Raw genomic sequence first — 62530 nt, 5'->3', positions numbered from 1 at the left:
TTTGTGGTCGTCTCATTGTCCTTTAGTGTAGCTGTTGTTAATTTAATTAACACCAGAACAGACAAGGCTGACCAGATCGATATTCCTGAAGTTTAACTGACTTGACATTATTCTCTGATTTAAGTGTTCCCTTATTTCCCCCTTCCATTTTGAACAGTGTAGCTATGGTTGTGTTTTTCCATATAATAGGGGCAAAACAGCTGTTTTTTTTATGTCAGAAATCTGCTTTAAAAATAAAATGATTGGCTTTGGAAAAGGAAATGTCTCGTATGATAAAGAATTATGGATTTTCTTACTCTAAATTATTTTTAAACATTTGCTATTTATATTGAAAAGAAAAAGGATGCACTTATAGAAACATTTTATTTGATCTTTTTTTCCTTCAAGTGTTAAATGCACCAGTCAACATGAAGGCAAAGGTTGAATGTCACTCTGCAGGTACTCGAAGTGAAGACATGTCACATTTCCACCTTCACTCCGTCAAAGATTGGCTTTTTGAGATCTTTTTCTTCAGCTGGCGTCAAACTCTGACAGCTTCTTAATAAAATGTGTGAGTTGTGCAAAACATTTTGTCTAACAATAGAGCTGTAAGGCACAAAAGATTCCGATTTCACCTCAATAGATTCAATTAAATGTTGAGTAATGTTGAGTCAGTAAAGCTCTGCAAATATAATTTAAAATCCCATTTTCGTGTTTTAGGATCCAGGAGTTATTTCCCAGCATCAGAGCCTTTGTTGTTTATTGAAAAGGCCATATGTGTATTTTGTCCAAGCTTTTTTAGTAAAATTAGAGTAAACGCCTCAAGGAAAAAAAGCTCATCCTTATTAGTTGCCTGAATGCAGCGCTCTTTGTCGACGTAAAATACTTTTACAGATATAATTTTTAAGCAGAGACTGTTAATGCCAGGAGAGTTTAGAGCCATTAAGACATAAAATGGTGAGCAGGAACATCCACATGGGCACCAGCTAACAGACCCTGCTACTGTAGCAGTGTTTTCCTAAAATTCTTAGAAAGTTTTAGATGTTTTTTACATGTCTAGGCAAGTATAGAAATGCAAAAAGACAATGGATTTTTCTCTTGCCTATTGTCTAAAAGTTATATCACTCACTCCATCCCTCAGTATGTCTATCTACGCTTCCATCAACCCCTTCTTCGCTACGTCAATTTTTCCGGTTCTATATTAAAAACCTGACAACTATATAAAAATGTGCCATAATATCAGAGTGAGTATCTGCATTTATATCAAATATACCGGAGAACCCTGGAATATTTAATTTGGAAAGGTAGACATTTTGAAAAGCATAGGAGCCTTGTGGCGCTATTCCCCCTGTTTTGTCTGATCTTGTATCTTGAACAGCTGAATGGCAGGTTATGCTTTCAGTCATTTACCTTAGAAAGTTATAAGGGATGCTTGGTTCAGACTAACTAGCTTTTTGTTGAAAGAAAAAGACTTTAACTCCCTTCTCTTGAAGTTAATCTCCTTAATCTTGTTGCCTGATTTCAAACAGCTTTGTGGAAAAAAAATTTAGTAGCTTAGATGCTTTATCCAGTCAGAATCATGAATTATTAAATATTTTGATATGAATTTAGTTAAATAACCAGAAGGTTTTCCTTTGGTTGCATATTTGTGGATAAATGTCCCTTTTATTGCATTATTCATGGATACATTTCTGTGTTACATTACCTCTGTTCATCTGTTTCCAGTGAGCTTAAAAACACCGTTGCAGCTGCTGTTTTGATTACTAATGGAGACTTTGGCATATTCAAGTTGAGTTCAGGGGAAATTTATTTCCTTCCACAGATTTTTCATACTTTATTCAACATATGCCATTACGAAGACAGACAGGAGTAAATACACATTTAGTCAACATATTTATTAAAATCCATCTTTTTGATTCAGGTAAAGAAGTAAGCAGATGTTTTGTAGGTTAACTCAAAGTTATTATGACTTTAGATATGAGGGGGGGGGGGGGGATCCTGAAAGATAAAGATTGTATGTCTGCTCAGCGGTTTGAGGAAAGCCAAGCCAGGTTTATTAGAGTGGAATGGAATATGATAGAATAATGTTTTGTCCATTAGTGGAGAAAAGTCCAATGCATTACCAGCAAAACAAGGCGCACAATACAACAATTGCCACAATTAAAAGCCATGCAGTGCACAGTTTTGAATAAATGGGAAATCCATCCATTGTCTATGCCCGCTTATCTGTGCAGGGGTCGCAGGTGGGCTGGTGCCCATCTCCAGCGGTTATTTGATGAGAGGCGGGTACACAATGGACAGATCTCCAATCTATTGCAGGACAATAATAGAGACACACAGGACAAACAATCATGCATAGACACACACCAAAGGGAAATTTAGAGAAACCAATAAAATGGTTTCCTTTAGGATTTTGTTTAAACTGTGGTGATGGGTTTGGGGAGTAGGGGTAGATGATGTCATCTTTTGACATAAGTGATTAAAAACAGTAATTAAATGTGTTTGTAACTACAAATTACCTTTTATGAAATTAATTATAAATTTGAATACATTGCCTGAATCCACTCTACATAAAACTAACTGTACCAAAAAAACAGTTATCAGAGGCACACAAAGTGATTGAGGTGAATTAGTGATTGAAGCTGCATGTGAATCAAATTCAGGGAATTAATTAAGTGCAACATTTTCAGAGACAAAACCGACTATTTTAAAAACTATAATTATGTTCTATTTGTTACTCGCTTGTGATCCATGGCGGGATCACTTGCACTTTAGTGCATACGTGATTCATTTGGAAATGGTAGGGCTTTGCTTTCTTTTCCCTCTAATGCGGGGCTTTCAGGACGAGGCAGCAGCTTTGGTGTGCCTGTGAGACAGCGCTGAGGGAAGTAGGAAATGGCTTACAGCAACTCTCACTGCTGCCTCAATACAGTGACTCCAGAACGATCGTTGCTTTCACATAAAAATCTCCATTTACACAAATACTTACTAGACTGTTGTGAGGCATTTTTCAAAAGAAAGTCCTCTAAATATAGCATCAAAGACGCTAAATTGGTAACGCTGAACTGCCGTCTGTGGTTTTCTTCCCTTCTGAGAGCAGCACACTGCACAGTGGCCACTAGCAGCTTTGGAGCTAGACAAGAAGAAACAGGTTAGGTTGGTTTACAAAAGGTACATTTTTACATTTGATAATATTTAAATTTATTTCATATGTTTTTTTTTTTTTAACTATGGTCAGAAGTGTGCTAATATAGGCTATAATATAGGATATATATTGTATGCCTTACATCAATATTATTTTTTTATTAAACTTAATTTTGGCAGCTTTTATTTGCTGTGGCCGTGCGCCATGATAAATAGGAAATGTGCCTCCTAAGTTATTTTATTATGTCTTACCTGTGTTTAGAGATGATGTACCTATAAAACTGTTTTTGCAGAAACTGGCCATGTCCAAAAATACACTATTGTTGTTTTTTTTGCTAGTTAAATCTAATTATGGACAGTCACATTGCTGTATATAGATGATGGTATACCCTTGAAACATCTTCCTCCTCAAGACTATAATTCATGTTTGTGCTGGAAATGTACCAAAAATGTTGCTAGGGTAATTTTAAAAATTTGTGTGAAGCAGTCCTGTTGCTCTGAGGTTGGATTACTCGGGCCTTCATCCTTTTATATCTTTGAGATGAAGGTCACCATTCATCTGCAGGTAACATACGGCATGTCAGTCACAAAGATGGCTGTATGCAGAAGGGTGAAGCAAAAAAAAAAAACAAGCTCTGACTGATGGAGTCTAGCAGTGCCATGGCTCTTCAATCAACCTTAGGACCCTTCACTTCACAGAACCTCAGGAAAAAGATCCGTATTCATCTCCCGGACCTGTGACACCCACTTCATTTTTGTTTTCCTGAAGGCGACCTCACTCACTCAAGGATAGATCTAAACAATCTTTAGATCTTTTTTAGATTATACTATAATGGGGGAGAAAAAATAAGAAGAAAACATCCATGTTCATGTTTCAAAACAAGATTGCCTTTTCCAACTGGAGGCTACAGAGTTCCCGTTGAACTATGAAATGAAACAAAGCCCATCTATATCAGCTCAGCAGCTGCTTCTTTTGAACTTTCATACAAAACCTTAAGGCTCTTTATAAATGCTCCTCCTGATGAATTTCTCTTATATTCTGTGGCTGTTTTCGTTTTTCTTCTCCTGGTGAGCCGACACAACCTAAGGCAGATGAAACAAACGCAGGGATGTTTTTTTTTTTTTTTCCTGTTAATGCATTGTGTATGCAAATTGGAAATAATGTTTTCCATTTGTTTTACAGGAAACTCCGAGAGCTGGGCCTGGGCGTTATACAAGGTGAGATTTGTATAGTGATTTAGGTTAAAAATAAAGTCTTAATTTTGACTTATCTGTTAGGAGAATTAAAAAAAATCCCACAAAAAATTGCAAGAGTTCCTCTGAAAGTGTTTGTTTAGATTTCTCCAAGTTGTTTTCTTCCTTGGATACAGCCCGTTTCTTGCTGTTATGGTTCAAGAAGGATGATGGCTGATGGCTGTGTTTTGAACAGTAGCTGACAGGACACCATCTGGACCTATGACACTTTGTTCAGGCCATCACTTCCCTGCTGTGGCAGGCATGGAGTGCTGAAAGTAAATGGCTTGCTTTGAAAGGTTTTGAGGAAAATGACCGGGTCGGTTCGGTTTAGCTTTGCTCTGGCATTTGATGAAAGGCTTTCGAACTTCTCCCTGCAATAAACCTTTGTCCCTTTTCCTTGCAGACATTTTTTTCCCCCAGTATACTGTTTAGTATCATGGTTAAAAGACAACTATGCATTTATTTTACTTTATTACCAAGTTTGCAGTACAGCAAAATATTCAGTTTTGCTTTCTGTGCAATCAAAGTGAGCAGTTGTAGTCCAGCCCCGAGTCTGTTTCTCAGGCCGGCATTCAATCTGTCTGTGTAATTATGGCTTCTGCCCCATCAGCTGGACTGGCTACACTTGGATGCTCTGCAATTCTGCAGCAGATAACCTGCCAGGTGGGCAAGATGGCCAAAAGAACGACAATACAAAGCACCGTCTAATTTACTGTCTTCAATGTCTTCGATAAAACTGTCTTTGTGCAGGTTTATCGTTTTAAGGCACATCTGTACGATAAAACTCTTTAAGACGAATTTTGTTTTTCTGAAAATTTCACCTTTTGTGATGATCGGTCTGCTAATAAAGACATTTCTGTCGGCTCTTGATAAAGACAAAAACTCTCAAACATCAAATTACTGCTCTTATCTTGAAAAGCAAAATAACTTACTAAGCAAAGAATGAGATTTAATGCTATATAGTTAACTCATAAATATTTATGACTGGCAAGCAAAATTCAGCATCACACCAACGTAACCTGAGTAAATTAACAAAGTAGTTTTAAACTGATTTCATGTAGGGGAAAAAAAGTTAAAAACAAACTGTAAAAGAACCCCCCCCCCCAAAAAAAAAACAACAACTGAATAACTTTAGGTATTTAATTGTTTAGTGTCATCATGTTTGAGTTTACTTAATCTTTTTTTGTGCTTCCTGACCCACGACCCTGTGCAAGATTGATTACATTCGGTTCTTTTCTCACCGTTTATAAACTGATAGCGAAAAACATATTTTTGAAATTTGGTTCTGGTGAGCTAGACTAATGCTGTAAGATTTTAAAGAGCTCCATGACTCATTTGTTGACCTTTGAGCTCTGAGCTAAAAGATGGTTTCTTCTTTTTTTTGAGTAATGGTATCAGAGCTCAGCAGGCTGCAAATCCAATGCTTTAATACTTTGTGATGTGGCTTCCAGTGAAGTTTTGGCTTGTTCTGCATCAATACTTGAGATGGTGGAAAGACGCTGGTGTACCTGTGGCTGCTGCTGCTTCCCCTCCTGTTTGTGCTTCCCCCCTCTCTCCTGCTGAGGCTCCCAGGAGCGTGTGATCGGCTCAGCCTCTCACTCCCTCAGACCTAACTCTGCAGGGTGCTAATGGGCCACAGTGTGATATTTAGTCTTGAGGCCATGGATGTTTAGGCTCGGCTTCGGCCCCTGCTGTGCATCCTGGAGAACCCTTGTTGAGTTTGTTGAGTGTTTCTGAGGGCCAAACGGAGACAACAGGAAGAGATGCATGAAAGGAGACAGAGGGCTCTTTAGAGGCGTCCAGTTAAGATAATTTTTTTTTTGTTATTCCGAAATGTATACCTTTCAGCATGCTCTTACACCCTTGCATGTTTGCTCTTGGACTTGCTCAAGCTGAAAAAGAAAATGTTGCCTTGAAGAGCTGCAAGAGACCAGTGAAATGTACCTTTTCTGGATGAATAGAGGCGCCAAGAAGAGAGCTTCAAGGACTTCCTTTGGATCAAAAGCAATGGCTTCTGCAATCTTTGGCTCTTTGTAGGAAGGAACAAAAATGAGCCGCTGGTTCTGTAAATGTCACCGTACAAAATTGTCCCTGCTGTGTATTATAAATGGCAATGTAGTCTAGGAAGCTAAAGGACTGTTTTGCCCTAATGAGATTTTGATTTTTGAATTTTCTACAAAATAATGAGATGACAAAAGGCTTCTTGCAGATTATTTCATGCTGCTTTGAGATCGATAAAATGCTGATTTTTGACATTTCCTTTTAAGTTTTTGTAAGGTTTTTTTTGCATTTGAATTTGAATATAGGTATGTAACAACTTACAAGGTGAAAAATACCTTTGTTGTATCTTTATCTGAGTCATAATGGATAGATGTAATTAACTACTAATCATAAACCTGAATCCTAACTGAGTCCATTTGTGTTTACCCATATATTTATCCAATGATTGCTTAAAGGTGTTAAAATTAAGATTCACGTTTATATGCCATACCATATCAATTTTATTTATAAAGCACTTTAAACACCCACAGGACCAAAGTGCTATACCCAATCTTAAGATACAAAATGATCAACCATAAAGCAATAAGCAAAACATTGTATATAAAAGTAATAATAAAATTAAAGAAAGTAAAACACAGTATAACAAAGTCAAAATCTCAGATTGTGTTAAAACCCAAGGAAAGAAATGGGTCTTAAGAAGGGATTTAAAATGCCCAAGTGGAGGTCATTCCACAGAAAAAACACCTCTCTTTTCTTACGCTTGGTCTTTGACACCCTCAGTAACAACTGGTCAGCTGATCTAAGGGAACGGGAGGGTGTGTAGGGATGTAGCAGCCCAGACAGGTAGGGCGGATCAAGGCCATTAAGAGCTTTCAAAGCAAATAAAAGGCTTTTAAAACTTATCCTAAAATATACTGGCAGCAAATGTAGAGAGGCTAAAATGGGGGAAATGTGCTCACATTTTCTTGTACCCGTTAAGAGACGTGAGCAGCATTGCGTACCCTAATAAGATAAGATAGTCTATAAATACATGAATCACTGACTGCCTTACAGAGTGCATTGCAGTAATCTAGCCGAGTGGTTACAAAGGCATGGATTACTGTTACAAAATGCTGATTAGAAAGGATTCGCTTTAATTGCACAAGCTGCCTCAAGTGGAAAATGCTGGTTTTTACAACAGGTCTAATGTGGGTTTTCAAATTAAGTTCAACATCTATTTTTACCCCTAAATTTGTAATGATAGGCGTGAGGTACTGGGCCAAGGAGCTAACATCAGCCAGGGAGTCTTCTCTAGAACTACCAAAAATCACCACCTCTGACTTTTCTTCATTTAGTTATAAGAAATTTAGAGCCACTTAGGCTTTCAAGTCTTCCAAACATAAAAACAGAGACTGAAGGGAGGTGGAGTCAATTTTCTTTAGCGGGACATAAATCTGTATGTCATCCGCATAACAATGAAAATTAAACCCCATATTTCTTAAAACTAGAGCCAAGAGGGAGAAGGTACAACATGAAAAGGAGAGGGCCCAGAACTGAACCCTGCAGGACGCCACGTGACGATAGAGCAGAGGACATGTGTCCATTAAGACACACAGAAAGTACGCTAGGCCAAAAGAAGTTTTAAGCCAATCTACAGCTGAATGGTCAATGCCCACCCACTGCTTCAAATGAGAAAATTGGATTCTGTGGTCAACTGTATCAAAAGCAGCTGAAGGCCTCCAGTTGCAATTAACAAGTGCACAAGGGGCCAAAGCCCCATAAAACACATCCTGTGCAGAATCTTACTCAAATCTTACAGCGCTTTGGGTGGTCAGCATGACTGGAAAAGCGCTAGATAAGTTCAGTCCATTTACCATTTACCAAACCTCTGGACAACATTAAAGCTGGGATTCTTTGTAGAGGTGTCTTTACCGGTTCGTCCTGAATTTCAGAGTTAAAAGTACTTAGGAAAGTTGTCTGCAAGCCATATATGTCAGTAAGGCTTCAGATTTATCATCATCACTAGCTAAGTTTACATTGACAAAAATAATTGGAATAAATGGCCGATCAGAATAAAACGCATCATGTAAACACGCCAATCGGAATATTGTGATCGGATCAAGCTCAATCGGAATGAAACTATAATCCGAATGGGGGGGGGGGGGGGGGGGGGGGGGTTATGCCGATTGATAATCCGAATGTGGCAAACTGTCCTGATCATGCATGTGCGCTGTGATGTATTTCGGCCTTGAGTGGTGGAAATACGTCAGGAACCAAAACTGTTGTTTATTCAGTAATTACTTATCTGGCAGTTCCTGCAAAAAGTGCAGATAGCTCAAAATATTATGTTTGTTCTTTTGTAGTTCCCTCAGCATTGGTCAGTTTTTGCAGTGACATTTTTCCAGCAGCCCCCTACAGACGATGAAATCTAGAGTCTCCACAGTAATTTGATTGTCAGGCAAGAAAATATTAAAAGCCTGGCATATTGTGCTTCTGTCACTTATTGAGAGATTTTACTGTGTTGGTTGCAGGGAAAGCATTTCAAGAGTTTTCCCCGACAATAATTATTTGAAAAAGACCTATAAGAGAATAAAGTGGACCCGAAAATGTTATCGCTGGTGTGTGCTCTGAGCTGAAAGGGAAAATTACGATCACGATTCTGTCCTGCTGACGTTTCGTTCAAAAACATTCAAATCTATTTTTTTCTCTACAGCGTAACTACGACACACACCACTGCAATGCCAGGTGGCTATTTGAAGCCGGAATATCTCAAATGTTTCTTAATCAGAAGCCTTTTTGTACCAAAGTTGTAAATCCTTGTCTTTTTCTTTACCATTAAAGGAACAAAAGGTAGAGGGGGTGTTAATAATTCAGTCCTAATTGAAGGGGCAAATGCGCGGAAGATATTCCCACCTGTTCTTTTGATGATAGATGTGTCATCCTATTGAAGTTTAATAATGTGCCTCTGATTCATACCTTCAAACAGCCTCTGTGTTAATATAGGACACTTTGAATGAAGACGATAACGCCTGAATGTCTTTCTTTTACAACTTCATGAAGGACACGAAGTTAAATGACCAATATTAAAGGTTTACATATGGTTGGTTTTGTTTTGCTACAGCAATCCAAGACAGGCGATGGAGGAGGACGCTGGTGGGAGCAGCAGACAGCGAGAAAGCCGTCAAAGCAGAGAGGCTGGAGGTGGAAGTCTGGAGAGGCGAGTGGAGGAGCTGGAGAGGGTACGTGCCCTGAGCTCTTGTTCTTCGCCTCCACAGAAACACGAGCAGTGTTGTACCTGTCAACACGCGACTAACCTCATAAAGGGAAATATCAGCCTGAAAACATCCAAAGATTTGTATTTCCCATGCAGAAAAAGGGCGAGTAAACGGAGCATCTGCTCTCAGTTGATGCTCCAGGTGAGCCAGACTGTTGGCAGGTTGTGCTCCCTGCCTGCAGTAAGAAGGTCAGACCATGTTGTTCTTAAGAGATCCTCTTTTCCTGTCAAGAAGGTGTGATTTTACTTACCTTCAGGCAGGTGATCATTGCCTTTCTACATTTGCTGTATTTCAATGGGATAACTGAAGTGAAGGGAAAATAAATGTCAAAGTTCTTGTTCATAGGTAGCCATTTTACTTTGAGGCCTCTAAATGAAACCCAGTAAAAACAATTGCATTTAGAACAGAAGGTACCTAACTAGTAAAAAGTGAAAACTCATTTAATAGCAGTATAATTACAGATATTCAGTGAAGGCCTCATAGGCTGCACACTTTTCTATGAAGGTGAATGTAAGAAATAAAAGAAAACAATCTCCTGCCTTAATGATGGGGGTAAATTGAAGGGCTTGCTGCATGGTGGCACCATTCCTAATGGTGGCTTTGCAGCAAAAAATAATAAAAAAATAAAATAAATCCTATATTGGAATCTCACCCTGGGACTTTCCTACATGCCCCTAATTGATGTATAGCTTTCATGGCTGAGATACTAAAGCTCTTGGAGAGCGGTAAGGACATTCTTTAATCGCTAAAGAAGAAAAAGTGGTTAAAAAAATGAAGGTTTATTATAATGAATACTGTTATCATGGTTTTCAGCAGTGGTGTTGCAACTGTTTTGATAGCAATGGCGACTCGTCGAAGAAGCAAGCGTTAACATTGATGCTGCTATTTCTTCCGTGTTGTCCAATCTACCTAATATTGTTTTATTAAAAGTACATCAGAGAACGCCTCTGAAGGCTTTTGTTGGTGAAAACGATGTTTTCGCCCTTCTCCCGACTGGATTTGGCAAGTTTTGTTTTCCGGGGGGGATGCGCCCCGGAGCGGTTAGCTGTTAGCACGAACCATATTAGGAGGCCTTTAGTCCTCCTAATGCAGGTCGGATCGACTCCGACCCGCGGCGCTTTGCCGCCTGTCTTCCCCCCTCTTCCTGTCAGCTCACTGTCAATAAAATGCGTGCCACTAGAGCCGCAAACACATTATTTTTTTTTTTCCTGCGTCGCTATCATCAGCGTCACAGGTTAGCTTCGGTGTGAGTGGTTGAAAATAGCACGTTGATAAAGATGACAGACAAGTGGCTTATCCAATCATATGCAAGAATTTTTGATAAGGCCTAAGCATTCTTCTGAAATCATGCAGCCCAAAACAAAAAAAAATTTAGTGTTATTGCTCATTTTACATTCTTCCATTTTACTGTACTAGTTACATCACAAACTACCTAAAACTGTCATTGGCTGAGAAAATCCTTACCAGACACCCAAATTCCTTGAGTTAATTATTTACAAAACAAGGAAAATTCAAAGGTATATCCTGTCTGATCATTTTCACTCTGTTATTTTCCAAAAGAAAAAAATAATTTTATAATAGAAAGAAACAGTTTAAAATAAGTACTTTATCTGAAGTGTTATGTATTGAAAGACACCCAACTACACAGTGAAGTCTTTAAAAATGTTCAGGCTCGGTATGGAGGACCTTATCTCAGTGTATCAGCTGCAGTCACTGGCCTTTTCTCTACAAACCTCTACTTTAACAGAATCTTAGTTACACCCGGGTAAAAACACAAAGAGTAACAATCGAGAGCAAATCCCAACAAGAGATTTTACAAAGACTCTGTATCTCACCCCTAATCTCGCCCTAGCTTGTAGTTGATATTTCAAATCAAAATGAGATTTCAGTGTTTCCCTGCTTTTTAAGTAACACTGGATTGTTAAACCTAATGCCTCAATAAAAAGAGCTCCATTCGGATAATTTTCCATATTGAGTTCTTTGTACAGCTTTTGGATTTTTGACTTTCTGTCTGCAAACTGCGGCAGGAATCCTCCACGTTGTTGGAAGAGATGACCTTTAACAGCGCAGATACGTCTTTTCCTTCTACACGGCCACTATCAGACACTCAACCTCTCCCTGCTTCCAATGTGAAAAACTCCACTCTGAATCAAATGTCACACGAGTGGCTTTGGAAAAAAAAAAAAAAGGTTTTAAAGTACGTACTGCGGTGACCTCCCTGACCTCAGCGCGAGATGTTTCTCAGGGTCAAATGACTAAAAGTGCTGTGCAAACAGTGTTTTACTCTCCTTTTATTTTTGGTGCAAGTCATTTGGTTCACTTTTATGCACCACACTGAGCTTTGATGATGGTGCTCTTTGTGTGGGAGTTTTCAGACAAGACAGAAACCTCCCACACAAAGAAGGCAGAGGTTTATGGTCGGATGTCGCAGACAAAAACAAATACCCACGAGGCATGTCACATCAAACAAATTGAACCTTGAATAGAATATTGCTCGCATTTGTGCATTGGCATAAAAGGAACACAGGAATATTGTCCTCAGGTGTCTATGTGGGAGTTCAAAGACGTAGTTATGTTCTTTTAAAAGAAAGGATGAAAAGATTTTCGTTTGAAAATGCACATATATACAGCCTCTTCATTATGTTTTACTGTTTTCTGCGGCTCAACAACTAATTACTATGGAGACGATTTCATATCTGCAGCTGCAACAGAGAAAGTAGTGTGGAAAAAAAGGGTTTGAGCGCCATTGACGTACTACAAGAACAGTTTGGAAATGTTAATCTAATGTGTTCAGAGCCTCTATCCCGCAGTCTTATTGTATAAAAAGATTGTTTTTTTTTTGTAAGCTGTAGCGGTAGGTGGGTTTTAGGACAGACTTTTAGGAACAATTTGCTCTACAAAAGGAAATATAAGCGTTTTGTTCAGATATTCTGAGGAACTGAGGGAAGCTGTGAAATTGGAAAATGCATTCATAGGATGTTATTCTTTTCAAATGATCTAAGGTTTTAAATAAAATGTTCCAAAACCATTCAGCTAAATAAATACAGCATATAAACTTTCTATTAAAGGTTGGGTTTGTTGCTTTTGTTATCGTAATAAAAGACAGAACTGGTGAAGGGAGACCTACTGTATCCTTTTAATGTTTCTCAGCTGAACCTTCCTTATTAAAAAAGTTTGCAGTTTTACTTCTAGACTCCTTTGTAAAAACTTAGAGGATTTTGGACCTCTGTCAGATGGCCAGGAATACTGCATATTCTGGTAACATTTGGAATTTAATTAGGACATTATCTGAAAAAATACCATGGAGGAAAAAATATTTCCAGACTTCACATCCTTTCTAATTCTTTAAAATGTTTATCTATCCATTCAATAATATAGCAGCCATTATAGCCATCTTTGTGTCCATCTATCCATCTGTCCATTATCTGTCAGTTCATCCAACCAGTCCTTCTACATCCATCCATTTTTATGTCTCTCTGCAAGTCCATTCATTCATGCATCATTTTTCGACCTGCATCCGTTTTCTGTCCATTCATCTGCTTGATTGTTCGTCCATCCATTGGTCCATATTTGTCCATACATCAGTCTGTGTATGCATCTTTAGTCAATTTCCTTCCATCCATCCATCCATCCATCCATCCATCCATCCATCCATCCATCCATCTTTCTAAACATTTGCTTGAGAATCCATCCAGCCTTTCATCTCTCCATCCAGCCATGAGCTGTTAATTGTCCATCCGAATGTCCATGCATCTGTTTTTTTTTTTTCATCATTTGGCCATCATCATAATCATCCATCCATTTGTCCCTCCCCACATCTTTCCATCCGTTCACCTTTTGTTCGTGTGACTTTCCAGTCTTAGCATGTTACTTATTAAAAGCCAGCCCGCTCTAGAAACAAGTACCATAAAATCAAAGTTAACTTATGCATTTTGCTTCAGAAACTGGCTGAAAGGAGCTCGGAATCCTGGGAATTTGAGCATGGAAAATTAGGGATTTTAAACTTTGGAAAATGTGTAGAAACCTTGAATGGCTCAAATAATGATCTGGTAATGAAAAATAGCTAGACCCAAAATCTAAGATAATTTTCTGTATAACTGTTATGCTGTTCCTTTTAAGCATTAATGCTCTTTTTATGTATTTTTGAATCACATCTTTTATGTGTAAGTAGGCTGACTAATTGCAGAGCTTCCTGGGTTTAGTGATTCTTCCTGAACCTAAATACAATCATGCGTTTCTTTAGGAGCTGGCCATTGTGCTCCAGGAGCAATCCAGGTTGCTGAAGGCCCTGCAGGACAAAGACGAACTCATTGAGAAGCAGAAAGAGGAAATCGAATTGCTGAACCTGGTAAGTGCAGCGTCTGCCATCCTCATTATTATTCTAATTTGCTCTGTCGTCTGATATTTTGAGTATTTCTTTGTCCTTGCAAAGTGTGGGCAGCCTAAAATCATTTAGCATTTTACTGAAGTTGGGAATAAGCGCTCTGAGGGTTTCATGGGCAGAACAAAATTTTTGTCTTTATTCACATGCCTAGGCTGTTCAAACAGAAATACTTGATTTTTAAGAAGATCTCTGTTTCAAACATTGCATAAGTCAAAAACAGCTCAGGGTTCATGTTCTGCAGCAGCTCATTTCATACGTTTCTGAACATTACCTGTGAGATTGAGTAACCCTAAAGCGTTACTTTAAAAGTGTGATTAAAAACTTTCCAAGGGAAGTTCAGTTTTATCCGTGCCGTGCTATTTAAAATTCAATAAAAGTTCAGCCAAAAGCCAAACAAAAAGATCATGAAATTACAACCGTACCTACTTCCCAATCAGCGAGGTATTGTCAGACTGGTGGGAAGACAAAGATTACAATCAGCCAACGTTTTAGAGGAAAGATGTTATTTCACAGCTGGACCCCTCCTCTAAAAAAGGGCTTATGAAGTTCACCGCAGCCAGCGGGATGCAGTTCCTTTATTGTTAAATTAATTCATAATCTGCCAGATATTTTTCTTAGATATGTTTCTCACAGGTGCTCCAAAAGGTCACACTCAAGTGTGTCACGTTGAATAAATAGCTATGATGAGGATGTTTTTAGTCATATCTTTTAAATTTGTTGGGGCTCTTTCAAACCTGATCCAAATAATATATAAATAATCCTTGCTGGACCCAACGGTCCGCCTTTTCAGTGGCTTTTTTTACACAGTTTATCAGAAAAGAAGTCTTCGATGGCCTTTTGATATCAGTTAAATATTTATATATTTATACCACTTATAAACAGCATTTTGCAACAAGGACACTCTTTCTAAAGATCAACAAAATCAACGACCCTATCATTTACTTGATACAAAGGACGGGCTGAAAGGAAACCTGTATTTTGGCTTCCCTAGGAGCAAATATGGCCGACATCAGAAAAGATCGTGATATCTAAACTCTTCAGAGGAAATAAATCTTTGTTTTCTGTGGAGCCAATGGAAATCTAAACAGATCAAACATGGCGGTCAGGGATGTGCACATTTTTGGCAGCGAGTTGAATGAATGGCTCCTGGTTATTATCTGTCCACTTTTGTTGCTATGACGAATGCCACGCGACCCATCTGTAAACACAAAGGGTGCAATATTGCAGGAGACATTACTCTGATAGCATCACAGGGACACACATCCTGTTATAACAGTAGAGCTTTAGAAAAGGATGCAGAAGGGAAGCATGAGAAATATCAGCGAGCGAGGCGGCTGCAGGGGCCGCATGTCAGGCTGGAGATAACGGCTGATCCAGTTGGCATCTCTGCAGAGGAAGATTGAACCCTCAGACAGCGTAGAAGTTTATTTGGGTGGGTAAAAGCCTGATAATGCTCAGATTGTGGCTTCGTATCTCATTCCCGATAAGCTTTCGAGAGAGAACTCCTCTATCTCTTGAGTTCACATAGCTTCAAAAAGGTGTGTCATTGATCCCGATTAAATCAAATGTCTAATGAGAAACATCTTGAGCTTCAAAGGAAAAACTTTCCTAAAAAACAATATTCCCACTACCATTAGTATTCTGACATTTAACAACTACTGAGGTCCATATATGGCTCCTTCAATTATTAATAACTTGCTGTTGTTTCAGTAGGTTGTGCACAGTGGGCCACATTTCTCTTAGATCAGAAGCAAAATCAAAATTATATAGTTCCTACTAAAACATCTGAAAAGAATTGGATTAAATTATTTGATTTAAAATAATATGATGCATTCTTGAATTTATTTTCTTTTTCTGGTGGGGGATGAGTCTCTAGAAGAGACCGATTCCAATTAGGAGACTGTTAATGTAAAGGGAGACTAAAATAATAGCAATAAAATTAAACCAGACAATAAAAAAATTGCTATGTTATTATAAAGCAAACAAAGTAAGGTTTTGTGGTGAGTTTCAATAATGATTATATTCAGGCCTGCCCAATAGTCTTTGCCCATCTCTTGTTTTCAGGACTCTGGCTGCATTATTTTAGATAAACTGCTGCTGCCTGAATGACACCGGCGGGCCTGAAAATTAATTAAAAAAGCAGCCAAAGCTGAAAGAAAAACTTAGAAAGACCTTCTGTCAATCTGAAGAAATGGTGATGATTAGTATAACTCACAAAGTCACAAAGGGGACACGACATTTGCTTAAAGTTGTGCATTAAGCTTTCACCTACAAAATAAAATAACAAATCAGGGTTGGGAAGTTTGTCCTTGTAAGAAAAAAGCCTCCCAGAATAAAGATGAAACGTTTTTCATCAGACTCCAACACGTGCCTCCTTAGGATGACTCTTTAATTTCCTCCCAATGTTGTTCAGCTCATTTTCAACAACAACACAATCATAAGCGGTGATGGAGGCGAGAATTAATGACAAGTGTGAGCTTGATGAGAGAAATCTGTAGCAACTTGGAGCCGCCGTCGTTTGCAACTAATTGACGCTGTTAATGGCTAATTTGCTGCCATCAAGACAGACTCACTTTTCAGCGAGGAAAACTCTTAACTTTCAGACTGATGGCGCACAACCTAAACCGGCCCACTCAGAGGCACAAACAGGCGGGGGTGTTGAATGTTCCTGTTGCACGAGCTACAAACACAGGTGCACTATTCCCTCTCCGCAGGACCTGGATGAGATTGAGGATGAGAACGAGCAGCTCAAACAGGAGAACAAGACTCTGCTGAAGGTGGTGGGACAGCTGACGAGGTAGAGCTGCTCCGAGCGGCCCGGACACCGAACACCGACGTCCTGCTGGAGGTCAAATCCTGCAGCGTAGCCTTCTATCTGTTTCATTTGGAGTAGATTACTTTAGCTTGCCGTCATTCTAGTCGGATGCTGGTCATTTGCCCCATTTTCCATTCTTTTTCTTTCATTTTAGGGATGTTTTGTACCCAACTTTTGAAGTATTAAATGGAGCCAATTGGATGTTTCATAGGGACTTCGTCTATCAGTAACTACCAGGGAGAAGTTTTCTACACAGTTTGACAACATAATTAAGTTTAAAGTAATTTTCCACAATCTACTCTTTGTCCTTTGTTAGGAATCATGGTTCTGTGACTAATCCACAAAAAGTGCCAGCAAGAGGATGCTTAGGTGTTTTGGTTTGATCATAGGAGTCACGATCTGTAATATTTAATAACAGATCTTTGTGGCTTAACCAAAATAAAAGGAGTTAGGGTTAAGTAGGACTTTTCAGAATAATGTTCAGCTTCGTTTGAAAAATGGATGAGATGGTTCAATGATTATTTATCTCCAATTCCTGAAAAATGATTTCAAGGAAGTATAAAGTGATGCACAATGATTTGTGTTTAAAATGGACAGAGGAAGAAGTGAAACGGCACACCTGGGTACGAAACGAGAAAAAGGGGCAAATTTACCCAGATTCCTTAGAGACTCTCAGACTTAAAAATATTTTTTTTTTCTCCCAATTGTCATGAATTGAGTGGTGGCGGTGGTCTGACATCTTATACATATTTAATGTAAATGTGTTGTAAATAACCTGTTTAGATTGTTCATTTTCTAGATTTCTGTTAATGCCTGAAAAAAAAATTGAATGTATGTGCTGCAACAACTAAGCACAAGAAATATCTGTTTAGTGACTAAAAATCTTTCACCATGTGCAAACAACCTTGAGTCGTGCAAGCCAACTTTAATAAAGATCTCCAGCATTTGGACCAAATTAAACTTTATCACTGCAACCGTATCAGCAGCCAAAGTGGGCTTAGTGCCTTGAAGTGCATGAGACTTTTTTTTTTTTTTTTTACTTGTCAAAGCCTGGTGCTTTATTGAATAAATTGCCTTCTAGTTATTCCAATCTCTCATAAGCTCTTGGTACATTTACATCCAGCGGGAGCATCTATAAATCTTTCAAGTTGTAAATATGTCCAATTGTGACAAAGACGATTAAAGGTGTATGAGTTCTGTACTTTATGCATCTTATTAGCATATATTCTTCTTGTCAGTGTCAAAAGGCTTTAGGGATGATAACATGTTGCTACAGAGAGTTTTTCAGGTGCGTCTGAGGTGAACCACTCCTTATGATGGCCGAGTGAAATTTAATCTGCTTTTTTTCACTGAGGTAACAGATTGGGCCTTCAGTGTCTTGCAAAAACATTCATAACCATTTTGTTACATCACAGCCCCAAACATCAATCTTTTTTTGTTCGGATTTCACGAGACTGAGTGAAGTGGGATGAAAGTAACGCAAGGTGGGTCACATCTACAGATATTTATTTTTTGTCTCCTAAATTGCTGAAGGTGAGATTGAGGAGGAGCATCTGTCAAACACCAATTCTAAAGCCTTCCCACAGATCGTTAATTTGTCTGGACTTTGACTAGGCCATTCTTGTGCATTAACATGCTTTGATCTAGACCCGTCACATCTCCTCCTGGTTGTGTGTTTGGGGGTTGTTGTCCCACTCAGAGGTGTGTAATATCCAGCCTGATCATGCTGTGAGCCAACTGGGCTGGAAATTACAGGACGGAATGCATCTGCATGCCGCACTTTTCAGCTTTTTGTTAGAAATCCACTTAACCATGTTCTTCTTCTCAATCAAGTGCTACTCTGTGATGGTCAATAACATGAAAAACCGATGAAATAATATGAAAAGGGGTATGAATGCTTTTGCAAGGCACCTTTTGTTGTTTAGATCATTTTAATTCAGGGAGCTCCTCGCTGCAGCAGGTGATCTTAAATCGGTGATATATTCAGACATTTTGGGGTTAAAGATCAGCCCCACACAGACCAACATCACAGATTCATTTCTCTTCCCATTACTTAACGCATGTACAGAAGATTAAGTCATTTAATAAAAGTTTGATTATCTCTCTCCTCAGATGACTCGCTTGTGTTCATTAACGCTAATTCGATGTGATGATACTGTGCTGCTGAGTCGGTAATGCAATGTGACGGTAGTGCTGGTGAATGCGGAGGGGGTTAGTTCCTCCTCTTGGTTCTCTGCTGATGAGGATTGGGCACGTCAATCCCTAACCTGACTGCATCCGAGACATAAAAAGGCCTATCGCACTTATTATGCAACTAAAGCGCATTAATTCCCCCACCTAGTGACAGAGCGAGGAGGGAAGAATCTGCATCAGACTAATGTTCTCTAAATTTCCAGATAATGGTCTCTTTCGGTGGCTGGAAAGTGCTGGAGGCTCTCTGCGTAATCCCTATTAGCATTTTTATGGAAAGTTGCGAGGTTTGTCATTTTGAATGGGCACAGAGGGCACAGACAATCCATAGCTGCCTTTGGTTTGTCACGATAAGCTGCCGTTCAGCTCTCAGCAGCTCCACGGCAGTTCACACACCGACACAATGCTTTCAGTCTCGTCATCTCTCAGTAAATTACAGGTTTCTCTGCGTGTGATGAAATGGTCTGTCAGCACTTCTCTGAAGAGATGTTTTATTTTTTAAGCTTTGCAAGAAAATGTTTGCATTAAGTCGCTGTATGGCGGTGGAAAAGAGTTGTACCAATATTATTATAATACTCAGAAATATCGGCAACATTCGCAGACATTCGCTGGCTTAACCCAAAGTAAATGACTACCATTTGCAACATTTAAAAAAAATAATTAATTTAATATTAGACAAGAAAATATTCTTTTTAAAAAAAAAAAAAAAAAACCTGGTTGAGTCAAGTTGATCTGAATTGCAACATTTATGCAATTTTAATTGAACTTCATTGATCTCACATGGAGAAATTCACTTCTACTCTTAACCCATCATCCTTGGGGTGCCAGATGAGCAGTCTGGGGTTAAGGGTCTTGCTCAGGGACTCAGAGTGGCAGTCTGGGAGTTGAACTCCAAACCTCTGGGACCCATGCGCAATGCTCTAACCACTAGGCCACCACTTCCTAATTAATTAGTCGTATTTCATGCAGTTTAATGTCTCAATGTTCTCTTAAATTAAAGTATAAAAAACATAAACAATTGAAGTAAAACAAAAAATTAAGGAATTTCTTTTAAAGCTAAATGTGTTCTAATCTGAATTGAATTGTTTGACTTAAATAGCAGCTTTTGGCATATAGGATGTCTGAACACGCGTGTCTTTCTATAATATTTGATTCTTTCTGAAGAATCAAATATTCCTCAGAAAGTTCACTCGTAGTTTGCTTTGCTGTAACTCTCCTGTCCAGCTCAATGAATTTGTTACCGAGAAACTTATGCCATAGTTTGGCGTGGGGTCTTATGTTGTTGTAGGATGAACCCCTGACCAACTGGGCGCATACCAGAGTCACCCACCAACCTTGACTCTAGCATAAAAGCCAAAGCCCATCATGTTTCCACGTCCTTGTGTGGACGGCTGATGTTACTTATGAAACCACCCTTTTCCGTACTGTTCGATGTCCAAAATGTACGTTTTTACATTATGGTTCAGTTCATAGCACCATGTTCCAGTTCTCAGTAGCTAAATTGAGATTTTTCATGGCCCATGCAACTTGAGGGCTATTTGGCTGCAAACCGTTCTCTCAAACCTGCAGCTCGTCTTGTCTTTAGAGTTATAGCTGAGATTTCCACACTATGGTCACTATGAAGATGTGCTTGAAGCTATTGTCCTGTGAGCCACCTGTAACTAAAGGTTCTGGCTCTCAGAAACCTGCCTTTTGTTTCTGGTTCGGGTCTTCCACACCTCTTCCTGTAAGAGTTTCCCCCAGTCTTTGGCTGCCTTTTAATGGTGAAGGTGTACAGCACCCCAGTGCATTTTAACACAGCTTTGACCCATACAAAAGGGGACGGGCGTGATCAAAACAAGTTTGCAGCACCAGCTGTTAACAGGCATTTTAACAGGAACTTTTTAGGGCTTTTGGTAAACCTGACCATTTTCTTCAGTTATGGGAATTCACCACTTATATTTCGGCTTTAACTGCTTGAGTTTCAATAAAAACCTGAAAAGGTCAGAGTTTCCTAACACTTTTGACCAGTAATGGACAGTAAATTGTAAAATGTGACCATTACCTAAACTGGCGGAGTCAAATTTAAAACAAACGGTGGAAAAAAATACACTGAAACTATAAACGCTGGCTTTTACAGGAAGGCAGACGTAATCAGTGTTTTCAGCCAACACTTTAAGCCCTGAAGACTTATCGGGAGTTTGTTTCAGAGTCGAAGCAAAAAAGGAAATCAAAGTGAAGAAAGTTGATGCGAGGCTTTATTAGAAAGCCTGAATCCTGATTTAAATTTCTGATCTCTCCTCCTTCCTGTTGAACATGTAGCTCCAACAATAGAAGAGACCTCTGACCCTGAATACAATTCTGGACATTAATGGCTCCTGGCCTCGCCAACTTGATGCATTTTAAGATGACAAATGACGAGCGTCGTGTGGTAATGAAGCACTTTTCTAATCTCTTTGACCTTTTGAAGGCACTGTACAAAGCAAGCCATGTTCACTTAGTCTGTGTAATTGTGGCACCCACTTTCTCCTGCCTAATATTAGATGATATTTGTCTGCTGATGCTTTAAGTGACGCTCTGGATGTAACCAGCGACCTCCTGATTGTTAGGGCAACGTTTTGTCTTATTGAACCAACTTATTCTTCATAGAGCCGATACCCCGGTTCATGTTTACCCAAATCTGCTCCACCTTTGCAAAAATAACAAATGCTGTTAACAAATTCATAATTTTTACTGTGATTCTGTTATCTACCTATTTTTTTGGAAAAAGCTGAAATATTTTTTGGTATTTTTTGGTCCTGTCAAGCTCACTGAGAAAGGGTATTCATGGGAAGCAGCCAAGGGCAGCTTTCTAAATGCTGTGTGAAAATGTTCAAGGTGATTAAACACCTTTTGTATATCGCTGCATTGATTTTTTTTTTCTCCCATGTTGGTCTTTCCATCTAATTGAACATTAACTCATTTAAGTTCAGTTATCGTATTCTGGGATATGGGCATGTCCATCCATGGAGTATCTTTCTTCTCCCTTCCACACACTACGCTGATACTTGAGAGGCTGATAGTCAGGAATGAGATGAGCAGCAAGCCTTATCTTGTTCCTGAAGGTATCTGGAAACATTTTATTATCGGTTGGTTTCATGTTCTTGGTTCTCCGGCCAATCTTCTCCATCTCCAGGGTCCTTCAGAGCAAGAAGCCGCTCATCCGCGCAAGACGCGGCAGGGGTCAGGATGCCTGAAAGAAGGAAAACGGATGGAGAAACGATAATTGATGCGCTTTTTGCAATTTCTTCTCACTGTTGCTTCTGCCCTGCTTTATCACAGTAGATAATTTTTGCCAACAGCAGCCTGAGAAGGACCACCCATGCCTCTTTTAAACCAAACCAGGCAGATGGTTTAAAGCTGGTGATTAAACTAGGCTATTCTTGGTGAAAAACGCATATTTTTTAATTCAATGTCTGAATGTTTGAGGTTAATCAATCCATCATGAAAGGGATCTTTTTCTAAAGTTGTCCTATTTGACCATTTGTTCTGTCAGGATAACCAGCGTCACACTGGAGGTGGAAAACGGCAATAATTAGACTTCAAACACTCCGTGCGTGCTTTTTTTTTCCTGAATAACCCCGGCCACATGTGGAGCTGCCCTTTTGTTGAAATGTTCTGTAAAAAGTCAACAGGGTACTAAAAGTTCACAAACGGAAAAGAAAATCAACTAATGACAGTCCAATTGGCTGACATTTTCCAAATGGCATAATTTGGCTCATCAGGCTAGAACGCAGGATGTTGCTTTTGATGGTTTATTTTAGTCTCTAAATGTTCAAGGAGCGGGACGTGGAAATGTTTACCGGCAAATAAAATAAGGATGTGTATATTTACTTTTAGCAAATAAATTTGGATCAAAATCAATATTCTTGGGTTGCTTGAAAATACAAATTACTTTTAGCAGCAATTTCTTCTTAACCTGTCAAATGAGGAAAAATACCTAGAGTAGGCAAACTTTGCAGATCTAAGTAAAATGTTTGTGTTGCATTTTGATGTTTGTTTTTTTCCAGCTTGGTAATGAGCAGCATCATGTAATGCAAACAGAATCTGGTTTATTGTTCTTTTACTAGACAGATCATTGATAAGATCCCTTAACACCTTTTAAAAACCCAGCAACGGTTGTGCCATTTTATGCAGTGCTCCTCGTCACATAGCAGTCATTAGATTTTTATTATAATTGTGGAAGCTATTTGGTGTATCTTAGAAGTTTTATTAAGTCTTGAATTCCTGTTTCCTTGGGTTATTAATATGTGTTGACACAAACATATTTTCCATAGCCGTTCTTCAAAATGGGAAAGCAAAGAAAACATACCGTCTTAGTCCTTATCTGATCTTTATAAGTCAGCAAATGGCTACAAGCACATAGCTACTTGCATAAATTTGCTTGTATCTCCAGTCAGAGCAATGACCGAAAAGCACAACATATTTCATGTAAAACCAATCTTAATGTGGGATTTTTACCTACATTAATTAAAAAACCCAAACGTAAACGTTGGACAACCTCTGCAATACTGCAATAAAGTTACATTTAGTTTTGTTTACACTCATTCCTAGAGTTGCTAGCAGGCATGACGTGAATGCCTACATCAAATTAATACATTTCTGGTAGAATACCTATGACTTACACTTCAAGTTTAACTTTATGCAAATTTTACTGCATTTTCTTAACAAATTAAAAATAGTATTCATCAAAAGTGTTGTTACCAATAAGTCGTGGGGTTTAAATTCAAATCTGTTCTTATTTAACCTCATTCTTGCAACCTAATTGTTTTAATTAAGCTTGAAAATGTGCTGTGAATGTTCAGCACAATATCCCAAAATCCCAGGTCTTCCATAGCAAAAAAACAAACAAAACATCTGCATGATTGTCAACATTCAATAGAAATAGATTAGATGCATTTTTCTCATGGATAAACCTTACATACACAAGTGCACTCTCACTAACACCTACAGGTGCTTGGATCCAGGTACTTACAGACTCACTTCCATACAGAAAACCCCTATTATTATCTTCTGCTGTCGCATTATACATGTCGTATTGATTAATACTGTATATTCTTCAGCAACGGTACCAAGGCATTAATTGATTATATCTGTAACACTATCGGCTGGTGGTGCTGTTCTTTTTACATCTGTCTTTGCAGGTGAAGAAGCAGACTGAGGATCATTCTTTCCCTTTTATCTCCTCTATTTTTCACCTTTTCTCCTTTCTTTTTCTCTTCTACATTCTTGTTTTAGTGTGCATATAACATGAACTATTCCCTGCATAAATTTCAATAAAGCTACTTGTATGCATAAATCAAGCGGAGCGCTACGGCAAAAGCGGTAAGGCTCCGCTTGTGAAAGTAAAATCTGTTGTGCTCTTTTTGCCATTAAGACAACAATTCCTATTGCCACACACGGCCCTATTAAAAAACAAAATAAAAAAATAGATTGGATGCAGAGATCCCTAACCTCAGTTAAGGTCGGCATTAGATGTAAAATAACTAACTTTATCACAATGTTTAGCTTTATAGTTAGAGGCGTGTAAGTGATGACAAATCTTTAACTGAGCACATCCACTACAATCTTATCAGTCTTAACAGAGCAATTTTACAAATATTGTAACTTAAATTAAGTGTTCCTGGTGCAAAACAACAAAACAAAACGTATGCTTCATGCTTGCTCAGTATGAGGGATTGCTGCTAAGCCATGGACAACGCAGACGACTGTCCACTGTGGCTCTACGTTTCTTTAGGAGGAGTAAAAGCTGCAGGTCAAGACTTGATGCAACCTACTGAGTTTCCTTAGAGAGGAAGGTTTTTTGACCAATCTGTATAATCTGATTGAATGTTGACTTCGGAAAGTGCCTTGAGATGACATGTCTCATGAATTGGCGCTATATAAAATTAATTGAATTGAAGTTTTGCACACTGCTTGAATACGGTGAGTTTAAAAGTTGCAAAAATTCATGCAAAAAAAAAAAAAAAAGAAAAAAAAAGATGTTTAGTCGTCTCACAGCTCTACTACTCATCGCCGTGTCGGAGGTGTTTAAGAGTTTGTCTCTTGGGAGGGGGGAAAGTGATTTGATCCAGAGATGCCTTCCTGACCAAGAGTGGTTTCCAAGGCAACTGGAAGTGCATATCCCGATCAATGTAAAAGTGTCTTGTTCAGTCACAGCCACACACCCACCAAACTGCTGAAAACAAAGTCCCCGTGTGGACTTTCACAGAGATCTGCGCTGATTCCAAGCCTTAAACGCACAGCTGGACCAGCATCTCCTGCATCCAGCGCCGCGCCATCGGTTTAATGTCGGAGCTCCGCGCGTTGGATCCCCGCTCTTCACCAGGGGGCGGCAGCGTCCCCAGCCTGCAGCCGGAGAGCGTCACAGCGGAGACTCAGCCCATCATGGGAGGCTTATGCGCTCAGTGATCCTCCCCTGGTGGAACACCCTCATAATATTATCCACTCTGGGATTCCTTGTCCTGAAAGATGTCATTTCACGTCCCACCTGCGGTTAGCTGGAGCGCCTTTTTTCCCCCCTCACGCAGCTTGTTGGAATCCACGCGCGTTACACGGAACACTGTGCAAAAACACTCATCATCTCCATCCTGGATGTTTGCGACACGCTTACGTCACAAGACGGAGAATTTGGCTAAAGTTGCTGCTCATTTCCCCCTCATCCCTTTTAATAACCCCCCCAGAGGGAGGGGAGCATGTGTGAATTTCAATGCCGCTTGATGACTCACAAAGTCCGAGCGTGGCAGCATGGGAGGCGGCTCCGGGGAGCATCAGCAGCCTCTGAAGGTCAGTCCACGCTGTTACCATGACGGCGTGGGCCTCCCCCCTGAGAACCTGTTGGTGTTTGCGTGATTTAAGAGTGGGGGGGCTCGCCTCGGGTCGCATGCAGAAGCCACACATATGCACACGCGGGCACCTCCCTCCTCTTCCCCCCTCATCAGCAACACCAAAAGCAGCAGGAGGGAGGCAGAGGTGCACGTCTGCGCCCCGGGGCAGAGCAGCGTCTCCTGGGAGAGTCCTCCCCGCTGACCCGGAGTGTTTAGCGGCAGCAGTGGCCGGAGCTTCGCCCTCCGTGGCTTCCTGCGTTGCGAATCGACTCGCTGCAGATGGATTAGACAGACACTGGCGCTAATTACCCATCTGTCATCTACACTTTTGCTCTAGACTTTAAAACTGCAGCCAAACTCTTTGCGCTGCCATTCATCCGTCGGCCGCAGATCTTTCTGTGGAGTGCGTGCAGGTGCACCGCGCGCAGAGCTGGAGGGAGTGCAGGGGTTCCTCCATATGTGGAGGATCATTCTCATGGCATCATAGGAGGCCCTAAAATGTCAATTATACCTGATGGGTTCAGGAAATATACTGGAGCACCTGAGACATGAATACCTGGGAACCACTGGTGGGGAAAGGGAACATCTTAAACTCACAAACACATTCACTAAGTAATGAATATATCTAAATGTATGTAGCTTTTAGAATACAATATACATTCATTAAAAAGGACAAACGGCAGTTTATAGTCTGGAGTTTTTTAATAAGTAAAAAAAATAAAAACAAACATCAGTTCTTTGGCAGCTTCTAAAATTATTTACAGTAACTCTAATCTCGAGTGTATAAAAAACAAACAAACAAAAAAAAGAACACAATTTCACCCAATCAATTTAAATTAAACCAAAATGACATCGAAATTGGAAAGAAACCTTCGTCTGAGGTGGGCCAAGAATCTGAACACGACCTGTAAGTAAAGTATGTCACAAAAGTTAGCACCACAACCACCCCCCCCCCCCACATGTTTAAAATATTTTATTATACTTTTTCATGGGACTACACTGAATATATCACACTTTAATATAATGTAAAGTAGTGGCAGTAGAGCTTGCATAGCTGTAAATTTGCTGCCACCTGGAAATAATTCACGATGGTCACATTAATGTCTAAAGCGGTGGCAATAAAAGTGGGAACACCCTTAAATTGTGCCCAATTAGCCTTTTTCCCCTCCCTGGTGTCATGTGACTCGTTAGTGTAAATGGGGAGCAGGTGTGTTGAACATGGTGTCTTTGCTCTCACACTCTGGTCACTGGAAGTTCAACATGGCGCCTCGTGTGCGAAGAACATTCTTAGGATCTGACGAAACGAATTCCATAAAGGCTGTAAGAAGATCGCCTACGCCCTGAAAGTGAGCTGCAGCACGGCGGCCGAGACGATGCAGCGGTTTAACAGGACGGGGTTGACCAAAGCAGCAGAGGCCGTGAGCTCAGCGTAAGACCCAGAATTTGTCTTTTGCAAACAGACGTATGGGTGCTGCCAGCATTGCTGCAGAGGTTGAAGTGGTGGGGGTGGGGTGGGCCTGTTGGAGCTCGGACCATACACCACACACGGTAACAAAGAAGGAAGCCTCTTCTAAGGATGATGCACAAATAAACCCGCAAAGTTTGCTGAAGACAAGCACTTAGGAAATGGATTACTGGAACCATGTCCTGCGATCTGATGAGACAAAGATAAACCTATTTGGTTTAGATGGTGTCAATTTAGACCAGATGCCATGCAAGCATGTCGGGTGTGTCTTGCCTTCAGTGAAGCATGGTGGTGGGAGCGTCATGGTTCGGGGCTTCATGAGTGCTGCTGGCTGTGGGGAGCTGCAGAATACCAACATGTACTGTTACGTACTAAAATAGATCCCCTCTCTTTGGGAACGGGACAGTAGACCAACATGATGACGCCAAACACCTCCAAGACGACCACTGACTAAGTGTAAAGGAGCAAGACTGCCCAGGCATGTCTCCATGCCTAAACCCTGCGGCGCATCTGTGGGGCATCCTCAAACCTCCAGCAGCTCTGGTGGAGTGGAATAAGACCCCAGAGGCAACATGTGAAGCTCTTGTGAACTTTAAATCCAAGACACTTAAGGCAGTGCTGGAAAATCATGACCAAATAAACCCCAATCTTGACACTTTGGACAAAGTTTGGACATCTTCACTGAGGCCTGTACTCACTTTATTGCCAGCGGTTTGGACATTAATGGCTGGGCGTCGAGTTGTTTGGAAGTTACACAGTTATAAACGCTGCACGGCTGCTTTGCGTCGGAGAGATGCTGCATCTGTTGGAATGATTGAATCTAAACAGAGAGACACAGCTGTGACTCCGGGACAGTCTTTTAGTACGAGCTCACACACCAGCAGTACGAGCCGGTAAACCGAGGCTTGTTCAGCAACTCAGTGGACTGCTTAATCGTCGTAGTTTGTGGTTTAGATTTCAATTTATATGTAGGGGAATGCTGAATCCACGCGGGCTGCCACTGCATGAAAAGTGAGATTTTCGTCCCCGTAAACTACCGCAGATCTCCCTAATTTTCGGCAGTTAACGACAATTTGCAACCCGCGCTTGTCGCCGTTTTCAGTGCCACAAATTGTCGGAACCGGACTCTGACGTATGTGGAGAGCGATCAGCTGCACTAATGGCCCTAATTAGCACATGAATGCAGCGAACCCGCGCGGCTGGCCAGGTCTGGCTTGAATAACCTACTCAGCATTGGCTGAAACCACTATTTTTAAATAAGTAAAATCGCTCCTGATTGGCAGCAAAACCACACGTGGCCAGGGCAGGCCAGAATGTTCTTACTCAGTATTGGCTGAAACCATTATTTTCAAACTAGTAAAATCACTCGTGATTGGTTGGTTGGTTTTTTTATATATATATATATATATATATATATATATATATATATATATATATATATATATATATATATATATATATATATATATATATATATATATATAATGCTGTATATTCATGTTATCTTATGTAGGCTACTACACTATCATTAGGCTACCTTCAAGGACATGAATGAATTCATACAGGAAATGAACATTTGCCAGAAGATGTTTATGCAAAGAAAGAGCTTTATTAAAACACACACACACACACACACACACACACACACAACTATATACAACGCGAGGATCTTCCCACACATGCGTATCCAAAAAACTATAACTCCGTGAACTGTCCGTGCGCCTCCTCTGGGTTGTAGGCAACTGCTGGCGGCGTTCTTTCCGAGGCAGGTCCGATGTGCAGACGCCTGCTGTGCATGGCTCTGTACTTCGGCGTCGCCTCTAACCGGGACTGCAGCTTCACACAGAGTTCAGAGAGATCCGGCCTACGAAATGACGGCGGTACAATCCATCCAGAGACCCCGCCAACGACGCCATCTTCCTCGTCAGACATGAGGTCGACGGTGGCGGACATCCAGAGTTCCACTTCCTCATCAGCTAGCACGCTCTGCCTCGATTCCTGCAGCTGTAAAAAACAAAACAATGAATCAGTATTATGCGATGGGATGCACTGCGTATGGACACAACACATCTATCAATGCACCTGAAAAATAGTCACCAAATAAAGTCTTACCCTCTTTCTTCTCGCTCGACTCCGAGCTGAATTCTTGGCAGCTTCCGCCCGCATTGAGTTCTCTGGCTGCGTATATCTGAAGCTCCTGCGCAGTGCGTACCGTCTCGTAATACGTCTTACAGGCGGCTGAAAAACAAATAAATGAGAGTGGTATGAATAAAAACCAAACGCAAGTCACAGTAACATTAAAAACAAGGGAGAAACAGTAAAACAAGTCCCTTACACACAATGTCGTCTTTATCAATATAGTGTAAATCGAGGCTTGCAGTTATTGCTCCGAGCAGATAGGAGGTAACTGCCTCATTATGAGGCGTGCTTAGTCTGTGAAAACAAAATGTACAGTTATGATCGGTATCTATCCGTATCTATTTACTTTTATCGCAGAATGAAAGCATATTCTTTAAATCTTACCCTTGCGCCGGTTCATAGCGCCTGCAATTTGTCTCCGAGTTGTGAAGACGGCGTACTGTAAATCACAAAAAATACACCCTTAGCTTTGGGTTATGGCTAGGCTACTTTTAGCTTAGCTAGCAGTCAAATATATTCTTACCGCAAGCTTTTGTGCATCCGTCTTCTCTTGATGGAGTTAGTCTCTCCAGCACAGTTCTTCGACTGCAGAGCCGCCATCTTGTCCTCTATGGACAGCAACCTGGAGTTTACCGAATTCTGCAGTTGAGTGAACCTCTCATTCATGTCGGCAGTATGTTGAGTAAGCTGACGAGACAGTCCACTGATAGCAATCAGCAGTTTCTTCTCGTCAGTCTGCGGACTGGCTGAAAGTTGTGGATCGCGTCCTAGAGGAGTTGAATGCGAGACGTTGTCCAGCATACCAGTAAAATCCAAACACAGTAAAGTCGTCTTCTTCTTCTTCTTCTTCTTCTTCTTCTTTTTCTTCTTCTTTAGGATTTAACGACAGCTTGCATCCATAGTTGTTGCATTACTGCCATCTATTGGATCCTAATATATATCCTTCAAATCCTTATGATCCCAGAATAAAAAAAAACGAAAAATCTTTGTACATCCCTTTTCTATACTTAATAATGCAGATAATGAATCACTACAAATTATTATTTTATTTATATTTGTATCCTCCACCCATTCTAAAGCTAATAATATAGCACATAATTCTACCGCATATATACTAAAATAATTAGATGTTCTTTTTGAAATATTAATTTTTAATTCAGGAATCACTACAGCTACACTAGTTGCTTCATTTTTTGGATTTTTCGAACCATCAGTATAAATTTGCAAATAATCATTATATTTAATCTGTATTTGATTGTAAAATTCTTGGCAGATATCTATTATATTTCTTGTCTTAATATTTAATAATGATCTATCTATATTAATATATTTCCATATCCATGTAGGTCTCAAAGGCCACAATACTGTTGGACTGAATTCTTTGTTATATACATTAAATGTTTTTGCTCTATCATCCCCAATCCATCCAAAACTATTAAATTGACCCTTTCGTCTTTCCCAACAACTTTCTAATACTTTCATAACTGGATGATCTTCATTATGTCCTTTTAAATTTATCCAGTAATTAACCATTATCTGTTGCCTTCTGATACATAATGGCATTTCTCCTGATTCTATTTGTAAAGCACATACTGGAGTTGATTTAACTGCCCCTAAACAAATTCTCAATGCTCTAGCTTGAATAACGTAAATTTTTTTTAACCTACTTAGCTGCTGAACCATATACCACACTCCCATAATCTATTCTTGACCTAATTAGTGACACATACACATTTTTATGCGATTCAAAACTTGCACCCCATGTTAACCCTGCTTTCATTTGAGCGTTGTAATGGAATACTGGGAAAGTTTAATCACAACAATAGGACAATTGAAGTCCAGATTATGAGGCAATTTCAGCAGAGCCAACAGCTTCATATGCCATGGACATGTGAATATGGTGCAGAATTTGCCAGTATTTTAGGAAGACAACTGGTTGGGACTTTGTCATGCAATGACACAGCTGATATGCTTTATGTGAAGCACAGTGTTTTGGTGTCAGCAGAACGAAAGCCAATAGAAGTTTGGGGCTTGCAGGGAACAGACACGTCATACCCAGCATAATTTCTGCCAGTTGAGCGCATTGCTGGGAGATGTGTAGTTAATACATCCTCTGTGCATTTAAGTAAGACCAAAAAAAAGGTCACTGTAGTCATGCCACTATGCACAGTAGTTGAGCTCTAGGAGACTGTGATCTCTGCAGACCTCTCATTCTGATTCTAATGTTTGCATGGAATGCACATTTTACCTTGCTGATTCTGATTCACATTTTACCAACTGATTCTGATTAAAACAAATTTTTGAAATAAATTATTTTGTGTATTTTTTTTACATAACATTTGCCATTGCTAATGGCATACACAGTAATCTAGCATACTTTAATTAAATAAATCAATTCAAGGTAAAATGTAAGAGTCTATATTTAGGTTATATAGAGCCTGATGTATTTGTACCAGAGATTTTCTTACCTTTTAGAGAAATGTCACTTGGGGTAAAACTCCCCCTGCAACCCTGATTTACATTTGTTTAGCTCACAGCATTTTCATTTACATGTTAAAGCCTCCCCTAGAATTAGGAGGAGGGGGGTCATGGGGGGACAACTCCCAAGGTAGGCCCACGTCAATTTCTGACAATTCACGGCAGTTTTCGGTGTTGCCTGCAAATTGCCGTGAACAGCCGTTAACCTGAACTTCCACGACAATCTACAGTGCCGCATAGTGACGAAAATCTCACTTTTCATGCAGTGTGCAGCTTGGATTTTCATTCATCTGAATCGTCTGCCACATTTCGTGACTCTATAAATAACCCACGGCTTTGTGCTCAGTTCGACAAACGCTGCCGAGATCTCAGACTGTTTGATATTCCGCTTGTTCTGTCCTTTTTTTTTTTCTCCTGAAAGGATGCAGCTTCTAGTAAAAAAAAAATAAATTCTACATTATTGTTTTAATTCCTCTCATACGGCGAAGCAGCTGGCAAAGAGGTTGCGGTTCACAGGAAGAGCTGCGTAGAGAAGGGTGGGCAGAGGGAATTTTAATTGATAGATATTTGTAAAAGAGAGGGTGGGCATAAGTATTGACAGGTAATCGACCCTTCACAAATATCTGCACATTAAGAAAAATTAATTGCGAGCTGCCTGAAACTGTGTCATCCACTGCAACAATAAATCAAAAACACTCATTACAACACTGAGCTGCTATCCAATCATATTCAATAAATTTGAATGTTTGTTCCAGCGAGGCTGGTTTTTCAGATTAAAAGTATCTTCTTAATTAAAAGAAGTAATGGCTTGAAAACGTCTGTGTTATTAGGTAATGTTGCGTGTTTCTCCCATTGAAATAAGTCACTGGAGTAAATGGACCTTTCAATAATATCCTGATTTATTCAGTGTGACGGTACAGTTAAGAATTACTTGGTTTATACCCCTGTGTGGACGGATGAAATGAGACATGATTCACTAAGCAGACCGAGCCTCCTCCAATCACCGGTGGAGGAAAAGCTCTAGAATCAGAGTGTGAAATACAGGGGGGTCTGGGGGGGCTCGACCACCCCGATTAACCCATGAGACCCCCTGAAATCCTCAAAAGCAAAATTTAAAGTGGGTCTTAAATTGTGTCAAAAAAAATTAAAAATGAAATATTTGTTGTCACTAATGGTCACAAAAATTTTTTTAAGCTCAACATGTCCAGTATTTAAAATTCAAAACATTTATTCACAAATATCAGAATTAGAATCAGACATACTTTAATGATCCCAGGGGGAAATATGTTCTTTTTTATGGCAAGTGGAGTCAGCCAATCCTATTCGCGGATGCAAATTAGGCATGTGCGCGCCAAACAGAAGAATAACATAACGTTGACAACAATTAATACTAAAAATGTTGAAATTTTAGTATTAGGAACTGATCTTATCTGTTGTGCCTGTGCACTTTATCTGTTTCACTGTTGGTGAATGAGAAACGTCCTCTCAAGTCCTTGTATGTCTGGTGAATGTGAAGAATTGACATTAAAGCTAACTTTGACTTTGACATTGTAATGTTATAGGCCTACTGCATATTGAGAAAATTTACATCGGTATTGCGCAACAATCGGGAGATGGGGACCCCCCCAAATATTGACAGGTATTTCGCACACTGTCTAGAATCATTGTTGGACTTAACCCCATTTCCAAATCTGTGCCCATCCATCCATCCATTTTCCAAACCGCTTATCCCTCATGGGGTCGCGGGGTTGCCGGTGCCTATCTCCAGCGTTCACTGGGCGAGAGGCGGGGTACACCCTGGACAGGTCGCCAGTCTGTCGCAGGGCAACACAGAGAGACAAACAGGACAAACAACCATTCACACACACTCACACCTAAGGACAGTTTAGGGAAGCCAATTAACCTGACAGTCATGTTTTTGGACTGTGGGAGGAAGCCGGAGTACCCGGAGAGAACCCACGCATGCACAGAGAGAACATGCAAACTCCATGCAGAAAGACCCAGGGTGTACTCGAACCCAGGACCTTCTTGCTGCAAGGCAACAGTGCTACCCACTGCGCAGCCCAAATCTGTGCCCAGTTTGGCCAAATACCTCCATAAGGCTTCGATTCACATGGAAATATTCAAGAGGGCTGAGATGTTTATGCAGACCGAGCCTTCATAACATCTATGTAAGCACTTAGCTGACAGCCAAAGCTGCAGAGATGACTAATGAGCTGGACTGTGGTTGCAGCTCCAGATGCTGCTTCCGTAAACATTGATTATGGCCACATAAAGAAACCGAAGGATCGCATATGGAGCAGTTAATAAACATTCTGCGGAGTAATCAACATTTCTTGTCAAGAATGCAGATTTGTGGCTCAAAATGACTTTTTCCCCACCGTCATGGAGATTTCTGCTCGTCTTGAGAGAAACGTGTCTTTGACCTCATTGCTCGCGGAGGGACGTGGCATTTTGATGGAAAAATCTCCAACCCCGCTGCTGGGGAGCGACACGAGCGCACCTTTCTAAATCACAACAAGGTGCCGTTCACAGCCTCGGGTGAGCCTCAGGAGCTCAGTCGCTGGGATGTGTCGGCGGTTTGGTGGCCTGGGGAAGCTTGCAGAGAAACTACAATGACAGGAACATTTGCAAGGTAAAAATAGATTATTTACTGAATATAAACCAGAGCCTGCAACAAAAGCATAAATAATTCAGCGCTTAACTCTGCCAGAGGAAAAACGTCGTTTTCATCTAATGATGAACTCCAAGTTGTTCATTCTTTCGAAAGAAAAACAAAGCTTGTTGATAGTTATTGATGGTATTCACCTATTGATTTTCCCTCTAAACTCCTCCTTGAATGAAATATAACACGTGCTTCTCCTCCTATCCGCTTTGCTCTGTCCCGTTTTCCAAGCTCTCGCCGCTTCACTGGACCGTCAGACGCTGACATTCAGACGCGCTACTCTGAGAGGGCCTCCCTGTAGCATCTCGGGCTGCTGACACACGGATGAAAAGGTCACTCTCCACGTGGCTCCTGCCCGTGGCCCCGCACTAGCAGGAATCCTCCACCAGGCGCGCGTATGGCGGTGTGGATGCAGGCGAACGCTGCAACCAGCTGGTGGGACGTGGCCTTCAGGAATCCGTGAACGATGTTGACCTTTGGCGTTAAAAAGAGCCGAGCTCAGCGCTTGGACCGACACGGTTATTTCTATCTCGTCTCCCCTAATGACTGCTTGCCCATGAAGATCGTTTTACCCTCCAAGCGTCCCGAATGACGGGGGTAATCTTCCAGGCAAATCTGATGTTAAAATCTGACTTTTTTTTTTTTTTTTTTTTTTTTTTTTACAAAAGATTAGCAGCGTGCTTCACAATGGAAAGGTCATCTCGGCTGGAAGGAAGGACACTCAGAGGGAGCAAGAAAAAGAAAAAAAAAGGAGCTGAATATTTTGTGTTTTCATTTACATAATGGCTGGTTGTGAGGCGGGATATTGCGGGAAATGTTGGGGAAAAAAAAGAAGCAGTGGTGTTGATGGTCTTGAAACTCCTCTCCAAAGCCATTAGTGATTAGATAAAGAGTGTAGATGGATTTGTAATGATGCTCTCTCCCATGTTCTCCGGCTTTATCTCTCGCCTCGGCTACAGTAGATAAAAGGCAGCAGGAGGCCCTCGCAGCCTTTGTTGTGAATGTTATTTCGCTGTTATGGACTCTGTATGGCTACTCCACCACCTGCTGAGCCACCTGTCTGCTTTAAACACTGATTATTGGTAAGAAAGATGAAGCGGAGTAACACAGGCTACGATGTGATGATGCATTAATGCATTTTAGACACCGCCGTCAGCAGCACGTTGTTGACAGACATGCATGCAATTATTCAGAGGCTCAAAGTCACCCAACTAGCCTAGTTTTTAGCAGGCCTTTTGACTTAATTAAGTGCATTTCATTTCAATGAACTTCTAGCTTTGCATAGTTTAATAATGTGGTTTGGACAACTTAGGATTCTGGAAAAATCCTATGGAAAACCATCCATTATATCAGCCCAAGCACCTCCTACCAACTATCCAGCATGGTGTTGGAGGAGTAATGGTTTGGGCCTGTATGGCTGTCTCAAGGCCTCAGTATCTCCCGGTCATCAACTGCTTTGCATACTTTAAGTAACCAACGTTAAATGTGATGTCGTCTGTCTGTTGGGACAAACTGGGTCATCAACAAGATAATGATCCGAAACCGCAGCAAATGCACAACAGAATGGCTTAAAAAGAAAAGAATCAAGATTTTTTTCTTCTTTGGTACAACATTGCAGCAATAATTTTAAATATTACCCTCCTATATTGAATATTAACCATTTTTGTAATAAAATATGTTCCCAAATGTATTTACTTTTTGGTCTAGAAGATTTAATTTTGCTTTTTGCATGTTTGCTCTTTATTCTTTCTATTTTGACTATTAAATGCATATTTATTTGTAGGTATTTTAAATTGTGTTATCTTTTACTATGCTGCACCAAAATATACATTTTTTTTTTTTTACAATAGTATTCCATTTGGCATCACTCGCCAGTCACTGCAGGCAACTTGCATCAATAACTCTGTCACAGGTTCACCAGTTTCTCTTCCTTGGATCATTTAAGGAAATGTGCCTCCATTAAAAAAAAAAATCAATTTAAATAAAAAAAACTGTATCTGTAATTGTTACATTCAATAAATTTGAATATTATTTAAAAGTTCATTATTTCAGTGATTAAGTTAATTAAGGCAAAAACATTATATAGATTGACACAGGCTGATGTTTAAAGCCTTCAACCTACAGCAAAAAAATTATTCATTATTATTATCATAAAACACAGCATGTAAGATGCATCAGACCAATATAAAAAGCAACATTTTAATGAATAGTATGTTTAATACCATGTTAAAGGTAGGTTTTTCCCAAAAGGTACTTTTAACCTGACAAACAAGCCTCTTAGAAATACATATTCTAATTTATTGAATAAGACTATGTTCTTGTATTCAAATCAGAGTTTGGTAATAACATTATTGCTCTTTGTTGATGAAACCCTTGGGATACCTTCCGGTTTGTCAATAACAGAAACTCTGATGTCTAACCATGTCATTGTTTCACTCCCCGTCCAAATAAATAAATAAATAAATAAATAAATAAATAAATAAAATTAATTAATCCAAGTTTAATTGGAAAACATTTATTGAAATAAATCTAACTTGCAAAAATAGGTATACAATGACAAGCTGTTATGGTTATGGAATCTACAATGTGTGAAATTGTCAGCGTTTCAGTAATTTTATTTGGTTGTGCTTTAAGACCAAACCATGAAGGAGTAGTTGTGGTATTTCCTCTTTCATTTGTCTGAAAAGCATTCTTTTTCTTCAGCCGTCATGCAGAAAAGCATTTCGGGATTTTTTTTTGAAAACAAACTTCTGTTTTTTTTTTTTTTTTTTTTTTTCCACTTGGCACTAACATTAGTGCCAGGTGAAAGGTGTCTTTTCCCCGCAGCCTCAGTCAGCGGCTTCAAAAAACTGATTAGCTGCACCTGTTAATTAGCACTTCCGGCCAGCAGCAGGTGTGTTCCGGACCTTCAATGCACTTTAACAGGAGGCTGAGCACGCAGGTAAGACGGAAACAACGTTCTGAACTTTTGTCTCTGAAAGAAGCAACAAAAATATATGAAATGAGGTTCTTTGGGTCATTATTTGTTATCTGATGAATATGATGGTTGCAGCGCTGATTGCTGCACGTATCTGGTCTAATCTGGATCAGCTTCATTATCTAATGTGTTTTGAACAAATTTTTTAAAGGTTTATAGAAACATATTCTTACTAGATTTAGTGTCATACTGTAATATTTTCTGTCGTCTTTTATTCCATATATTACATTTTGTGATTATATTTTTTTGTCTTAAACGCATTTAACGTTATGGTTTGTTAATGTGATAATTAAATAATTTGAGTCAGCTGTGTTGGCACAGCAACCCACCAGGAATCACTCATTGAATTTTAAATTGTTGATTGAATTTGACTTTGCAAAGAGCCTTGAGATGACATGTATCATGAATTGGCGCTATATAAATTGATTTGAATTGAACTCATTGAATGGTTCTCTCTCGGTTTCTACTAAATGCAATAAAACTAAGGAAGTTGTATGAAGCTCAAGCTTCGTGAAGCCTTCCAGAAAAAAAAACTGGCTCGTTTCTACGCGCTTCGTCTGCACTCTAGTCCCCCTGCTGGTCAGACTGTATAACAGCCACAGAGGTGCGTTGAGTAACATTTTACTTGAGTATGGTTGCTTTTTATATATATATATATATATATATATATATATATATATATATATATATATATATATATATATATATATATATAACCTGCACTAACATTAACTTAGAATAACAAAGGCAAAACAATACCAGCAACTAGAATTTAACAGATGAGTTATTTTAAAGAGGGTGGAGAGGAATAGAAAAATCTGAATACTTTTAAAATGTGAAAGATGACTACAATCAGAAAATTCTGTCTATACTATGATGTAAGTAATTTAGTTATGTCTAGGTTTAAAAAAAAACGCAGGCTACATTTTAATACTTTTTATAAAGATTTTCACTCATTAATATTGCAGATTCTGAAAACCTTTTAAACCTGGGAAATCTGATACAGATGGTGTTGAAATTTATGCACAAAGTTCATACCTTAGGACCATAAGTATAAGCTGGGACATGTGAAGGAAAGAGACACCTAAGAGTGAATAGACTGTGTTTCTTAATGTCCAGGTCAGTGACGTTATTTAGTGGCCGAGATATGAGCTTGTGGAGAATAACTGAGTGACAGTAAAGAAAAACGACCAGAAAATGGGCATTAATCACAATGAACCACAATTTTCAGCCACAGTATTTCAAATCCTTGCCTGATTTGGATTTGGAAATCCAAATCGTGGGGGTTGTTGCAAAGATGTAACTACATTAAACCAATTCAGTAAATATTCAGGTTTCTGTGGTGGTGTTTCATTCTGATTCCAACCGGGCTAATGTACCTCCGTCTGGCCTCTTGCAGCGGTGCATGTTGGGGTTTGAAGACATCCGAGTGAACTGGATCCTCTGTTTTCACTTGTGTTGCGTACCGAAGGTGGAAATTGGACGCCTGTTCTGGTTCCCCTGCTTCCACATGAAGGCTTTGCACCTGAGATGTCCTTCATGTTTACAAGGTAAGTGTGAGCGCTCGATGTTTGACAGTGTCCAGCCTCGGCATATAACATTTTGTTTCATTTTGAACAATGCAGCTATAGTCCTGTCTCAATCTTACACATGCTCTGTATGAACATAAAGGGATGAAATCCATTTTGCTTTTGAAAGTATCTTAATATCCAAAAAAATATTTCTCCCTCAAAGCATATGAGGAATAAAGGACGGTTTAGTTTTAAAAATAAGGCCAAGGATTTTAACTTAATCTAGGACTTTGTCAGCTTCCCTATCCATATGAAGCTGTTCAGGGGCATCATGGGAGTCCTGCAGAAATGTGTTCAGACACTTTTAGTTTAGAGAATGTAAAGCGAATTTTATCTACCCACCCAATGATCTCGGCTATACATTGCTGCTGTTTACTTCTGGGTGTGTTCATATGGCTTCTTATAAAACTAACTCATAATCCAACAACCTGAAGATGGCAAAAAATATTAGCAGTAATGTCAGAATGATACAGTTGTTAAACCTGAAAAAAGCAACAGGGAGAACGTTCCCTTGAGGTACTACCAAGTTCTTGCACGAGATTGAAAAGCCATTCCATTCCATTTTATTACACCTGGAAAGCATTGAACTGAAAGTTAGACGTAATTACAGGAAGATTATCTCGTCAGTCAGTGAGAGAAACCAAAAGATTTTTATTAGAAACAATAACAGACTCTTAAGATTCTGCCATTGACACCAAAACTAATTTAACCTCAGGAATGGATGAATGTTCTGACCCTTTCTGACAATATATGATGCTGGGTTATGGTTTGCTTTTCTCCTGCTAATTATCATTGCCTTAGTTTTTGACACTTATGTGTAGAACGACTCTCCTGTCACCATGCTACAAATGATGGGGTGGGGGTGGGGGGGGTCAGAGCTACACTGAACAAACATCATTTAGCTGTTTAAAAGCTGCATTATTTCATGTAGCAGCAGAAACATCTTTTCAACTATTTTAAAAGCCAGTTTTAAACTCTCTCCGGTAACAACAGAAAGACAAAGAAAGCCTTTATTTCTCCAGGCGGCAGCTGCTATCTGATAAGCCAGAGTTGTTTGATTGGGCAGGTCCATCGCTTTAAGATCAAATTGTTTTGTCTTTTTAGAAATAGATTGTGTCTTAGAAGGTGTTTGCCATTTGGTTCTGATAAAATCAAAGCTTTAGTTGTGCATAACTGATGCTTTTCATACGTTGGATGTGGCTTTTTTTTATCTGAACCCTGCTGGATGCAAAATGCTCTGCTGATTATATGCATTCAAAAAGAATTGCCTCGCTGATTATATGCACCAAAGAGCTGCACTGATCCGTTGATTTGAGACTATAGTTTTTCTTTTTTTCCTCTTTCTCCATGGTGCAATAGCTGCTTTCAAATCGTGCGCACAAACACAGATTACCTTATCTTGTCTGTGTGTCTTCACTTTCCTATCTTCCATTTTCGGTCTCAAACCAGATATAGGTATTATTCTCCCTCAGCTGCTTCTCACCAGACTCCTGAAATGACTGCTTCAGAAGTGCATTTCAGCTGATTGAGAAATACAGTTCCTTTAGCCAGTAAGACTCGGAAATTATGTGCATCTGTGCCTTCTCAAAACGCATTACTGCCCTTAATTAAAATGTAATTGAGAGACTTAATCTGATATTGGCTGCTAACTTGTGTCTTTATTTGCAACTGGAGTAATTGATGTGAGAGAATGATCTTCTGGCTCTCTGTGAACTGCCTTGGGAGCGCCGAAAATATAATAAGAGATTGTGTTTTCTGGTTCGTATGTAGAACAGCTCGTACTATGAGGCATGTTGCTGAAATTAGAAAACCGACCCTGAGCTGTGGGTAAAAGCCCTCTTATTGCATTTGTAACGTGCTGAGTGACAGCGCAGGTCTCATTCTGAGTTAGTTTGTGTTATGCTGAATATGTAATAGCTGAATATGTTTTCAGCTATTACAGTTTGTCCTGCCTCCATCAACAATGGACGCAGATGTGGATATGTTTAATTCAAGCTGCAAGGGCAAACTCTTTTGGATACTTTACTTTTAATCTTTTTAAGCAGCAAGGGGACCACAGTACATGCTGAGAAATGCACCCATAGTATTGGTAGGAGATTAAATATGCAGGATAAGATCTCCTTTGAGTTTATGTGGATGAGGACTCGGCTTGTATGGCGTTTTTTAAACGGCACCAAGCTGCAGAGAGGTGCTCTTCACGTGATGCGCTCCAGTGAGCCTTCATCTGTCTTTTAAATGATAAGCCCCTCTCCCTGCATCTGGACGCAAGGATATAAACAGGCCGAGCCATGCTGAGTAATCCACCTCCTCCCATTTATTTCACAAATTAACTGATCTCAGGCCTAAAAACAACAGCCGTTTGATTTGCTATGAGGGGAAGAAAATGTGGGAGCCGGGAAAGCCACTCGACCGTGGGCTTCGTTCAGTATACAGCTCCAGCTGACAGGCTGATGAGCTGCAATCAGCCCTCCTGCCCTGGCTGGGGCATGCTGTGGTGATGACTGGTGACTGGATTTGGAGCAATGCTCAGACTGGGCTGATCACGGCTAAATTTAAAACAGTTTGGGTTTGTTAGGCGTCAGTATGTTCAAATATGAATGTTACGTATTCAGAAATGTTTCAAATAAAGTTCCAATAATTGGTTTCATTATTAATGGGCATTCTGTTTTTTTGATGGCTTCTTTATCATTTGTGGAAATATTATTAAACAGTATTACCCGAACATATCAGAACTTTTGTAGCCACCTGCAAACTTAGTGTAATTCTAGCTCAGTATTTAAACAACTTGAAAGAAACGAGAGGAAACAATAACTTTTGGTTGCAGTAGCCAAAAACAACGGCTGAATCAGACTCATTGAAACCTAATCTCGTCAAATAAGCCATTTTATGGATGTAATGCTGGCATGGAGACTCTGAAAGGCTGTCATTTACACTTACCCAAATAGCTGTCTGAATAACACATCCTTGTTTCCTCGCTGCCTTTGACATTTCATAATCTGAGTGCTTCAGAGTCCATTTTCAATGGGATTTCTTTTTGCCCTGTAGCTTTTATTAAATTCTAATTTCCGTTTTTGTATTATTCTGTCCATTTTTTTAATAATAGTCGGTCCTTTATCTACTGAAAATAGGCTGAGATTGTTGCCAAATGACTTCCAGAGCTGTGGCTGCTTTTATCCTAAAAGCTTTACACATGGGAGCCTTTCAGTGTGGATAAGGTGTCACCATGTATGGATGTCAAGGGGGAAAGTTTTCAGCTGTAAAAGCTCAAATTGAGTATCCCAAAGCAGCTTTGCAGCAGACATCCACTATTATTTTATTCTTATATTAACAACTTGTATCACAGTTTTTAAAGAAAATTGTCGATGAAAGTAAACAGAATTTATTTTAAGAAGTAGACATTGCTCAGATGCATCGCTGTGCAGAGCAAAGTACTCAGACACCTTCCCCTGATGCTCAAAGGGCCTCCATTATATAAAAATGTTTGGTTTATAGTTTAGATTTTTGCTGAAATAAAAAAAAGTAAAGATACAGGTACGGCTCAGAAAATGTTGACTGTCAAGCAAATATTTTATGTTTTTGTCACTAATTAAGGAAGTAAAACCCATAAAAAGATTGATTACACATAGTAAATCTTACCTACCCCACCCAGCCTATACACTGGTTATCCATGTTCTTATTCTGCTGCTATCATTACACGAGTGGTTCTGACCTTTTTGCATCAATTCAAAAAGCTTGGATCAGGGATCTGGATGGTTGGAGCAGCTGTTTGGTCACTTACAAACGCATTATTGGGAAATTGAGGATATGCTTCAACAGGCATGCTGTGAATTTAGAGCCTTTCTATGTGTATTTTCTTTCCTTTTGACAGTCAAATAGTTTCTCTCATCTTTCTGTAAATGTTTTTCTCACTCTGCACTCATGAGTAAGTAATTTCTTTTTTCTTTTTTGTCACAAATAAATGTAGGATTTGCTACCAGACCGAACACTGGGCTTTTTTTCAGCACTTATCACTGCAGGGTCTCTGCAAGTAAACCATTGGCCTTTTATATACTTATTAACAAAAGCAAATGTCTGCAGAGTTTTGACATTCTGAGTGCTTGTTTGATACAAAAACAGCAAAAGTTAGAAAAAAAACAGTTTCAGGCTGCAATGAAAGGCAGCTAATTCCTAGACCGTGTAGTGAAGTGGAAGAAAAAGGACATGTTTTTGGAAACATTTCTACAACTAAAAATCTGAAAATGTTTGACATTTGTAGTGGATATATTAACTGAAATTCAAAAGGGGGGCAGAAAAGTTGCTCTGCTTATTATCCTGGACTTACAATGTCTTCTTCAAAACATGGTGCTGGCAGCATCATGCTCAAGGAATGATTTACAGCTGGGACTGGTCCGGTTGTTTTAGAATGGCCTAGTTAAAGTCCAGACATAATACATCTGAGAATCTGTGTCAAGACTTGAAATTGGATATTCACAAAGGCTCTCTATCTAATCTGGAGTCTCCAGATGTTTAAAGCTGATAGAAATGCATGAACATACTTAATTTTATTAAAGGTTGGATCTACAAATTTTTGGCTTGGGCAGCAGAATCCAAATGGACACACACTTTTCTGACGTTTAATTATAAACACCCAAATTGCAGATTTTGTACTGATTTATGCAACTCTATCACCTAAAGTCCCTGTAAAATGCAATGTGGTTGTAGTGTGACAAAATGTGAAAATGTGTGAATATTTTAGCAAGGGACTGCATATGCCCAGATAACACCAGACTTGACATTTCTTTTGGACTTATTGCTTTAACTTTTTTCAGAAAAACATTCATCCTGAACTCTTTGAAAAGTTGCTTCTCTTCCTGTGTTGAACCTTTTTCTGGCAGGTCAGCCTCCTTTTATTCTGTCTCACTCTTGAAAGAATTGCACCAAAACTGTTGCCTGTGCAGTGTGGGAGTTAGTGGAACGCGACTGATAACTCTGGATGATCACAGATGAAAATTATAGAGCAGATCCAGCACCTGCGTCGGTCACAACGGCATGATAAACCGTCAGCAGTTCCAAAGGTGGCAACAAAATGCCTAAATGAGAAGGCTTCAGTGGTAATCGAAGTGTCTTTGTGTTTTCTAATGAACAAAATTATAGATGATACAGTGGAGGAAAATTACAGGGTGTCAGTAGCACCCATCAGTTCCCTGTAAGCATCCTGCGTATAATTGTTCTGCCGCCGAGATCAGCTTTGACCCCCTTACAGGTGTGGATGAATCTGCTTTGCTTAAAGTCTTCTTGTTTTCAGAGTCTTGGTGTGTTTTGGTAAGTTTTAGTTTAAGTGCAGTTGGTTAAATTGCCTGTCTCATTTTGGAGTTAACTTTCTCCTATGAATGTGTTGTTCTCTATAAAATGAACAGAAACATTGTGATGACGTGAGCCGACTACGTGTCTTTCTACCAAATTGTCCAACGTTTTTGGCTGACTGGATGTTCTGCAGCCAACACTGCAGAATATGTTACATTTATAGACATGAAAAGTATTTCAGTGGATTTATTTATACAGGTGAATCTAATTGAGATCTATTTTAAAGAGCGGCCGGCTTTTAGAATGTTTTATATTTATGTTTGAGTGGAGCAGAAACTTTTAATGGAGAAGGTGCTTAAAACTGCATGTAATAAATAAGCTTTTAAAAGAAAAACTGATGAATCAGCCCATGTTGAAGCACATTCCATTTCATCTTAGGAAATAAATTTTATTTATATAGCACTTGGCAGAGGATAAAAACCACAAAGTGATTTACACTTAAAACAACAACAAATGACACACAAAACAATGTAAAACATAAAAGAATTACGGAAAAATCTCCACATAAACCCCATCATTACTCTCTGCCATTAAAGCCAGAAGGGAGTTAAATGTGTATTTCAAACAGAATGAACTGTTCCTTTCAGGAACAGGGTTACTATCCTGGTTGCTTTTGTTGCTCTCCTGCTTGTTTTTACACAGGTAAACACAAATTATCAGGTTAAAACATTACCCTAGACAAGGCCTTGGTAGAGAAACCAAACTTTTTTCATCGTGGTTCAGTGATTTAACAGTAAAGTGATGACGCATTAAAGTTTCTGTTACCTTTTAAATGTAATTAAATCATCATGGTCCATTTACTGCTGTTTGTGGGGCAGGAGGCGGTCAATCCTTCATTCAAAGTAATATTTTAGAGTTTAAAACCTTTTATGTTTTGATTCAAGTAAAACACAAGCCCATGGATTTATAAACTACTCTTAAACAAAGAACTGCTGCTGCTGAATGTCTGTGGCTAATGCTTCTTAGGGATGCATGCCTCAGGTTTTCAGGTATTTAATGTAAAGGAATGCTACTAAATCCTTTTAGCTTTAAAGTTTTACAGTGTCAGTTTATAAATAACCCAAATTTTATGGCAAGTACACCTCAGGTTTTAATCTTGTCTGCAGAGCAACTCATCTCTCATCTCGGCTCTTTTCCCCCTTCTGTCTCTCCTGGAGTGGGAGACTCCATTGGCGAAATCGCTTTAAAACTTGTTGGGGTTGAACCATTTCCTGGAGTTTGTGATGAATCTAAGTTACAAAGTGTAGTTGCAGTGACAGGATAATTGATTATAGTTTTATTGATGAAAACACGGGTTTTAAGTTAGTAATGCGAGCGCGTCTCTTACATTAAGCAACGTGAGACCTTGGCCCATACCGCTGTGGTGGCTAGAGATACTGCTCAGGGTCCGTTAACGTGATCGCCCGGTTCCACAGTAAAAACACAACTTAACAATCTGTGTATTGGTACGTGCATTTCTGAGGGTTTTATGCAGCTCGGTGTATGGGACTCCAGTAAAAACACTCTTTTAATTATTTGTGCAAGTAAAATCAAAATAAAAAACTGCTGTTTAAGTTCAGTATATCTTGTCTGGCCTGGTACCATCTCTTGAATTCCCCAGAAGGAACTGAACAGAGTCTCTGGTGGAGGGATATTGACAAAAAAAGTTTGGATTGTGAAAAGATCAGCTCATTCCTGCACCATAGATAAAAAACAAACCTTTTTCTCCTGTTCACCAAAAGTATGTTAGAACCTGCAACAGAAACAGGATTTCCCAATTAAAACAAACATCTTGATCTCTGGCTAAGATGTGCAACATTAAACGTATTGCTAATTGCAATAAGTTTGCAAAACAAAAGACTACTCATAAATGTTTCTGCTGATTGGCATTTTTATGCCGGCGTGTAAAAGTGGATAAACTTGCGTACTCGCAGCCGGGTGGGGCAAAAGGCAGGAAAGCACTACCCAGATTGTGACATAGGAGCTCAGGCATGTTCCTCATGACATGGATGAAGGTTTATAAAGTCACATCTCACAAACAGCTACCAGGTCGATTTCTTTACACTATAATCACAGCTAAAGTTATTAAACTTAAGATTAGAGTGCCTTTTAAAAATTAACACATATGCTTAGAATAAAGACATAACCACTTCCACAGCAACAAACTCTAAGCCTGGAGATTATTTTAACAAGTGATTCCCTCTGGGTTTCAAAAATGAACAGTGGTTCAGTTTGCTGTTATTTTTTTGTTTTTAAATGACTAAGAAGCTACTTAGTTTTTACACAGTTTATTACTTGTAAACTGTCCCACGTTGTCCTTCACAATCCCACATTTTGTCTTGGTGCTGGGTGATGCTGGTTTTACTTCCTAAATAAACATTTTGACTTCAGCACATTGGCTTGGAAATAAACACTTTCCTTTTTTTACTGTGGGTATTTTTTTATATGCAGCGATGAATTATTCAAACATTTTCAAGTGATTCAAAGTCAAACTACAACTCTGTAATTTAAAGAAGGACTAATAGTTACTGTGTCTTTGAAGAGTTGATAATTACATTAACATTTTTATGTTGAAATCTTTCCAAGTTAATCTCAATCAAGCTTGTGGGTTGTTCCCAGGTACAATACCCGAGCACTGTGTGATTTAAATCCAGTGATTATAGTGATTTTAGACCAGAATAACAAAGTTACTGAAGAAAAGTCATAGAGGAACTCTGAGGTGACATTATCAAAATTCTTCAACATGTGGAGGATTTATTTTTTTCTCTCTTTCTGGGAGCTGTTGCTGTTTGATGTCACACCAGTAACCTACAGCTGCGAGACTCCATTTGCATTTGTCACATGACTGCCTGACTAAAAATAACCCTTTTCTCCAAGATGATACCCAGACTAAGAATAGGCTCACTGGAGGGAAGCGACATGATAGTAAATCATTAGTGAAACAAAGGCTGCACTGAAACAAAGAGAATCAGCGTTGAAACGATAAAATATGAGTAATGCTTGCGATAAAACTGCTTGCTTGATTCTAGCTTTCTTGGTATCCTTGGTGTATCTACAGTGCTGGATCAGCATGAAAATAAGGCAGTAAATGTATTTTATTTTTATTTTGGGGATTATTGAGGGTAGATGCTGGGATGTGCAGGTCAGTACCTTCACCAGGAGTGAGGAAGCCATTTGTTTCATTTGTTATTTTCACTTCACTCCATCTCTGAAGTGTCTGAGTACAGTCACTTGGAAAATTGGAGAATAGGTTATTAAAAATAGGTCCGCTGGATGTTGGATCAGGGTGAGCAATAAATTATGCATACTCCTTAAATTATTTTCTTTTATCTTGTTGCTTGGATCACAGTGATTGAAAATTGCTTTGGTTTGGGTCATTTAGCGTGTTTAAAGCTTTAGCCTTTCTTTAATACAGTCAGAGATGAGGTAGATTATATTAGACAATGGTTAGGAACTACAGAAAATTTACACCATGGACATTCATTAACAAAAACATTCAGTTGTGTTGTTGCTGTTAACAATACAATACAAATGTGACAGCTTGAGACTTTGAAAGCTAAATTTTACACTAAGACCGCGAGGTACTCTATTACTGGAATATAACAGGCTTTAATATGCATATGGCTTAATTGTATAATCTTTTTAGGCTTTTGGCAAAAACTGGACTCAAGCAGAGAACAACAGAGAGCAGATTATTTGATAACGTCATAATTTTGTACAAACATGAAAATAATTTTGTTAGGGTCCCCCTTTGTGTGTGTGTGTGTGTGTGTGTGTGTGTGTGGTGGGGGGGGGGGTGGGGGGTCTTGGTTCTCTGCGCCCATTGCTTAAAATCTCCAACAACTGGTACAAGGAAATCTATTTTTTTCTATACCACTCTTTTATTCACATGCCAGAGCATAGATTAGCAATTCAACCTTCCTTGGACCACTACAACCTGACTGTAGCTGCCCTTTTTGGGCAGCTAGAAAAGAAGCAGGACTCATCCTGTGGGATTAGTGCTGAGCAGCATCTGGCCACCTCTAAAGGATGGTTTAATTTACTTAAAAGTAGCATGTAGCTGATGGCTTATGACCCCGGCCTTTAACATGGCCTATTAACGAGGACAGGTAGGACTTTTCAGCTGCAGGTTTCACCAACACTCATTAATGCTTGTTTTTAAAGCTGTAAGTTCAAGCACACTTTTACAGGTTTCAATATTTGGAGCTATATTTATTTACCCCTTTTTATTTTACCTGAACATTAAACTGTTGGTTTTAAAAGTGACAATTAAAATTTGTCACTTTTTTTAAGCACTCTCTTTTGAGAAGAGAGTGCTTAAGAACATCTTGTGGAAAACTGAGCTACTATTTTAAAGCAATCAAAAGCCAAGAGCAGAATATTTTCCCCTTGTAATTTGATTTGTCATCATGCTTAAACTTGTCTCCATCTTCTGGCCTGATGGATTCTATCATCTTGTAAAATGTCTTTTTTGTGTTTTTTCTTTGAAATGAAAGGAAAATGTGAGTTGCAAACTATTCAAAGCTGTGGAGTTGAGTCCAAAGAGTTAAAGAGGGTGTATAATTAAAATAATTATGTGAGCCTGGTACTCTCATCAACAGAGCTGGGAAAGGAATGTTTGAGCAAGTTTTTAAGTTCATAATTGGAATTCATTTGGCCAGCTTGTTTGTTTGCCCGTCTTATCAGAGTTTTTTTGATTACGTCCATTTCAAGTCTTTTCACTCTGTAGTAAAAGCCAAATTTCCAAAAACTTTATAACATGAGTTCTTGGGAGAAAGCAGTTTATGATTTATACACTGCTTTTTTGCCAAGAACTATACTTTGAAAAGATTTGAGTAAACAAAACGTTTCTCTCCTTTGATTACATTTTGAAGTAGCTTTTAATTTGGGCTATTGTGTTGATTTAAACAGTAAAACACACTAAGAGCGTTTCCCCCCAGTATTTCCTAGCTAAGCAGTGTCAATCTTATATTTTTTTATTCTTATATTGACATTGATGTAAAATGTCTTGGGGACTCTTGCTCATTTCTATGCAGATTCAGTTGCTGCCCTTGTGTCCTGTCACCTCTCCTTGTCACCCACTTCTGCCCTATCCTGCTCCTGAGCATTGTCATCTGCTGTGAATCTTGCCTTCCCGTTCGACTGGTAACAGTGAGGCGAGCCAGCAGCCGCCCACTGTTTACCCATCAGGCTTATTTCCATGAGAGGATGCATGCTTTGAACAAGAGGTGCAAGTATGAGCTTCATCAACATGCATGAGCATTAGCAGTCCTTGGCTGATGCTTTGAGTGTGAGTGGGTGAGGGGAGAATGAGGGAAGTGGATGCAGGGATGACACAGAGGCACATGAGTGTCACATCATCCATCAGTCTGTCACACGCTGTCACCCAGTTTCTCCCAGAGATGCTGTCGATCTGTAAACAAGGGAGAGAAACCCCAGGCTTCCCGGGGCGGAGAGTATGGCCAGATAAACATCTCCACTGTGAATCACACAGAGGAGGATGGTGGATTTTACTAAAGACGGGCTTGAGCCACTCAGCTAAATCTTGATGACTAAGTCCTCACAAACAAACTTAGGATATTGTGCAGTGTTTGCGCCTGTCATTCTCAAGAAGTAAAAAGTATTTTTGTTTCTTTAAGAAAACAGATTTTCTTTTATCAAAAATGTTAATGCATGCACACATGGTGAAGACATCTTGGTGAAGATCAGAGCATGAGGGGTTGGCTGTTAGCCACTCTGTTCTACTCCTTCCTCTAATTAGTGGAGTAGCTACACCTGCACTGTTCCTAATTACCTGCATGGTTTTCACCTGTCATCCTGCTTATATCTACCTGCCTCCCACAGAGAGTCTCTGTCATATTGTTGGAAGCCTTTGGGCGAATAGCTGTCAAGCATTCCTTGTTCGTTATCCTGAGCCAGTTTCTCATCTCTGGATTTCTCTGTTTTGCTTGGACACCTTATTCGGCTCTCTGATCACTGGACATGATCAGGGGTCTCATCTATAAAACTTTACGTGGAATCCATACTAAAAGTGTATGTACGCCAAGAAAATAAAAATGCAGTACGGCAAAAAAAAAATCAGATTTATAAAACCATGTGCGTGCACACCAGCGCGCGGTGTCCCTTTCTAGATCCCAGCTGCACCTGAATGTTTGTATAACTGGTACTACCTTAGGTTCTGCCTTCTACATGCCCAGATTCAACGATAATTGGTCAATGCAAAGTGCTCATGAATGTTAATGTGTGTTAGAAATGGGTCAGCTGATTTTTTATTTTATTTTTTGCCGCTCGCATCGAGGAAGCAAGCGTTAACATTGATGCTGCTATTTCTTCCGTGTTGTCCAATCTACCTAATATTGTTTCATTAAAAGAACATCAGAGAACGGCTCTGAAGGCTTTTGTTAGTGGAAACCATGTTTTCGCCCTTCTCCGCCCACGGCGTAGCGGTAAGCGCGAACCATATTAGGAGGCCTTTAGTCCTCAACGCGGTCGGCCTGGAATCGACTCCCACCCGCGGCGCTTTGCCGCCTGTCTTTCACCCTCTTCCTGTCAGCTCACTGTCAATAAAATGCGTGCCACTAGAGCCGCAAACACATTTAAAAAAAAAAAAAGTTTTGTTTTTTCCTGCGTCGCTCTCATCAGCGTCACGGGTTAGCTTCGGTGTGAGTGGTTGAAATAGCACGTCAATAAAGATGACAGACAAGTGGCTTATCCAATCATATGCAAGGATTTTTGATAAGGCCCAGCCTTCAATAAAGGCAATTCCTATGGATCTGTCCCAGATGGATGTAAGTGAAGCTAGGCGGAGCAACATCCATATGGCTAGAGTCAGGTTAGAAATGGCGACCATGAAAAACCCAAAGGTGTGGGAAAATAAATCATAGATGGGAGTTTAATAAATGTGAAAATCTGAGGTAAAAACACAGATGTTGAACACTTTAAAGAAACTTGTTAAAAAGTTAGCTTGAACACAGTTTTAAATGATGGCCGCTGTACTGCATGTTGAAATTCCTGTGTGTTCAGATCGACATTCAGAGGAGGAATGAGGGGCTTCCCTCAGGACGATAAGGACCCCCCCACCAACAAACTAAAAAACAAACAAAAAACAGCAAAGAGCAGTTTAGGAAGCTGACAGGATGTTTGGCTGGGCGCTGCATGGTGTACTCGCACTTTCTCTGCGCTCTGGGGGTTTGAACCCAGAAACTGGGGGGTTGTAGCCACTGACTGTCCCTTGTATGTTGCAGCAGAATGCAATGCTTGGAGTCTAAAGCAGCATATTAGTAAACCATCATCATTGATCAGAACATGTTTGATTGCTGAAACAACTTTCCCTCCTATTTCTCCCATTTCAAAGCTCTCCAGCCGTGCCAATGCATCCACTGCACAGCATTGCGCACAAGTCTATTTAACTGTTTACAGCAATTAAAGTAATTGCCACACACCTTGTCACAATAATGTGTCAATCTGTGGTACACACCACCCTGGTGATCAATGGGGAAAGGAATGTGATGGTAGAAAACTTAGATGAAATGTGCAGCCTTTTATTTCAGATTTCAGACAGCTTAGACATTCTTTTATTTATTTGGGTGCTTATGTCATCAGCGCAAGCAATGAATAGCACTGTGGTTTTGAAAGCTTATAATGAAGTTAATGTTACAGTTTGATATGGAGTAAAATTGAATGTCTTAGAGGAATTAAAATGCAGTTCGGCTGCAGTTCACCACTTTACCATCTGCGTCGCCAAAAATGAGCGTACGCCTCGGTCAGAGTCGCCGCGAGGACCGCATGTTTTCCCATCAAGTTTTTTTTGTAGATCCCAACTTTTGCGTGGAAAGTGACATACGCAAGTTTCAGGCATCATTTTATGTGTATGCAAGCTTTATAAATGACTGTTTTTTCTTTTTGGCCACGTGTCTAGCCATCTTCTGTCTTCACCATGCCTGCTCGTCGGACCTGATCCCTGATTTCAAACCTTTTTTTCCGGCCTGCACCGAATTCTGTTTATTTAGAATCAGAATCAGAATGAAGTTTAATCGGCAAGTTGGTTTGCACTTACAAGGAATTTGACTTGGTGTTGATGGTGCAGACAAAAAATACAAGTACAATAAAATAAAAAGGATATATATGCAGACAGAGGCTATATACACTCAGTAAACTGTATGTTGACTGTGATCCTTCTAAAACGCAATAGAGTATCTGGCTTGATTATCAGGTTTCCTTCCTACAGGTTGTTGGTAACTGATGGCAACTGACATCTATTATTTCAATGGGAACATTATTTGCGGGCTATGTATGAACAACACTGACATCCTTGTGGCAGTTTCTATTCTGCAATGGTCCTGTTGATAAGATTATTTTAATTTTGCATCTTGGTGATGTCTCTTGTTTTAGGTATTTTTTTTTTCTGTGAATCAATGAAGAGCGCTACATCCAAAACTAACTAGTAGCCTTTTTATCACTCACTGAGCAGAGCTGTAATCAGCTATCTGCTGCAAGTCGGAAGATGGAGGCGGGGACTTGCTCAGTCCTTTATTGGCCCTCTAATTATTTTTCACATCACATGATTAATATTGTCACTTTGATTTAGTTCTGAGCTCATTAGATGACAGAGTCTGTGACAGAGGACATTGCTCGTACAGCAATGGGTCAGTGATGTTTCCTGCCCTATCGTTTCTAAGCCTGCGAGACACCTCCATCCTCTAGAGCAAGAAGGCTTTGAGTCAGGATGCTGGAGTATGGCCTGCTGGCTGGTGAAGGGCCACGGCTGTGAATATGGCCAGGTTTTTTCCTGAGGAGAAACTGCTAGGATGCAGCTGGTGTTTAAGCTGTCGTCAGAGTGCCAGTGGAGCCCCCCCCCCCCTCCCCCCGATCCAACAAGCCTGTTTACATCAAGAAAAGCCACCACAGAAGCCAATAATCAATATGCAGCCCAGAGCTAAAGCTTCAGATCAGGACATGCAAAGAGAAAGGTCTCTTTGGGGGATTATGAGGTAAAATTCAGAACTGTATTCCTATGAAATAATTCTAAAAGGAAAAAAAAGTTTAGTTTTACCCCAGCATAATTGTGAATTTTTTCAAAAAATTTTTTAGCCGAAATGATTTAAAACTATAGTGTTTATACTTTAAAACATTAACAAATTAGCTTCAAAGCAGTTCACTGAACGTGATCTTCATTAGTAAATGGAGTGTGCTGTTTTAATAATAATAAACCCAACTGTTATTACCTTCAGATGAGGCTCAGGTAATTTGCTTGAAAGCTTAGCTTGCATAAAATGATTATTTTCATTAGCAGGTAATCTGTAAATTGTTTCAATTTGTTAATAAGAAATACCAAAAGCCTCTTTAATATTTTACTATGATTTGGAAGCCTTTTTAATCCCCTTTTAAATTATTTTGGAATTTAAAAAGGGATTAGATCAAACCTTAAACTTTTAAGAGCTACATTTGTTTGCACGTTTTGATGCATATAATACAGAAGGTTATATATCAAAGGAAGAAAATATCATGTTTTTCAGTCCTAAACGATTAGTAAGTTCTTCTAAGAACAAATGTCTTTGAATGGAGTTCGGTATGAAAATTCATGGTTGGTCATAGAGGGACTTATTTATCTACCATGCATCAGGCAGAAATGACACGGGTGTTTATTTATTTTGAAGTTTTAACTTGGACATAAGCATAGGACTCAGTCAAATCCCATATCAGGTCTCAGATTATGTGTGCAAATTAATGTCTGTGTGGAATTGTGCATCAGAAGAACTCAATCTGCGTTTTATTAATTCAAACAAGCAAAATGTAGAAATACTAGATTATAGTTGATATGCTTATTTTGCATTATGCCTAATGTATGACAGGGAGTGGTGGTCTGGTGGTTTGAGCAGAGCAGAGCGCGAGCGACCAGGAAAAGTTCTCGAGTTCGAATCCAACAGACTCATAAAGGCACAATGGGTCCATGAGCAAACACAAAAAAGTGAATCAGGGCAGATGTCCACTTTAACATTTCATATCTAGTGGATACAATTTTCTTTATTTGGTTTAAAATCAATTATGCAATTTTTACTAGAAAAAATACCTTTAACCCAAAAAACACTTTAAGTGTTAACTGGAAATTAAATGTTAACATTTAGGGGACAACTGCCCTGGTTCACGTTTTTGAGAGCAAGACCCTTAGCAGATGACAGATTGAAGTATATTGTTCAAAGTTGCAACAATAAACAAAAATGACTAGTTTGCCGTGGAGATTAGCGAAGGTGATTATTCCATAGGGTATGTAAATACATTCATAAGCAATAAAAACAAGAAAATTGTGCAACTACCAGGATGGAAATGGGATTTATACCGAAATCAGGATCTCTTCAGAGGAATAGATGTTGTGCTCAAACCATATTTTTCTATGCATCTGATCTGTTGGTGTTATTTTTGCTCACTGATTTCACCAAATATTAAATAGTTCAGTATCATTAATCTAAGTTTCCTGTATAAGGAGATTTTACCAGTAAATGCTATTGATTGAGCATAAAAGCAAGGCTTTCCTGTCAAAACCTAGAAACACATTTGAATTCACATGAAGGGTAAACTAAAGAGACTAACAGTGGAAGTGTTCTGCACACTTGTGTGTTTACAACGAGGGCTACATTCAGTGTGAGATTGAGAATCAGCTCATGTGAATGTGGGCCACAGTGGAGTTTACTTCAAGGATGGTTCTGCCTGTGAGAAGCTCTGCTCCTGAGGAAGTGTGAAACATATTAGTCTTCATAGTTCTGCACAATATTGAGCTGGATAAATAGGTTCTCTTTCTTTGAGCATGGCAGGATTGTTGAGATACACAAGCAAGGCCTCTAGAGAGTTGCCTTTGTTGTTAAGCTTGGACGCAGTTAGACAGTCATCTTAAAGTTCCTAAGATTTTAGGTCATGCACTTCCTGTTTTTAGGGTTTACAAATAATTTTTACACAAACAAGTACCCAAAATTACAAACAGATTTACACAGTTTACAAATCAAGTATTACATACACAGTCGATATTTCTCTTCATACTCATTTGTTGTGAGTGAACTTAAGGTATTGTCCCAGGAACAGTAACCTGAAGTGAGGGTCATGACTGGTGAGGCACCTCCGGAGCCTGATGTACAAACATATGAACTCAAAATAGTTGCTTATATTTCAATTTGACCTAAATGAAACATTTGTTGTAAGCTTATAAATTATCTTTTAATCAGTTCAGCACTGTCCAACAATGAAGCAAGGTTTAATGTCAAGTTTGATCTTTACATTTTTTGAGCTAACCTATGTTTATTAAATTGAACATTGTGTACTATTATTTGTATTTAAAGTCAGTGTGCCTATGCTCCCCAATTAACTCCTTTGCACTCGGTTGAAAAATTGTATTTGTTAACCTGCGTGGTACTTTTAGCCTTATCCTGTGAATTTTTCCCTGGACATTTATGAACAGTCAGAAAAACTAACATGTTAGAAATGTTCATTAAATGTATTTTACACACTGTGGAATGTCAGGATGTTTTGTAGATGTGTAATCCAACATGTACACTGCAAAAACGGATCTAAAAATAAGTAAAATGTTCTTAAAATTTCTGTTTTTGTCCTAGATTTGAGCAGTTAAATAAGACTATATGCCAATGGAATGAGCATTATTACCCCTAAAATAAGATAATTAGATATACTGCACTTGAAATAAGACAATGGAGATGAATTCTTCCCATTTTAAGTGCAAAAATCTTATTCTATTGGCAGATCATCTTATTTACCTGCTCAACTCAAGGAAAAATACACTTATTTTAAGAACATTGTACTTATTTTTAGTTCAGTTTTTGCAGAGTATGTTGGCGACATAGGGAAAGTAATGGGCTTGTAGCAACTGCCTTCTTTAGTCACTGTATGCGACACACAGCGGCTCACTGCCTCAACCAACCGTTCTCCCAATCATTTGAACAGGGAATGCATGAACTCAATGATCTTGAGTTTATGTTGAAATCACATTGAAAACAAATAGTTAAGTGGACAGATACATTTTTGTCTAATGTTTTAAGTATTTTACTTCTCTTGATGCGGGGAACACAGAGGGTCTGCCCTGAACTTAGATAAATAGGGATGGTTGCTTCAGGAAACTGTAACCAAATTTGTCATGTGAGTCAAGGACATGATCCCCATACTGGATTGGTTGTGGTCTGGGTTAACAATTTATATAGGTTGGCGAGGCAAAGAGACAGAGGTGGAAAAGATGTTCAGCAAGTTAGGGTAACGGAGGATTGAGATGGAAATATGGAAGGAAGATGGACGGAGTACTTTTGAAGAGTTGATAAATAAGGAAACAAGAGAGAATAAATGGGCTCAGTGGATAGGGTAGTCATCCTGCAAATGGAAGGTTTTGGGTTCAAGTCCAGCTTCCCGGTCACATGTTTATGTACTCCTGGGTAAGGCACTAAGTCCCAAGTTGCCTACTGATCTGTGTATTGGTGGGATTAGTAGGAGACGGGTAATAAAGGTATTGGAAAGGATGTAGAGTTGGTCCTTTTGAAATACATGTGGAGGTAAGGAAGTGTCTATGAGAGACAGCAGTAGAGTTTTAGACTAGGCTGTTCAATGTGATCTTAGAGAGTGATACGATGCCTGAGAAATGGAGAAGTGTGCTGGTACCTATGTTCAAGAACAAGTCATACGTCCATTGTTTTGTTAACTACAGAGGAATAAAGTTGCTCTGTTATACAATGAAGTTATGGGGAAGAGTAGTTGAAAATAGACTGAGGTTAGAAATAAGCAGACATGAACAGCAGTATGGTTTCATGCCAAAATAAAGTACTACAGGTGCAGTGTTTGCTTTAAGGATGTTGACTGAGAAGTACAGAGGGGGTCAGAGGGAGCTGCATCGTGTTTGTGTAGATCTAGAGAAAGCACATGACAAGGTGCTGAGAGAGGAGCAATGGCGTTATATGAGGAAGTCCGGAGTAGCACAGTAGTATGTTAGTTATGCAGGGCATGAATGAGAGATGTACGACATGGGTGAGGTGTGCTGTAGGTGTAACAGAAAGTACCAGGGGGAAGAGGGACTGCATTAAGGATCCGCTCTGAGAAACTACTCATTTATCTGTGGTGATGGAAAGGTTGACAGATGACGTTAGACAGGAATCTCCATGGACTATTATGTTTACAGATGATATTGTGATTTGTTGTGAGAGCTGGAAACAAGTGGAGGAAAATCTAGTGAGATGGCGGTTTGGCGGAGTAATGATGGTTAGCTGTAGCAAGACAGTCTACATGTGTATGAATGATACTGACCCAAGGTCATAAGCATTACAGATGAACAAGGTGGATGATTTTAAGTGCTTAGGATCAACAGTCTAGAGCAACTGTGAGTGTGGAATAGAGGTGAAGAACCATGTCCTAGCAGGATGGAACAAATGTGTCGTAACATGAATTAGTATTAACAAAAATAAAAGGAAACGTGTACAAGACTGTGGTGAAATGCTGTCTGGTTATGGAGATCGCACAAATGAAGATATTGGGGTTCACGGCAAACAGGCTTAAATTGGAGGCAACAGGACTTTTGCTCAGTTCTTTCTGAACTTTCTTTCATTGGAGAAACTAAACAACAGCTACATAAACTCATGGCACAGCACAGGAGGGCCAGCAGCTCGGGGCAATATTCAGCAGTCCACTTGTACCTCAAGAACAAAGGGCTCTCTTTTAATGACAATGATGTCCAGATTTTGGGCAGGTTGAACAGATGGTTTGGAAGAGGGGGTGAAAGAAGCCATCTTGGTGCAAAGAAAAAAGCCATTACTAAACAGAGGGGGAAGATTGCGCTTCCAACTCCCCAGTGTTGACAGCTCGGTCCTCCAGCACATTCCAAAGATATTACATCAGCAGTCTTATGATGATTCAGGTGATCAAGTACTCCATTCACACCAAGCAATGGCTTCTAACGACCCAGGACATTGGCCATTGGGCCACTGATTTACAGCTGTTTTAGAATACTCCTAGGAGGATGGGCCTCCATGTGCTTAAAAACAGCAGCGCACCAACTGCAGGTTGCTCAAGTGCGAGCCACCAGAACTGACAAAGACTCCTGGATAGGTGTCGAAACGTCTTCAGAAAGAACTGAACGAAAGTCTGGTTGCCTCCGATTTAAGCCTGTTTGCTTTTCGCTGACCAGGATAATTGAGAATTTGTAATAATGGCTTCTCTGTGGAAGTGACGAGGATGGACAGAATCAGGAATGAGTACATCAGAGGGTCAGCTCATGTTAGATCCTTTTTTTTTTTTTGGAAAAAGCCAGAGAAGCCAGACTGAGATATTTTAGACATGTGCATAGGAGGGATAGTCAGTACATCAGTCGAGGGATCTTGAGGCAGGAACTGCCAGGCAGGAGGCCCTGAGGAAAATCAAAGAGGAGATATATGGATGGAGTGAAATATGATATGAAGGTAGTGGGTGTGAAAAAAGATGCTGAAGATGGGTTTAGTTGGAGACAAATCATCCACTTTGGCAACCCCTGAAAGGGAAAAGCCACGCTACCCCTTAGTTTTTCATTTGTAAAAAAATATTGAAAAGCATGAATAGCTGTTGGTGTGTCATTGATATAACAAATGTAAATAGACATTATAGTTGCTTTCTGTCCTTTTCTAAAGTGTGAATTAATTTTAAGGCATTGTATCTGTTTACAGATTTTTGCCTTGCTTTTAAAAGATCGGCTACATTAGGTATCAGCTGTGGATGATGAATGGATGGCTCCCTTATACCCATAAACAAAGAGCTGTGCTTATTCAAGATTAAACGCAGTTGCTGAATATTTATCTGTAGTGCAGGTTGCACAGATAATATGTGTTGGCGTTTCTTAATATTGAGGTCAACAAGATTTGATACAGAGTCAAGCGAGGGAGTGTCCATCAGGTGTTGCTTTTAAAAAGATGGAGCTAAGCTTTCCCTGTGGAAGTCAGCTTCCCTTCATGGAGAAGATCTGTTAAGAGGTTGCGTGCATGAATCTGTGTTTTGTATTCATTCATGTGCAAGGGCAGGTCATGACTTACTGTGCACTGATATATACACACAATTACACACACCATCATGCTCAAAGATCCAAACAAGAAAGGCATTTTTTTTAAGTTATCCTTGATAGTGACTTGTACCCACAAGAGAAAGATGGATCAGTCAAATTAGTACGCTGAAGGGTCATTTTAGGTTAAACGGCATTGCCCACCACGGTTTGGCATCTCCCTGCTACCCAGCCAATCACAGACAAGGACTTGGTGATGCAGTTCACCTCTTACTGGAGGGATTCCGAGGAACTGCCGCGTGACGATGCTTGGGCTTAAACAGCTCAGCCTCTCCTGACTCTCACACCTCCTGCTCCTCCTCTTCTCCCTGCCTCGAGGTTTTTATTGTCCAAGCCGTGCATGAGGTGCATCAGCTGTGTGCGTGCGTGCGTGTTGCAACAGATGAAAATGCAGCGCCGTCCACACCGCTTCCTCCAGACTGAGTATACAGGCAGCAGACAGTCATCAACCAGCTCTCCTTCTCATCTCTGAGCTAGGCTCCACCTCTCACTTTCCCTCCCAGCTCTCTCTCCATCTTTCTCTCAGCATCACACACACAACACACACACACACACACACTCATATACACACATCCTCTCTCCCAGACTCCCCACTCCATACGAGCGAGCCTTCTCATCAGGGCCAGCAGCTTTGGAGCTGAAGGTGTGCAGCTGTAGCCAGGTAGGAAAGCACATTTTTTTCCACATCTTATCCGAGAAGTTAAGCAGGAAAGTGTCTCTTTTTTGTAAAAACTAGGTGATCCGTCTGATGGGTGGCAGTCTTAATAATAACACTATTGCTACTCTTCGCTCCAACTCCCCGTCGTTCCTCTTGACACCATGTTTGGCGCCTGTTTTTGCCGCGCCTTTTGTCGTCATGTGCACTTCAAGGTTTTTTGTTCCTGTTTGTGCTCAGAACCGACTGTAGGTAGAAGGTAGAGCGCAACAGCTGATCACATCGCCGCCTCATATAAAACCCGTCTCTAGTTGCGAAGGGAGTCTACGATGAGGATGTGTGGGCAGATGGAAAGACGAAGGAAAGAGGGGAGGGGAAATCAGAAGGAAGACGATCAGCTGCTTTTATCCTATAGAAGCTAATCCCTCCATCAGATAAGATTTAATACTACAGCTCTGGCAATTTTATTTTTCTTTACTTTCCCTCATCCTTCAGTTGTGACGAGCTTATCTTGAGCAAGAGGAGAAGTGGCAAGCTATTGATTTGGAAATGAGCTGTAATGACATATGAAAAGGTGCACGATATTTCTCCTATATCTCCCTTTATTTAGCTTCTGTTTATCCAGTGAGCAGATAGGATTGAAATGCCACTTTGGTTCAACTGGTTACCCAGGATCTCTGCTATTGTTGTGATTGGTGGGAACCCCCCCTTGCTGTAAAGGAGGCTTATCACCTCCCACAGGTTTTACTGATGGAGTGCCGATTGGCTACTGCACAGTGCACATGGAACAAGTCTCTCCAGAGTCTGTGCAAACAACGTCAAGAAAATCCATGGTGACTGCCATGCATGTTCAACTAGGAATCGTTAAAAAGCAGATGGCCTATCACCCTCTTCTCCCAGATTACCTAATAACTCTGAAAGCATGATCAGCCAGTCCTGGGGATGTGGGGTTGGGTTGCTTGAGTGTTGGTGTATAACCTGCTGCTTTGACTACATTAGGCAGGAGGCTCCCGTGTGTCAGACTGTTACCAGGTGACTGAGAGGACTTGAGAGAGTGTGTGCAAGGCAACACTTTGTGCTTCCATCACCCAAGTCTAACGGGCGGGCCAGTGGGACTGTGGCTTTATGACCCCTTTGCTTGTTTCCTCAGGTAGAACTGACGTTTGCATACTCACTTTAGCTTCGGCAGATGCTCTATTTCATAATCCAACAGCCTGTTGATGTACTGATGGGTGCTATATTGACTCTTAACACTTAATTAACAATATGTAATTTAACTGAATCATGTGTATGAGTAAACTGTAACATAGTTAACAAGCTTATGTCCTAGAATCATCTATTGTAGAAGAGTACATCCCCTGATCTTATTTACACAGCCTTTCAAATGTATCCTCAGCATTTCAAGTTCACCAGGTTTTGTTAGGTTCCAGCTACAAACATCAAGGCATTTAAATGAGAAATTCTGATCAAACCAACACAAAGTGGTAAATAATGTTAAATGAGAGGAAGATGTGCTGTGCTGTGATGGCCTCATAGCTTTGTTAGAGAAAATTAGTGAGAGTCATTAAGATGAAGGAAGGGAAAGAGTTGTGGAGAAGTTGAAAGCAGGGTTTGATTACAAAACAATATATTAAGCTATGGACATCTCACGGAGCCCTGTTGAATTCATCATATAAAAAAACAGAGTATGGTGCAAGTTGCCCAGAACTGATATACCAGGAAGGGAAGCATTAATGAGCTTAGGTGGTAAAAATCTGATGTCATTTGTAAATGAACTGGCTCCAAGAGCCAGCTCCTTTTGGGGATGAGCCAAATCCTCAGGAAGTCCTGCTCAGTTCTCTGGAGCCAATCACATACAAAGTCATAAGGATGAAATCATATTTTGAAAGAGGGAGGGAGGGCATATGCTGAGTGTAGTGGTACAGACCCGATGCACAAAGACAAGAGTCTTTGTTTTTAAATAATTTTTGATAATTGAAGCCCCATGTATGTGATGTTTTTTAGTGAAAACAGAAAGGTTTTGATGTGTTTCTACTGTTTGTGTACGCCACAGCGTTACACCTTTTTTTTTTTTCTCTGAAAGCTGAACTAATTAATAAATATCTTCCAGAGTGTAACATTTTGTAAACAGACTGGTCTAAGTTGTGGTTTACACAGAAAAAAAACTGATTTCCTGTGTGGGGAAGCCCCAGTCCGTGCACAGTGTGACTTATTGCTGGAGCCTCTTTAAAGAAGCATAGCGTAAGTTCCAGGATTTTTGCAGATGTCTGCCCCCTCTGGTGACAAGTTGAAAGTGTTGTGCACATGCATGGGAGAAGAGGAAAAGCATCTGCTGCTTTGACTGTA

The 62530-nt window shown here is 39.8% G+C and overlaps 2 protein-coding genes and 1 long non-coding RNA gene across 3 annotated transcripts; 1 reads left to right on the top strand and 2 right to left on the bottom strand.

The window, feature by feature from the left end:
- Positions 1-4307: 4307 nt before the first annotated feature.
- LOC118558845 (PRKC apoptosis WT1 regulator protein-like) lies at positions 4308-16983 on the top strand. The gene is made up of 4 exons (XM_036129401.1): positions 4308-4341; positions 9461-9578; positions 13858-13962; positions 16713-16983. Exons 2-4 carry the CDS (start codon positions 9477-9479, stop codon positions 16797-16799), a joined length of 294 nt encoding a protein of 97 aa, XP_035985294.1. The 5' UTR covers positions 4308-4341; positions 9461-9476; the 3' UTR covers positions 16800-16983.
- An 11936-nt stretch (positions 16984-28919) lies between these two features.
- LOC118558847 (uncharacterized protein C14orf93-like) lies at positions 28920-29509 on the bottom strand. The gene is made up of 2 exons (XM_036129406.1): positions 29426-29509; positions 28920-29317 (listed from the first exon to the last, which is right to left on the bottom strand). Exons 1-2 carry the CDS (start codon positions 29477-29479, stop codon positions 29009-29011), a joined length of 363 nt encoding a protein of 120 aa, XP_035985299.1. The 5' UTR covers positions 29480-29509; the 3' UTR covers positions 28920-29008.
- Positions 29510-29518: 9 nt separating this feature from the next.
- On the bottom strand, positions 29519-30442 carry LOC118558846. The gene is made up of 4 exons (XR_004928512.1): positions 29976-30442; positions 29837-29891; positions 29649-29746; positions 29519-29551 (listed from the first exon to the last, which is right to left on the bottom strand). It is a non-coding gene; the product is annotated as an uncharacterized LOC118558846 (long non-coding RNA).
- Positions 30443-62530: the final 32088 nt, after the last annotated feature.

Source organism: Fundulus heteroclitus, unplaced genomic scaffold, assembly GCF_011125445.2.
Source record: "Fundulus heteroclitus isolate FHET01 unplaced genomic scaffold, MU-UCD_Fhet_4.1 scaffold_164, whole genome shotgun sequence".
NCBI classification, from domain to species: Eukaryota; Metazoa; Chordata; class Actinopteri; order Cyprinodontiformes; family Fundulidae; genus Fundulus; species Fundulus heteroclitus.
This window is presented reverse-complemented; position numbering and strand designations above follow the sequence as displayed.

Excerpts from the sequence above, each read along its gene's own strand:
- LOC118558845 (XM_036129401.1), top strand. The coding sequence starts at position 9,477 with ATGGAGGAGGACGCTGGTGGGAGCAGCAGACAGCGAGAAAGCCGTCAA. Across the intron at positions 9,579-13,857 it reads GAGTGGAGGAGCTGGAGAGG|GAGCTGGCCATTGTGCTCCA; the intron begins GTACGTGCCCTG and ends GCGTTTCTTTAG. Across the intron at positions 13,963-16,712 it reads AAATCGAATTGCTGAACCTG|GACCTGGATGAGATTGAGGA; the intron begins GTAAGTGCAGCG and ends CCCTCTCCGCAG.
- LOC118558847 (XM_036129406.1), bottom strand. The coding sequence starts at position 29,479 with ATGCGGGCGGAAGCTGCCAAGAATTCAGCTCGGAGTCGAGCGAGAAGA. Across the intron at positions 29,318-29,425 it reads GTCGAGCGAGAAGAAAGAGG|CTGCAGGAATCGAGGCAGAG; the intron begins GTAAGACTTTAT and ends TGTTTTTTACAG.